The sequence below is a fragment of the Silene latifolia genome, chromosome 11 (genome assembly GCF_048544455.1).
Source record: "Silene latifolia isolate original U9 population chromosome 11, ASM4854445v1, whole genome shotgun sequence".
NCBI classification, from domain to species: Eukaryota; Viridiplantae; Streptophyta; class Magnoliopsida; order Caryophyllales; family Caryophyllaceae; genus Silene; species Silene latifolia.
Genome location: NC_133536.1, coordinates 92,933,922 through 93,006,010, shown reverse-complemented (window position 1 = coordinate 93,006,010; position 72,089 = coordinate 92,933,922). Strand labels below are relative to the sequence as shown.

Here is a 72,089-nt window from a genome sequence, read left to right as displayed (position 1 = left end):
CTGACTGATCTATGACCTTAGCTGCAATTGACCGATAATCATTGATGACCCGACATCCTAGTTCCCTTTTCTTATTGTTAATCTCTCTTTTTATTTCCTCTTGCCTTTATTTCAGTAGTTTAATTAAATCAATTAAAACCCCCACCTAAGTATTTATTTTTGGTACTGAAACGACGGTATCACCGATACTCATCATCGCACCCGGGTTAAAATTCGGCATGGTATGTAGAACCAAGGATGACTTTGTGTTGGGGACTAATATGTTTATTTTGAAGATGTAAAGAAATGATGAAGGGCTTTAAAATACCTCCCAAAATAAAATAAAAGGCTTTAAAATACCTTTTAAATGTTATTAACCAAATATTATCACCGAAACACGGATTTAATCGTCATGGTATGAGGAACCAAGGGTGAAAAATGTTTTATGGATAAAACAAATGAAATAAAATAAAAAGGGTTTGAAAATATTTGAAATGGTAAAAACCGATTACAAATATGAAAATGAATTAAAGGGGAAAGACGAGAACAAACACGGTTGATCTCTGACCTGAACACCCCATTTAGGCGTGGGTAAGCCTGCAACCTAAGGGGCTTCTGTCTCAGGCCAAAAATCAGTTTTGGCTCGTTTATCCCATGTTTCGGTTCATGTTATGCACGTTTTAGCATGTTATAGTCATGAAACAAATGAACACTTGATAAAAAGAGGAATTTTACACCCTCATACTTACATGTTTGGTTATGGCGAGTGACCGACGTAAGTGTAACAACTCGTTTGGTTGGAAAAAACTCGGTTTAAAACCGTTTTGGTAAGTAAAAAGAGTGTTTTAAGATTACTGACGGTGTAGTGGTCGAAGTGGTCGGTCAAGTGATTTAATGCACGATGACGGTACCAAACAATGTATAAGGCTTGTATTTACGATCGGTAGGTCGTAAATACGCGTCGGATTGTGACTTAAGAAGTCGAGTCGAGAACTTTAAGGGAGAAAAGAGGGGGGCGGACACTCGCGTAAGTCTCAAATGGGGGGCATTTGAGGGGTATTTATAGGAGAATGAGTGGTTGTGTGAGTTTTGAGCGACGTGGCCACTTGGGCTGCTCAAAGAGGCGCGAGCCACGTCGCGGGTCTTCGAGGTGTGTTGTCGCTTTCACACAAAAAACAATCATGATTTGTTCTATCCTAGGTTTTGTAGTCACATGTTTGGTACTTGACCATTCATGAATCCGGGAAAACTTAATGTAGAAGGTTTGAAATGTTTTGTTTTTGGTGGTTGACTCAGTTTGACTCGTTGTTGGAGTCGGGATTTGAATTTTTGAGTCGGTTTTTGGTCCGGTGTCGGTTTTGACTCTAGTTAGTGTCATTGTGACCCCGTCGTTGTGCATTAAACACTCCAGGTATTTTTGAAATGTTTTGAAATGTTTTATTTTCGAAATCGTTTTAACTTTTCCGACGTAATGTTGTACACAAACTGTCGATCAAACGCCGCGATTCCAAAACATGTTATAGTCCGATAATCATCGGGTGTTTGTTGGAGTCTCAGCAGATACTGGGTATCTACAAGAGCATACTTACAGGTACACCTTTCAGGGCAAGGTGCTCTTTGTAGGACCGAATATGTTGGAGAGGGTCCTCATGTAGGGTAATATCCGTATAAAACCCATAAATTTAGGACTATAACGTAAATTTAACATGTGAAATATGGTCATAAACGAAATACAACAATGAAACGATAAAGATAAAGAATCAACCTCAGGTCCTTTGGTGCACGGCGTAAAGAACAGAAATCAACAGAGATTCCCTCCTAATTGTTGCACCCAAGATTGTCCGAGAAATGCCCTTGTGCTAGAACGTGTTCTCCGATTGCCTTGCAATATAGGGAGAACTTGATGTGAGTTTTTCTCGAGATGTGAGATCTCGGTTTCAGAGAAAACTTAATCTCCAAAACCCTAATTATTTTTCACTAATGATGATTAGGTTAAACAAGAGGAGGAGCTCTCCTTTTGTTCTCCTAATCTCGGTTTGGCCGAGTGGATCAAGGAGGAAATGGGCTTCCATTTTCTCCTTATGTTTAACTCGTGGTCCGAGGCTAAAATGTATACGACGCGGTTTATTATAAATCGTCATCGGTTATCGGATATTAAAACATCAACTAATAACACGGATTAGTTGAATTATTAATACATGTCCGACAAAGACAATATTGTATAATTATATTCAATATACATTTAATTAAATATAAAACGCTTATATTCAATTTTACGAATTAACCGCTTAATTCGTCTTAGCCATTATTATTTAATCCGTATTAAATAAAATATCTCAACATCACATTTTGACTAAATATTAGTCAAATAACTCAGACTAACTGGTTAGTCAAATTTGGCATCTACATGACTGTATTTTCATACCGTCACATCTCTCAAACGTATCCTATAGGTGTGACTTTTAGGGACCAGTTGATCACCGCCATCTGTATGACAATAACGTCAAACTTATCTAGCAAGCCAACCGTTATTGATAAACGTGGACCAACTGATTATGATACAATAGTATACCCTTTGATCCTTTTAGAGATTTATAAGTCCTTGCACTAACTGTTAAGGACACCAGCCCCAACAAGCTCCCACTTGTCCGTACAAGTGTATGTGCAATGACGTTATCCGCACTAACTGGAGGACACCACCTCCAACAAACTCCCACTTGTCCGTACAAGTGTATGTGCGATAACCGATTCTCATATTCATTTAAAATTTCTCCCACTCAATGTAAAACAATTTGCAGATCCGGATCCGCAAAGGTCGTATTTTACAATCGATCTGTATCTAGAGTGGTTTCCCCGACTAGAGAGTAACTCAACTGATAAAACGAATCCGTATCCGAGCATGGCCATGCATTTCGATTCTGACTCCTCGAGTGGCCCTGAGAAATATCGAGTACCCGATAAAGGCTGAATATTTCCTTCAACTCGAACTCCTTCCGATCTAAGCACAAAGATGAAATGACCCGGAAAAAAATCTACTTGGCCCCTGTTACGGATGACCGTGAGAAAGAAACCAAAGTCACCCAAAATCTGCCTTAGTCTCAAGAGACAGTCGATAGTCAAAAGAATCGACTCTTAGGATCACCATGGAGGTCCTATCCACGACCGGGCACCGAATGTTATAAAACATTTAGGACTCCACGTCGATGTCACAATGGTGTCCTACGAAATATCCGTATAAATCGCCTCTGTGATTGGTCAGTCAACCGGTTGACTTATGGCTCGTTGAACCCACCATCAACCAACGTCACAAAATAATTGCCGAGTTATCACTCATGTGGGCAATTAAGGACTGAAAAATATAATGTTCGTTCAGTTCACTTTGTGGTGTTCAAAAATTGTCGTACAATTCCACATGAAAAAACAAAATATATAAATATCAAAACGATGATGTCGTATAGAGTACAAAAGGGAATGAATCTAATCCATAAAAGAGTACTACAACTTAGGAACACGTTTAATTCCCATGGAATTAACGTGCCCTTCATGCTTATCTTGTCGTAATGCTTTAGTGAGAGGATCTGCTATGTTATCATCTGTAGCAATCTTTTCTATCACTACTTCCTTTTGCTCCACGTAATCCCGGATTAGATGAGCTTTCCGTTGTACATGTCTAGACTTGTTGCTAGACTTTGGCTCCTTAGCTTGGAAGATGGCACCACTATTGTCACAATAGATGGTGATCGGGTCATTCGAACTAGGCACTACGGATAGTCCATGTAAGAATTGACGCATCCATATCGCTTCCTTTGTAGCTTCGGCGCGGCATAGTACTCGGACTCGATCGTAGAATCTGCTTTAACATTTGTTTGGAACTCTTCCAGCTGACTGCAGCGCCATTAAGAGTAAAAACGAATCCAGACTGAGATTTCGAGTCATCTCGATCCGTTTGGAAGCTAGCATCTGCGTAACCGGTTGCGCATAGCTTTTGAGGGCCTCCATAAGTCAATGCCCAATCTTTAGTCCTCCGTAGGTACTTAAGAATGTTCTTGACACCAGCCAATGTGATTCACCTGGATCTTTGTTGGAATCGACTTGTCATACTCAATGCATATGCCACGTCCGGACGTGTGCATATCATGGCATACATGATTGATCCTATAGCCGAAGCATAAGGAATCCGTGCCATGCGCTCTTTCTCTTCCGGTGTCTCGGTGCCGAGACTTGCTCAAATGCACCCCTGTAGACATAGGAAGGAACCCCTTCTTGGAGTTAGTCATCTTTGAATCTCTCTAGGACTTTGTCTATGTAAGACTCTGATCGAGAGATAGCATCCGTCGTGATCTATCTCGATAGATACGGATGCCTAGAATTCTTTGTGCCTCTCCCAGATCTTTCATCTGGAAATGGTTTTTCAACCATACTTTCACCGAAGTTAAGAGAGGTATGTCATTCCCAATCAGGAGTATGTCGTCAACATACAATATTAGGAAAACAATCTTGCTCCCACTCGACTTGATATATAGACATGGTTCCTCGACCGATCGAGTAAATCCATTTTCTTTAATCACTTGGTCGAAGCGATGATTCCAACTCCGAGATGCTTGCTTAAGTCCATAAATGGAACGCTTAAGCTTGCACACTTTCTTAGGATGTTGTGGATCAATGAAACCTTCGGGTTGTACCATGTACAACTCTTCCTCCAAAAAGCCGTTTAAGAAGGCGGTTTTCACGTCCATCTGCCAAATTTCATAGTCATGAAAAGCGGCAATCGCTAAGATAATCCGAATGGAACGCAGCATGACTACGGGTGCAAAAATTTCATCGTAGTGCAAACCTGGCACTTGGGTGAAACCTTTAGCAACTAGTCGTGCTTTATAGATATCTTGTTGACCTTCCACGAAATGCTTTATCTTGTAAAGCCATTTGCATTGAAGGGGACGAACCTTAGCAGGTAAGTCAACAAGATCCCACACGTTGTTCTCATACATAGAGTCCATCTCGGATTGCATGGCCTCAAGCCATAGCTTTGAGTCAGAACTAGTCATGGCACCTTTATAGGTTGCGGGTTCACTACTCGTTAAGAGTAGAACGTCATCTATGTCATGTTCCTCGACCATACCAATGTATCTGTCCGGAGGAATAGAGACTCTTCCCGACCTCCTAGGTTCCTCAGGAATGTTAACCGTAGCCGGGATTGAAGGAATAGGTTCCTCCAATAGTTGCTCGGTACTTGGTTCTGGAATCTCCGACAGTTCGAAGGTTCTATCACTCTTTGCATTCTCGAGAAATTCCTTCTCTAAGAATGTCGCACTAGCCGCAACAAAAACACGTTGTTCGGTTGGCGAATAGAAGTAATGACCAAGTGTTCCTTTAGGATAACCTATAAAGTATGTCTTGACCGCTCGCGGGCCGAGCTTATCCTCGTGTCTCCACTTGACATAAGCCTCGCAGCCCTAAACCCGTATAAAGGACAAGTTAGGGACCGTTCCCTTCCATAGTTCATATGGAGTCTTGTCAACAGACTTTAGACGGACTTGATTAAGTATTAGAGCAGTGACGAAAGAGCATAACCCCATAATGAATCAGGTAATATCGTGTGACTCATCATGGATCGAACCATATCAAGTAGTGTTCGATTTCTCCGTTCGGACACACCATTCAAATGAGGTGTTCCGGTGGAGTTAATCGTAAGGCAATCCCACAATCCTTTAGGTGTTGATCAAACTCGTGAGATAGATACTCGCCACCACGATCTGAACGTAGTGTTTTAATCTTTCTACCTAATAGGTTCTGTACCCTATTTTGGTATTCCTTGAATTTCTCAAAGGATTCACTTTTGTGTTTCATTAAGTAGACATATCTACTTAAATCATCCGTGAAAGTGATGAAATACCTATAGCCTTCTCGTGCGGTGATTGACATAGGTCCACATACATCCGTGTGTATGAGTCCTAATAGGTCGCGCGCGCATTCCAACACCTTTGAAGGAAATCCGAGTCATCTTACCGATGAGACATGATTCACACGTGCCAAATGATTGAAAATCAAAGGCCGAGATAGCTCCATTTTTGATGAGCTGTTTTTTACGCGTTTCTCATTAATGTGTCCCATACGGCGATGCCCATAGATACGTTTGATCTTTGTCACCAACCTTTAACTTTTTATTCATTACGTGTAATATTTCGGTGGTCTGATCTAAAACATAAATTCCGTTCATGGAGACTGCCTTGCCATAAATCATATCGTGTAATGAGAAAATGCAAGTATTATTCTCTATTACAAATGAAAATCCAAGTTTGTCAAGTGCGAAAACCAAATAATGTTCTTAGAAAGACTGGGTACATAATAGCGAGTCATATAATGACAACTCAAATCCGCTAGGAAGTGGATCACATATGTCCCCTTTGAGACGGCGACCACTCTTGCTCCATTCCCAACACGCAGTCCACCTCACCCTTTACGAGGGGTTCGATGTTTCGGAGCCCCCGCACATGATTACACAGATGAGAACCACAACCAGTATCAAGTACCCAAGTTCCGTAACTTGCGTGGTTAATCTCAATCATATGAATAAAAGTAGAAGAGAGAGAAGACATACCAACAGGTTTAACACGACCTGCCTTTAAGTCCTCATGATAAATAGGACATGTACGCCTCCAATGCCCAGTCTTGTCGCAATGATGGCACTCCATGTTTTCATTCTTGCTCTTTGTCGCGCCTGATGAGGTGCTCGACTCACCAGTCCCACTCTTACCTGAACCCGACTTCTTGAACTTCGCCTTACCTACTGTTAGGTCTGCTTTAGCTTTGCCCTTGCCCTTGCCTTTGTTTGACACAATAAGAACATCCTGTTTCATGCTCCCACTGAACTTCATGTCCTTCTCGGTCTGTACGAGGAGGGAGTGCAGTTCATGGGGAGTTTTCTTCAAATCATTCATATAGTAATTCGCTCTAAATTGCGAAAAACCATCGTGGAGTGAGTGAAGCATGCGGTTGATAACAATGTTCTCGCTGATCTTACAATCAAAGGTCTCCAGCTTCTCGACATTCTCAATCATGCTGAGAATGTGTGGGCTAACTGGTTGGCCCTTCTGGAGTCTCGCATCAAAGAAGCGAGTGGTATGCTCATAGGTCACGATTCTCGGTGCTTTCGAGAATTCCTTGGTGAGCGTGGTGAAAATCTTGTTCGCACCATGGGCTATGAAGCGTTTCTGCAAATTGGGTTCCATTGCAAAAATGAGTACGTTTTTAATCGCACCCGCTTCCATACGAAATCATTAAACTTGGTGATTTCAAAGACTCTAGCCGTGGGACCGAGTTTGCCGGATGGGCTCTAATAGATATTCGAGCTTCCGTCGGCAGCGGCAGCATTCCGTAATGCCGCCTCCCGGTCCGCGAAGTTTGATCCATCATTCTTGATCGAGTAGACTGATTCATCTGATTCATGAAGATCCGAAGCCAGGACTCACGGTCCAATGTGGCACTTGGCATTGGGTTATCAGTAGAACCAGCCATTTGATATTAGCAGTTTAAAAGTTCGTGATCTACACTGAAAAGAAAGAAAAACAAAAACGAAATAAGCAACTCATCGAGGTGATTTAAGTCTATTTAAAAACACATTTTAACGTGTAGACTTGCACACTTGCATAATTGATCTCCCTCAAGAATGATACAAGTGATCCCAAGACTCAATTTCTGTAAATTGATAAGCCAACTGTTTAGCTAATTCTTCCGGAAGAACTCTTGGTCGATAGATTTCCGTAAATCCTATCTATAGTCCACCATAGTCACAGGATCGTACGAGTGACCATAGTGTTGAGATAAAATAGGTCAATCGGTTCCAACTTACCCGACGTAGAAGGGGTCATATTATGCCTACCGACGAAGAAGGGACTCATTGGAGTTTGACCTATAAAGACCGTTCTCAATTTTGGTTTATACGAGGAAGATCCCATCAACTTAATTATAATTCATTTTAAGTGAACGAATAACTAGCGTTTGCGTGAATGAATTAATTTAGGTGATGGCTTAGCATAGATCGTGTGACATGAGAATGTCAAAGAAAACTAACTCGTGACCTCTAAATGTGTCAGTTTTCATGCAATAATTAGGTGGTTTGGTTTTTAGGCGGAATATGATGCATATTAACGTTACGGAAAAATAAATAAAAGAATGCAATACGTAAATAAAAATTCCTAGTGTGGCCTATCCTAATAAAAAGAACATAAAACAACTTTGGAATCCACCGTTGGACCCGAGAAGCTTGTCTTGATGTTCCATCTTGATCCATGTAGCGGGAGTGAGCATCCGGTCTCCATCTTTGGTCTTCTCAAAAATTACAATTTAAAATTACAAATATAAACCTATTTACATTCTAATTAAAACTATAATTACAAGTGAAAAATCCAAAACGGAGATACGAGATCTCAAAATACAACCAAGACCGTGTTCCATCATTACGGTAACACGTTCTACTAAGGCCACACTAAGTTACAACTGATTGTAAAATAAATACGTAATAAAAAGGCATTCAAAAGCATTCAAAATTAACGATAAATAAATGCATCAACTAAAAACAAATTCATTCGTGACATAATTCCGTAATTATGTTAAATTTATCCAAACCACCTTTTAATGATTAAAATTCATGTGATAAAACCGCTTCTATCAATTTAATTTTAATCTAATACAGTCCGTTACTTTAAATACGCTTTAAAATAACTTAATGATACGTGTGTGAATCGTTTCACAATCACAGCGAGTGTACAATATCCGTATAAAGTACATATTAAGGCCAAAAGAAAATTTAAAGCAAAAAGAATAAATTTTCAAAGCTGCCAAAACAAAATCCCTCGATCCAGGGACATAAGTGCTCGATCGAGGAACAAAAGGGCTCGATCGACTGAACTGCAAGTCGATCGAGAGGATGGCCAAACAGAAAGTGCTCGATCGACTAAACTGGTGGTCGATCGAGTACTTTTATTAGCAAATCTGCTCGATCGAGTACGAGGACAACTCGATCGAGCAGTGGGGTTTTGAAAGTGGTCGATCGAGTACAACAAGGACTCGATCGAGTGAAAACAAGACAGAAAAACCACTCGATCGATTGAAAACTTGCTCGATCGAGTACAAAAATCTCTGGAAATGCAAAACCCTCGTGAAAACAGTTTTGGCGAAACAAAACAAACGCAATTTTGATCAAAACCGCATCAAAACAATTTCACAATTTGACAAAACTTGACATATTGTTATAATCTCCGTATAAAACAACAATATGCATAAAAACAAAACGAAAATCAGATGATACAACCGTGTAAAACATGTCACGGTTTCAAAAAAAAATTTCAAGACACAAAAAACGTTTCGAGATCGTTTGATGAAAAATCACAAAGAAAATTTACGTGGCCTCGCTCTGATACCACTTGTAGGGTAATATCCGTATAAAACCCATAAATTTAAGACTATAACGTAAATTTAACATGTGAAATATGGTCATAAACGAAATACAACAATGAAACGATAAAGATAAAGAATCAACCTCAGGTCCTTTGGTGCACGGCGTAAAGAACAGAAATCAACAGAGATTCCCTCCTAATTGTTGCACCCAAGATTGTCCGAGAAATGCCCTTGTGCTAGAACGTGTTATCCGATTGCCTTGCAATATAGGGAGAACTTGATGTGAGTTTTTCTCGAGATGTGAGATCTCGGTTTCAGAGAAAACTTAATCTCCAAAACCCTAATTATTTTTTACTAATGATGATTAGGTTAAACAAGAGGAGGAGCTCTCCTTTTGTTCTCCTAATCTCGGTTTGGCCGAGTGGATCAAGGAGGAAATGGGCTTCCATTTTCTCCTTATGTTTAACTCGTGGTCCGAGGCTAAAATGTATACGACGCGGTGTTTATTATAAACTGTCATCGGTTATCGGATATTAAAACATCAACTAATAACACGGATTAGTTGAATTATTAATACATGTCCTTGCACTAACTGTTAAGGACACCAGCCCCAACACCTCCGTTCCTTTAAACTTTGGGATGTCAGTGAGCACAAAGTTCTTAGGGAGTTCATCTTGGACCGGAGCATTGGTCCTGGAGTTCTCATAATGTATGCTCTCTCCCTCATAGAGCTTCAGTTGATCTTCAATAAGCTTGAACCATTTTTCTAATTCGGTCATTTCTGGTTGGGTAGGCACACTATTTTCCCCATTGATCTTAGCCTCAATGGCTCCTAGTCGAGTCATCATCAACTCCAAAGTTTCACCCATCTTAGTGACGCCGGGTTCTATTGCTTTCCTTCGGGTTTGAGGCGGCCTTTCTACAAGAAAAACCCCGAACCGATCAATACTTGAATCAAAATCCCCTCCACAAACAAGGATTCGACTCACAGACTCGACCTTTGACTGAAACTTGACTCAAAGACAGAACTAGACCCAGAAAATGAGCTAACTGGCTCACTTGTAAAAGGGTCACACGGGAGAGGGGTCTAGACCTAACAAAGGCTATGACTCGACTCAGCCAAATTCTTGACTTAGACTTGACATCGACTCGGTGTGACTAACCCGTGATTGAACCAAACATGGTTCACGGGCTCAAGGAAAACGTCCTAGGTTGTCTAAATTGGATGTTTTGGTGGTTTGACTTTGACCAAGTGGTCGACTTACTTGACTTGGACCCAAGAGGTAGCTTGGGTGACCCACTAGGGTCATGTAATAGACACGGTTCACTTGAACCCTTAACATGACTCGACTTGACTCGAAACATATTCTATGCTCGGGAAAGATGAGAAATCATTTCGGAATTGATTTGAAATTGAATGATTTGAAAATGAGATTTTAAATGGGCAGCATGCCGGCTATAAAAAGCTCATTTTGGTCGAAAAACCTACATCTATTTCGGCAGCATTCCGTGTTTGAAAACATGCTTGATTTGAAGACAGTTTTCGAAAGAAACGGTTTGACAAAACAGCTTGAAATTTTCGAAAAAACATGGAGGATGATCACATAGCACGTAAGCATTCGCATATTAATCGTGCATGAACCTAGACTCTTCTAAGTCTCGGTCGGTCCTCTAATCGGGTATATGCCAATGGTCCACCTTATCAAAGAATGTCAAGCCTCCCATAAGCAGAAGTGTGCAATATGGTAAGAGCAAGTACTTAAATATCTTGGCGGTACCATCTTGATATTTAAATCAGCATAGTGGACGTCACCTCCTAAACATTGAAATCGACCCAATGGGTGAGGTGGTCCTCCTGAAGTCTCAAATGGGTAATGCATGTATGCAAAACAAATCATTGAGTTAGTTCTATTAGCCATCATTTTCCTTTTCAAGTTACAACTCCCTAGCAGAGTCGCCAAAATGTGGATGTTGGTATTTGATAATCCACGGGTTTGAAAATCGTTTTGGAGTCGCCACCAAATTTAAGGAAATTTGGGAACCATTTTGAAAAACGAGATTTGAGTTCGTTGTTGAAAGTACGTGATGGGAAATTCGTTAATAAAACACACACACCCGCCCGTTGCAATAACGGCCTCTACTAGGGACGATGATGGCTAATTGGACAAGAGTACGATTTGTTGTATGAGAGTGCAAAACACCATTTTAAACATAACATGTGATCTTGGTTTCTAATCGTTTAATGCATCTAATCTACTTTGTCCAAGTGATTTAGCATGTTAGGTTGATTTGAACTATGCTAACAAGCATTCACAAACATGGCTTAGACGGGAGTGGGGGAGCCGTGGGGGAACTAGCTATTACAACCCAGACGATTCTTGTCGACTCGATTTGCAAACAGTTTAATTAAAGATACAACTCAATCTAAATACAATTGATAAATATGATACTCAACACATGACACAAACTAGCCTACATAGGCCTCGAAATCCGTGCCATATGATGAGGCCATGGCTCACATGGACTTCGTCCTTGGCCTCATCATCATGTTGCGCACTCACTTCGATTTAATTGATTAAATACTTCAATTTAACCAACTAAAACAAAGGTTTTGTAAAATCATTTTGACTCAAAATAAAGGACTAACTTGACCCATATTTTAAAGTACAAATTACATTACTTGAAATAAATTACAATAATTACAACGATTAAATTACAATAACAATTGAAATAAAACCGCAATAACTAAATAAAACAAAACAAAACCGAACCAAAGTGGCACGAAGGCCGAGACAACACACGGCCAAAACGGGTGGTCAATGTTGACTATTCTATTCATCGAGTGCAATGAATCGAATGCTAAGCATACGCAATTCAACTAGCGAGAAATCGCCATAAGAAAAGATGAATTCACTAAATTCTTTAAAGAAAGTCATTTAAAATCCTATGTCGAGTTTTGTATGACCTATGAATGTCTAATTCATTTAACATGCTTTCTACATATTAATTAGGCCAAGTTACGATTTAGCAATGATAAACGATACAAATAACATACATGCATAATAAATCAAATAAATCAGATAAACATGAGATTTAATCTTAACTATTTCATAATTAAAATTAAAACAAAACAATAAACTTCTGAATTAAACTAATTACTTCGTAATTAACTTTAAACAAATGCAAATCATATGAGAATGAAATAAACTAACTAAAATTTCATTTTAATTACTTTAAAACATGTTATCGTCATGCAATTAACAACTTGTTTCGTTTTATAAATTAAACATGTGATTATTCTAACTAACATGTTATCGTCATAAATTGAAAACAAACATGAGATTAGCATACTATTATTCTAACAGCAATTAAACCATCATTAATATCATAATTACGAAACATATTAACTAAATATGAGACAATAATTAAAGACGATAAAAAACTAGATAAAAAGGCCCTTAGGTCGTGACATACACGAGCAAAAGGAGGAAGGAAAGAGACGGGATTTTGTGCACCTTCAACTTACATACGAAAGAGGTTCTAGAATCCTTAAACTCTAAAGAATCAAACTTTAGTAAAAAAACAGAGGTAAAAACGGTTTTAAAATGACTCAAAATGAACGAGAACGGATGTTGTCCAGAACGCGAGAGAACACGAACAAAAGAGCAAATCGATGCTCTAATGTTCGTCTAATATCTTGTGTGAACTTTGTGCTTTGTTTCTGGGTATGAGAGGAGTCTAGGGTTGATTTCTTACGTGGGATTGATGGTGGTTTGCTAGGGTTTCGAAGGCTTCCAAAATCGTATGTTTTCGTCCCCTTTTTCGGTGTATATGTTCTTGGTTTATATAGGAAACGGGAATGAGGTGCTAGAGTTAGGTTATATGGCTGGTATAGAGGCTTAGGACTTGGTTTATGGAAGGATTCGGGATGTGGTAGGGTTTAGATAAAGATATGGAGTATAATCGGTTTTGGAAAGTGATAGAATTGGAAGAAGATTTGGATCGGTTGTGTTTGAGCTGGTATGATCTGTGGAAATATCTTCTCTTACTTGGGTAATAAGCAAGAGAAAAGGAGGAAGGGAGTTGTCTTGGATGGGGCTCGAAAAGGGACTCGGGAAGTCCCTGTTTTGACGCGGCAAAACAGGGCACGGGTTGGGAGTTTTTGGTTGGGCTTTAGTGCGGGTTTGGGCATGGGTTTGGGTTAGGATAAGTGTTGGTCTAGTGGGCTAGGTGATGGGTGGATGGCTAGGCTAGTTGGGTTGAGAATGGTGGTGGTTTGGTTGTGAGTTGGGCTCGGGAAAAACAGGGGAAGGGGGTGTTGGTTGCGGGTTTGAGGTGGAAAAAGGGAGGGGGAATGGTGGGTGTATGGGGAATTGAACCCGAGACCATGAGGATGGGTGGACGTGCCAAACCTAACCTCGAAACTCATGTCAAAAATTGTTCAAAAAACCGAGCTTAAAACCGTCTAAAAAACCGAGCTTAAAACCGTTTAAAAACCTCGTTTAAAACCGCTTTAAAATTAACTTTTCAAATTAAATAAAGCGATAAAATACAAAACCGTCACACATTTCATTTCAAATAAATTCAAAACAAAAACTTTGAATAATAATTTATTTTTCAAATAAATTATAAAAGCATTAAATTTTAAATAAACTCGAAAATACGAAAACCAATGAAATAAATTTCATTTATTTTTAAATAATTTCAATTTCATTTAAATTATAAAAAACGTCAAATAACGCTTGTCCGCATCACAAAACGAACTCCGCTAACGAGCGATGTAAGTAAACATGTGTCCTATCATCATCGGATGTTTTGTCGGGATTTCTGTAAATTCCAATATCGACGGATACGAGTATCTACAAGATGAATTCTCACATTTGACACTGGACTGGTCACTGGGATTGAATGGGGACTAAATGATATAATTATCAACACAAATCCCACAGAATATTCACAGAGAAGTAAGTTAGCAATTTGGACGACTCAAATTGAAATTTATCACAGCCGATAAAATCCAACTCAAATTAACAGCAAAGTCAAACAACCCATAGTCTAAGCACAGGATTGAATATGCTTCACTAACAGACTTTGTTCAACATCTACAGTCTAAGCACAAGATGTTAACAGGCCTAAATCTTAAATACAGAGTAAGCACAAGTTAATGAGGTTTGAATTTGAGAGAAATCTCAGGTTTAATATTCATTCAAAAGCTGCCTCAATGCAGATGGGTAGAGGTCCTTATATAGGCCTCTCCCTTGGAATTCTGTTACAAAATAACCCTAGAAATCTCATCTAAGGCCAGGATTAGTTCTTAGGATACAAACAAAGTGATGAAAATATTTTGTAATGATCAAAAAATGATTTAAAAGCAAACTGAAACAAAACAAAATAAATTGCAGGTGATAGTGACAGGTTGCTTCCTTGGCTATTGTGCTTCTTTGGCTGGGAGTATAAGGACGAGTTGGTACAGTTGAGGCCTTAACATTGGCTCTAGGTGACATCTGAAATATGGAGGGACAAGCAAAAATGACCTTGGCAACAACTCTCCCGTTGTTTAGCCAGAAATGGCAATGTGCTTTATGCTTTATGTCGGTATCTACAACTTGTTTTCAGCTTGGTTTTCTCTTGGATTCAGTGTGAATTAAGCCTGGCTCCCTAGGACTTTTCTGAGCTTAGTTGAATAAGGTTTCAGCTGGCCATGGTGGCAAATGGTGGTTGGGCTTATACTGATACTTGTGATCTCCCAAAAAAGGCCTGACAGTGGATATTATCAGGGCAGTGTGGCTAGGGTTGTGGCCTGGCTCTTGATCAGAGTTGACCTGATCCTTGGCACCTGCTGCACCAGCAGTATTTCTTCACATGAGGTGGGTAGGAAGGGGCCAACTTATGTACAAGTTTTGAATGGAAGTGGGGTTCCTAAGCAAGGTATAAGAGATATCGGGAAGGAGAAATTGAATTTTAATGATGATCAAGATCGATAGCATAGGTTTCGGAACGTATGGAGCATGAAAAATATTAATAAGCAACGTACAATTCGACAATTTTTACACAATAATAATATTGGTTTATTTGCTTTATTAGAAACAAAAATAAAATGCAATGATGTAAATAAAGTGGTGAATAATTTTAATGTTGGGTGGTGTATTCCTACGAACACTACTTTACACAAAGAGGGGAGGATTTGGGTCCTTTGGAACCTTGCTAAATATCATGTTGCCATTCAGGAATATAATGCTCAATGCATCCATTTGGAGGCTCAGTCTCTCATTGACAACAGTAAGTTCTTCATATCTTATGATTATGCCTTTAATAGCATTCATGATAGGGTGAAGTTATGGGATAAATTGAAAGTGTATGCCTGCAAGGACCTTGGGCTATTGGGGGTGACTTTGGTTGTGTCACTCATGTTGAGGAAAGGATGGGCACTAGAACCTCTGAAGCTGAGATTGCTCCTTTTCATGATTGTGGGATGATGGATTTAACTGCAATAGGAGCATACTACACTTGGTCTAATAAACAGAAGCCAGCTGACAGGGTATACAGTAGATTGGACAAGTTTATGGTTAATTAATAGTGGATTAATGGTTTTCCTGCGATGTATGTTAATGTCCTTCCTGAAGGTATGTTTGATCATTGTCCTTGTGTTGTCAAGGATTCTCATCAGGAAGGGCAAAAGCGTATAAGTTTTAAATATTTGAATATGTGGGGAGCTGCAAAGGATTTTCCGAAAGCATTCAACAGATATGGCAACAGGACATTTAAGGTGTTAGGATGTTCTCTGTTACAAGGAGATTGAAATTGATGAAGCCAGTCTTGAAAGGTTTGAATAGACAATGTTTCTCTGATATTGAGGGTGAGTGTAATGCTGCTGAGATCAGGCTGGAACTGCTGCAACAGGAGTTGGTGAGTAGACCTGCTGATGCTCTTTTACTAGAATATGAATATGAACTCTCTCAGTAACTTAAGAATCTTAAGAAAGCTAAGTTCAGTTACCTCTAACAAAAGGCTCGGGTCATGTGGTTACAGGAAGGGGATAAGAACACTACTGCATTCCATAAGATCATCAAGGCCAGAAGGATAAGTAATTCTGTAATTCAAATTAAGAGTATGAATGTTGTTTGCAAGAAATACTACAATAGTCTGCTTGAGATCAATCAGACCACTATGAAGATCAAAACAAGGGTGATCAAAACAGGTAAAGTGTGTGATGAGTCTCATTGGCACATTCCGATGGCACCGGTTACTGACTGTGAGATAAAAGACTCTATTTTCAGCATTCCCAATGAGAAATCTCCTGGTCCAGATGGACACTCCAGTAAGTTTTTTAAAGATTCTTGGTCTATAATAGGGGAGGAGGTGACAAAGGCCATCCATGATTTTTTTCTTGACAGGAAAGTTGTTGAAGCAACTAAATTCAACAAATATCACCTTAATCCCAAAAGTAGAAAGGCCTACAACTGTCTTGCAATTAAGGCCCAATGCTTGCTGCAATGTCCTCTATCAAAGCATCTCAAAAATTATGTGTAATAGGTTGGCAAGAATCCTTCATGAGCTCATCAGCCAGATTCAAGGTGGTTTTATCAAAGGAAGGAGCATTATGGAGAATATACTCATTTGCCAGGATCTGATTAGGCGATATCAAAACCCTAAATCATCTGCAAATTGTATGTTTAAATTTGATCTCCAAAAGCCATATGTTACTGTAGAATGGTAATTTCTTGACCAAATGCTCCAGGCTTTGAACTTTCCTACCAAGTTTAGGAACTGGATCATGTGCTGTGTTCTTATTACTCCTACATATACTCTTAAGCTCAATGGAGAGTATTTTGGTTTCTTACAGGGCAAGAGAGGGCTCAGACAAAGGGACCCCCTCTCACCCCTATTGTTTACCATATGTATGAACTATCTCTCCAGGATGTTAAAGTATGCAACTGAGAATTTCCTTTTTAAATTTCATCCATAATGTGCCCAGATCAAGCTATGTCACATCATGTTTGTTGATGACCTTTTACTCTTCTGTAAAGGAGATAAGGTATCCATTATGATAATGCTTATAGCTTTTATTACCTTTTTTCAAATCTTCTGGTGTGAAGTTAAGTCCTGGTAAATCGAATGCCTATTATAATGTGATGCCACAAGCTGATAAGGAATAAATTCTAGCAGTTTCAGGGTTAGGAGGAACATTTACCTTTCAAGTATCTGGGAATTCCTATTCAGACTACTAGACTAACTAAGAGGGACTGCAGGGGCCTAATTGATAAGATAACAATCAGAATTAGAAGCATTGGTGACAAGAAGTTGTCTTATGCCAGGAGACTTGTGCTTGTCCAATCTGTTCTTGCTACCTACCATAACTACTAGGCAATGATATTCATCATCCCTATAGGAGTAATGAATAGGATTGATGCTTTATGCATGAATTTCCTATAGGAAGGAAGAAATGAATACACTAGGAATCCTCTTGTACCATGCGAGAGAGTTTGATTGCCTAATTAGGAAGGGGGGGTGGGGGGGCTAGAGCTTAAGAATCTTGTTGTGTGGAATAGTACTGTTGTTGGTAAACTGGCATGGAGGGTGTTTAACATGTCTGATAAGCTATGGGTTCAGTGGGTTAACCATATATACCTGAAAGGAAGGGACTGACATTTATATAATTCATCTTCTGATTCGAGTAGGAGCTAGAGGAAGATTGTGCAAGTGAAAAACAGTATGCTGCAGGGTTGCAGTCAAGGGAACAAGCTTATAGTATCAGGGATGCGTATAACTTTCTAAGGGATGTGAGACCCAGGGTTCCTTGGTTCCAACAGGTCTGGGCTTCTTGGTCAGTGCCTAAGCATAGATGCATTGCTTGGCTTGTCTACCAAGGGGCTATCAATACAACAACAAAGTTTAAGCTGTTGGGAATTAGTGACAGTGATAGCCATTTATTCTTTGAATGTGGATACAGACATACAGTTCCCAAGTCCTTGCTTATTTGGAAGACTGGTTGGCGATGAAAATAAGAAGAGAGAATGCTATTGAATGGATTACTTCATACAGGGCAACAAGATTGAAAAAATAAATGATCTGTTCTATGTTGAATGCTAACATCTATTTCATATGGCACCAAAGAAATACAGGTAGGCTGGAATACAAACTGGATAGGCCTCATGTAGTTAGGGCTCAAATCAAGACAGCAATGAAGGCCAACTGCCTGCCTAAGATACAAATATCCTGTGAAAAACCAGGAAATCAGATGGCGGAACAAGTTTGGCAACAACTAAATTACTGTTTAGCAATATAACTAAGTTTGCAGCGTTTGGTGAATGAATAGGATGGATATTAGACTTTAAGGTATATGTTCTAATCTTGTTTGTTCGAATTTTTTTTATAAAGTCTTGTAGGCATGTTACAAGACAATGATCATGCATTGTGTTTATCACAATGACTTTTTGTAAATCTCTTTTATTGATTTATACAAGCTTACATTTTAGCCCAAAAAAAAATATCTTCTTGATTATTAATATCACATTCACATTTCACAAAAAAAAAAAAAATTGATAGATTGTTAATAGTTTTAAACGACACTTGTCTTAAAAATTAAGACTTATGCGAATCTTATCTCAAAACTATCAATAATATTACACTTAAACTAAATGTGAGAGTTCTTCACGGGTAATGGAAAACGAAAGGCCAGTTTTAGTTTAAAGGCAAATCGATATATTCAATGACTTAAAACAAGTATGGTAAGTGAGATCTAAACACAAAGTTAAAAGGTCAAGAACCCACATTAACTGCACATGGTTAAACCAAAGGAACTTGCTTACTTCTTTCGATTAGAATATGATTTACTTGATAATTCATATTTAGAGGCATTAGAGACGACTTAGAGCCCTTGAGTAACATTGTTTTTTAATAGAGCCAGAGTTGACAATTATATGAATCACAACAAACTCTAATTATACACACAACTTCATTTCTGAATAGAAATTCATAATCATTTTCCATTTCATTTCATGTGCTTCCGTGATGACAATAACAAAAAGTTTGATCAACTCTCACGTCGTGTGCTTGGCCACCTTTTTGTTGCTTACTCAACTGTTATCAGCCGATTCTCATCCTGTAAGTTCTCCAATATTTCATCTCTTCATCAGTAATTTCATATGTAACTATGTAATCCAAAGGGAAACTAAAGATCGGAAAATTTAAATCTTTAGTTAATTTTTCGTACATTTTTTTAGTTACGTTATTGAATTACTAGTTCGCACCTTGAGATCCTTTTCATGCAGCAATTAATCTCGGTTTCGCCACTGCTTATAATATAAAGTTGTACGTGATAGATTTAGAAGAAAATAAATGGTGCATAAATTTTTTCAATCCATCCTCATTGCTTAAAATTAGGAAGTATACAAGTTGAATAACGAGCCAAAATTCTCCCCATTTCCTAAATCCTAAAAAGAAATGAAAAGACCATTACCTATCAACGGCCCAGATTCTATCCTATTAACATCGAACGGTTCACGATTTATGCAAAAAAAATAAAGGGTTAATAGAGTATAGATGAGATAATATTATTAAATGGGTTTGTGAGAGGAAATGAGGAGAAAAGAAATGGAGAGGATCCTTGTTGTTGAATAACAGGGTAACAAATGAGTCTCCGACTGGTTTAGATACCATAAATAATGACAACCTTAATCTTATCTATATTAATACAAAAGACAATACTCAATCCTCAGTGCGCCACGTCATTAATGCAACCTTTTTTTTTCTGGAAATTCATGTTATGGTGGGACCCGTTAGTGTGCAATGTATTTATTTCTTCAGATTTCCGTCTTTTCAAACATGCGATAAATTCCGTCTTGCAACAAATTCTATGAAATAATATTATGAAAAAATTCTATGAATTAATATTATGAAATAATTTTATACATTCCGTGTAAATAAAATTAATAATATATACGCAGAATGAATTACAAATGGGAGTAAATGAAATTTAATTACATAATTTTTAAAACAAAATTAAATAATAATAAAATTACATAATTACGAGAAGGAATTACATTTATATACGGGATGGAACATAAAACGCAAATGAATTACATACATAATTTTTTAAAACTACATGGTACAATAATTTTTGTTTAAAAAATAATTCTTGACGGAGTATTTACTTGGAGTATAAAATATTCATGTATTTTGGTTAATATTATTGTACCATGCAGCAACAACATAACAACATAATTTTTTAAAACTACATGGTAAAAAAAATTTTGTTTAAAAAATCAATCATGACGGAGTATTTACTTGGAATATAAAACTCGGCAACTTAACTATCAGCCGCGCACACCGAAAATGGTAGGTGACAATGATAGGCAATCGAGTTAATTTAGTCTTCAACTAGCATTTAAAGCAAATTTTAATTATTTTTTTACTCTAAAAAAAATAAATAAATTTTAATTTAATTTACAAATGATTAAAAAATTTAATAAAATTTTTTTAATTTTTTTAATTTTTTTAATTTTTTTTTAATAAATAATTCACAATTGTTGTAATAAATATTTTTTTAATAATAACAACACGATAAGTTAACAGTCGAAAAACTTTAAAATATGTTGTTTTTAGAAATGCATAAACAAATATACATCCAAAAATATTAATACTGGCCCAAATACATATCCGTGCAATTTTGCACGGGTTTAAAACTAGTTGTATTTAAACTAGCAATACTTACTAGTTTTAATCCCGTGTAAAAAATACACGGGTTACTTTTAAAACCGTGTAAAAAATACATGAATTATGATGTTATTATTAGAATTCAGTCGAATAAAAGTAGTAGTAGTAATAATTACTCTTGGGCCAAAAAAATTGTAGTCCAATCTCCTATTTTACTCTGTCTAAATTTCTTACTTTACTCTCGGGCCAAATAAACTTGACAAATTATGTTAAATGTTTGGTTTTATAACATTTTGATTTTTCACATTTTCCCGAATTATTTTATATTCTATGTTTACTTTTATATTATATTAACCAAGTCATGTGAATATTAAAGGGTTGTGAAATTTATTGACTACTGACGAACAAAGCTTCATAATTAGAATATTACTCGTAGAATAACAAAGAAAGAAGAATGAAAGAGAGTAATTAATCTTTGTAAAGATCATGGGGGGACACTAAATCATCAACTTTGTTTCTCTATTTTTATATTTCACGAGCCAATAGGAGGATGCTAAATGTTTTAGCTTTTATAAAAAGGGATTTTAATATTGTCTTACCGTTTGAAAAGATACTCTTACATATGAAAACACATATCTCTTTACTACTAAGAGAATAAAAAATTTCAATAGCTTTACCTCCAAAAAGAATCTGGTTAAAAAAAGAAACAAGACTGATATAATATTTAATCATTATAATATTTTAATTAAGATATAATATTTAATCATTATAATCTTTTCTAACTAAATTATAATCTTTTAATTAAAATGAAATAAAATTGGTATAAATCTAAAATTCATATATGAAAAGCCGATAAATTAATATTATTAGTTTCGTATAAAAAAAACTTACCACGTACTTAATTTGTATAAAAACAATTATGATCTGATATTATCAACTTTGTGACAAAAAAAGACTTCAAAATTAGTTGAGAAAATTTATAAATTGAAAACATTAGTTTTGTGGTACAAAATTTCATTAAAATACATATTTCATGACTTTACTCAATCTTTTTGATTAGTTTTTCATTTCAATTTTTTATCCTCATACTAAAATATGAAAATTTAATAATATGAAAAATTTAATCTATAAACAATACATTATAAAGTGAAGAATTTATAAATACCGCGCATGTATGCGCAGGATCCATACTAGTTTAATATGAAATAAATCTTATTTATGATGGTCTGAAATAAGACGGACCAAATGTCACTATTTTTTTAATAAAATAAAACCATTTAATGACAAAATATTATAACTGAAGTTGTCACTTTTTACCCTGAAAATGATGATAGCATTTTATCAGAAAATAGTAACATTTTATCGTATTTGGTCCGTCTTATTTCAGACAGAAAATAGTGCATATGAAATAAAAATTTGCGATTTAATATATAATAGTAATAAATGAATTTTCAACCAATAAAAATAACGTCTCACAGTACGGCACCCTCGAACTAAACATCTTAGTTTGAATCTACCAATTATTATATGGGTTTTTCTAACATATGCCCACTAAGGATAGGATAAGAATTAAAAATAAATGTATTTTCTTCTAAATAAAAGTAAAAGTAATTGATATTACAATTTCCCATAAAAATATGATTTATTTCGTTCCATTTTCAGTTTCTTATCTTATGCCTAGTGGGCATAGGTTAGAAATACATGTTAATCAAACTTGCTTACAAATTCCGTTATTTATAATCTTCTTTTATATATGCTTGTTTTGTTTTTTCCATTATTTTTTCTCAATTATTTTATATTTTTGACGTATTATCTTCTGTTTCATTCTCTTATTTTTTTTTTAATAATAACTACTCGTCTTTGTAAGACTTTTATTTCTAATATCTATTTGTTGTGCTTCTAACTCTTAAGAAAAGCTTAAATTGCTAGGTTACGCACATACCCCAGCACACCCTGGTAGCTTGACTCCCGTGTGTATGTCATATTGACAAAATGAGTTAAGGGGAAACTCTTTCTATGACAAATAGATTTTGAATAAAATCTCAATTGACTATCTCTCTTCCTTATGGGTCTGAACCAAACTCGTTTCAATGGTTTAAGTCCAAGTTTTTGTCTCCGATTTGATAAATTTCATTGGGTTTAGATTATGCCATGGGAAAAGGTTCTCTTTCAGGGTTTGATAATTACCCATTCCAGTGCGTTCACTTCCGGTGAGTGTAGTCCAAACTCCTTTCATGATTTAAACAATGCAACCCAATTAGCTACAAATAATTACTAATTGTGTATACAATGCAATTTTTTATAAATACTCTTTTATTTTAAAAAAAAATCAAAATTTATATTTGCAATTTAATCTAAGTCTTTCAACATATAATGCGTTTTTCTTCCTCGTATTTATTTGTCAACCTATATAAATTTATATTTATAATTTGAAGTATCGCTAGCAAATACATAATAATATAAGTAAGCTGTGACATTTTTGAAACATTTTTTTAGCATATTTAAAAAATGAATTAATATCGAGTACTTAAAAAAATAAATATTTAAAAAACAAAATGTTTATATAAGAGTGCGTTGATATGAAACCCGGTTTACAGAGGTAGAAATAAAATGATTTTTAGCAAAGTAATTGTTCTTTAAAAAACCTTTGTGCAAGTAAACTACTTTGTTTACTTTTAACAGTGGCAAAAGCAATCTCATAATAGCCTAGAACCTACTCCCCTCCGTGTATGCCCCAAAAAGCTTGCCCACCCTATTTTTTAGACCCTTAACCATTTGTCCCAAGCCGGCGAAGGAGTGGCTTTGAATGGATGAGAAGGAATTACTTTTGGTTTTCGGGATAACACGAAAAACGAGCGAGGAAGGATTTGCTGGAAGCATCATATCAGGCAATGCCTTTTTCTTTCCGCGGGAGTTGTTTATCACATCTCGGCTAAAAAATGCAAGGAAAACACATGTAACTGAGGATTCACCAAGGGGGTTTCCTTGAGTTTCTCAACCGCCTCGTAGCCCCGTGCTCATAACCTTCTCTTTCCTTTGATCAAGGAGTACGTTTTCATAACAACTCTTCCCTCTCTTTCATTTGTTGAATTAGCTCTAGGTTTGACCCTTTTGACCAGTATTTTGAGATAAAAGTTACAAACCATCTATAAAAAACATTTATGCAGATAAATTATGATGTTGTCAATCATCATTCATACTAATATAATTACATTGAAAATATCTAAAACGATCTAAAATCATCTGGCGGAGATTGATATCTTAAAGATGCCAAATAACGTCATAATCACTAACTTGTACAAACAAAAAAGCTCTCTCTATGTATGGTGTTAAACAATCATTCAAAAGGCATCACAAATACTATTTTCGAGGCTAGATCTGAGAATGTCGAGGCTCAATACAAGAAACAAATTTCGGGCCATTTTATAAGAAAGATAAATCATATTTATCTGTATAAAACATAAAAAATAAACATCAAATTTCGTCTAAAATAAACTATCAATTATGTTTTCAACATATTATTTTCAATGCTTAACATCGCTAGTCATTTAATTTATCTAAAATCATAGTTATTCACGAATAAAATCATATCAATTCCAATTTCAAAAACTATCTTTCACTATAAATTAATTTTAGAAAATTCAAAAGTTTTTTTTAAAAGTATCTCCTGTATATAAAAGGGAAGTCTTTTGGACTCTTCTGATTGGTTTCTTAAATCTAGGAATTCAAAATAAATTTTTCTCACCCTACCCCACCACTAAAAACCTTCAATTTCTTTCATTTTATTTCCTATAAAACTATATAATTAAGTATACCTTAAAATTTACATTATATAATATTATCTCCATATATAAAATTAAAAAATGTAACTAAAAATTACTAGATTAACAAACTTGTTTATTACTTGAATAACCAATATTAAACGTTATAGTATTAATATGTAGTGATATTAGGAAAATAATAAAAACTAAGATTACCATACAATCCATTAAGAAGTTATTCAATCTTGAAGCATAATAATATGTCTGGCGAAAATCATTAAAATTAGAACGTGTGCTACGGAAACAAAAATAATAAAAGTTGTACAAATATAAAAAAAATCTCATATATGAAATTACAGTTTACCCTTAAATATGTTTACGAATGATCTTTTTATGTACAAAATCAAGGATAACAATAATATCATGTTATATTAACCTCATATATCGAAGTGGTGAGTATTGAGAGAGAAGTTAATTCAATTAGTTTAATTACCGTTAATTATGAAATCCGTTATCGTCAGAATGAAAACTTTCCTTTTTTTTTTTCTAAACTATATGTACGGTAATCACATTAATGATGAAAATCGTATTATTTCTTCGGAATGAAAAAAGTTAATTAAATTACATGTACGTCGAATCTCTAATTATAGACTTATTTATATTTACTAACGCTCATTGATATACTCCTATAACCAATGATAGCGCATGTTATTATCACCCGTGCATTTCTTGCACGGATTTAAAGCTAGTTACAAACCATCTATAAGTTACAAACCATCTATAAAAAACATTTATGCTGATAAATTATGATGTTGTCAATCATCATTCATACTAATATAATTACATTGAAAATATCTAAAACGATCTAAAGTCATCTGGCGGAGATTGATATCTTAAAGATGTCAAATAACGTCATAATCACTAACTTGTACAAACAAAAAAGCTCTCTCTATGTATGGTGTTAAACAATCATTCAAAAGGCATCACAAATACTATTTTCGAGGCTAGATCTGAGAATGTCGAGGCTCAATGCAAGAAACAAATTTCGGGCCATTTTATAAGAAAGATAAATCATATTTCTCTGTATAAAACTTAAAAAATAAACATCAAATTTCGTCTAAAATAAACTATCAATTATGTTTTCAACCTTTATAGTTTTCAACATATTCTTTTCAATACTTAACATCGCTAGTCATTCAATTTATCTAAAATCATAGTTATTCACGAATAAAATCATATTAATTCCAATTTCAAAAACTATCTTTCACTATAAATTAATTTTAGAAAATTCAAAAGTTTTTTTTTAAAAGTATCTCCTGTATATAAAAGGAAAGTCTTTTGGACTCTTCTGATTGGTTCCTTAAATCTAGGAATTCAAAATAAACTTTTCTCACCCTACCCCACCACTAAAAACCTTCAATTTGTTTCATTTTATTTCCTATAGAACTACATAATTAAGTATGCCTTAAAATTTACATTATATAATATTATCTCCATATATAAAATTAAAAAATGTAACTAAAAATTACTAGATTAACAAACTTGTTTATTACTTGAATAACCAATATTAAACGTTATAGTATTAATATGTAGTGATATTAGGAAAATAATAAAAACTAAGATTACCATACAATCCATTAAGAAGTTATTTAATCTTGAAGCATAATAATATGTCTGGCGAAAATCATTAAAATTAGAACGTGTGCTACGGAAACGAAAATAATAAAAGTTGTACAAATATAAAAAAATCTCATATATGAAATTACAGTTTACCCTTAAATATGTTTACGAATGATCTTTTTATGTACAAAATCAAGGATAACAATAATATCATGTTATATTAACCTCATATATCGAAGTGGTGAGTATTGAGAGAGAAGTTAATTCAATTAGTTTAATTACCGTTAATGATGAAATCCGTTATCGTCAGAATGAAAACTGTCTTTTTTTTTTTCTAAACTATATGTACGGTAATCACATTAGTGATGAAAATCGTATTATGTCTTCGGAATGAAAAAAGTTAATTAAATTACATGTACGTCGAATCTCTAATTATAGACTTATTTATATTTACTAACGCTCATTGATATACTCATATAACCAATGATAGCGCATGTTATTACGACCCGTGCATTTCTTGCACGGATTTGCATTATTTCACTATAAATTAATTAAGAAATAGATTAACATTTTGTACTTTAAATTTAAATTTAGGTAAGATGAGTGAATGCTTTTTTAGTTAAAAGAATACAGAAAAATAAGAGTTTTTATCTTATGGACATCGTTTACAAAAAATATGAATTAATTATGAGAATAGATAACAAAACATCTATTTTACGGGGTCACTTCTAACTATTTTGAAACTTATTCTTCATATACGTATGTGACGCGTTATCCATCATATATAATCAATAGAAGTCAACATTTGTGACGGGTAATACATCAATATATTTGACTTTCTTCAGCAGATATGAGGGGTACTCCGTCACAACACCTGCAATAATAGTGGCGTCATTGACTCTTGTCAAAGTGTCTTTTTATGTGAAGGTCTGTGACAGATTAATCGTTATAAAAGCACTTCCGTCACATATCTGTCACTAATCCGTCAAACTTCCAAAAATTGTGACATATTTTGTTTTCCTCATAGTTGTCTATCATAAACCCTGTTTTTTAGTGTACTTTATAGAGTGAGTCTTTTCTCACTTGTCGCTTATCAACACAAACTTTAGTATTTAAACATGTGGATAAGAAACTTGTTTATTTGTCTCAACAAGCAAAAATTAAAAGTTCATAAAGGCTCTTTACGAGATGAAATCTTGAATTCTTTTGCATATAAGTAGAACATATAAAGTTTATTTTTTTACAGTTATATACACGCCACATCAGCTTGATTATTGGAATTTCTTGAGGTTAGAATTATCGAATCTAATTAAATATTAGAGGAGTCGCCACCGAATTTATGGAAATTCAGACCCATTCAAATCTACTTCGCACACTAGAGCGCAAAGAAAAATGCTTTAGAGTGATATAAGCTTCAAGATTCGTCCCTAGTCACTCTTAAGTAAAAAAGACTCTCGCAACTGTTAAGAATCTGGTATCCACAAACAAAAGGATTCTAAGTAACAAGTGAAGTTACATGTCGGAAACTCCTTTAATCCTACACCCGACTCTGCCGCACATGTAGCGGCCTCCACTAGGTTAGTCCTCGATGTTTAAAAAAAAAAGGCTTAGTAGAATGGAAATGAAGAAGTGCAATCGATAGTTCGAACCAAGCAATGTGAGACATTTCTATGTCGTTTTAATGCAATTTAAACCTTGGTCGAAGTTATTTTAGCATGTGAGTTCGATTATAAAACTATAAGTAAAAGAAACAAAACAAGAAAAATAAATTATAGCTCGGGCACATGACCAAAATCGACTCGAATCAAAATCGAAATACGACTCGAATCAAAACAATATAAAAATACAAATTACAAATTGGCCTGTCTCAAGTAAAAACCAGCCCAAAAAGACATGTGCTGAACTACCTCGAAATGTGTGCCATGACTAAGCACACTTCCATAAGGATTCCGCGCTTTGCTTCTGTGAGCCTTCGTCTTCGATTTGGTTAGACATGTGAATACAATACAAGGAAGCTGACACAACCATAAATCTATTAGTCAGTATATTCTAACCTTGGATATGATCTTTGTTATTAGGACATAATCTCCTAAATATGTCAAGTGCATATATTGTATCCCTTAATATCTACTGTAATCCCTTGATTGTAGCCCTTGATTATATCATATACATGAATGATGTATATATAAGACTGACAATGCAATGAGAATCCTCCGAGGGGAATAACTTTCTCTTTCATGATATCTGAGCAAGAGAGCATTTCTTCTCTACCAATTCTTGAAAAAACTTTGTTATCTTCCTCAAATCCTTCATAGAAACATTAGGCACAATAGTAAACTATGCCGAAAACTCCAAGTCAACTCCACAACACACTACCACGCCTCCCCGCCCAGCCTTCTTTGCTTCAAACACCAAAAATTTCGTTCTGATCGCCCTTGATCACACCGCCTCCAATGCGGCTGGTATTTATACTACATGGTGTGAATTGTTCCTTAACCATGCTACCAGTTTAGAGGTAGTCGGCCACTTTGATGGTTCTTCAAATACCACGACTACGACGGATGCCACGTGGACAAAACTTAATGTTTTCGTTAAGTCCAGGCTCTATGTATGGTTTTCCTCCAATCTTCTACAGGCATTGATAACGCCTGGTGCCACCGCCACTGAAATCTGGACTAAAATAACAAATATTTTCCGCGATAACACAGAAGCCCGTGCGATTCAACGTGAAGCCGAGTATCACTATCTGGTTCTAGGTGACATGACCATTGATGCATACTACAACAAAGTTCAGACTATTACAAGGCTTCTCAAGGATTGTGATGCATCAATCAATGATCGAGCCATGGCCATGCAACTGCTCCATGGTTTAAATGAAAAATACTGTGACATTGGACGCATACTGAAGCATCAAAAGTCCTTCCCAGATTTTGACGGAGCACGCACTACCTTATTTCTTAAGGAAAGGGACATCATTAAACGTGAATCACAACTGGCTAATGATTCAGCGAATGTATTTACTGTGCTTCATGTTGACATAACTACTGGATTTTCATCAAAAGTCCAAGGCAAGGTGTCATATTCCCATAAAGGAAAAGGCAAAGCCGGTTCATATAAAGGTCAAGGAAATGTTAAACAATCAACAAATAATGATGCAATGGCCACTGTCATTGCAGGTCCAGTTCTGTCTTGGTGACCGCCAGTCAGCTTCGGCCCATTCTTCTTACCGCAGCCATATTTTCTGCATTGTAATCCATATGTAGTTGCTCCTCAACATGCCACTCTGCGCTCGTGAGCTAGCTATCAACCACACAACCATGGTCGTGGAATACTAGGACTAGGACCAGGACCAAGCGTTGCGCAACCAGTTACACACCTCCCCACTGTAGTTGGACAATCGCCTCCAGCAAATGTCCATCCCACTGATTCCTCATAGGCTGCTTTTTCTAGGGAGCATTCCCGCACCGACTGAAAAATTTTAGCTAGTGATGGACTTGTCAGTTTTAATGGGCATTATGACTCTCACGGACCCGGTAGACTACTCGTGATATATGGACATTGAGCAAATGCTCACTAAGCGTCGGACCGAGGTAACCTTCAAACCAGTTTGAATTCGAGTACTATTTCGCCTTTTTGGTGCGATAATCGATCATCATTTCCTGTTATATGTAGCGGGTAAAGTACCTTAACCACTCCTTCTCCATCTTTACTCTTAAATGATATTCTTATTGCCTCTCAACTTGTCAAAAATCTAATCTCTGTAAAAAAAGTTCACTCGTGATAAAAATGTGAGTGTTGAGTTTGACCCATTCGATTTATCTGTGAAGGATCTTCGGATCAAGATGACTCTTCTGCACAGTAATAGTAAGGGTGATCTTTATCCTGTCTCCTTAAGTGCACCCATAACTTCCGCTGCTTTTCTCACTTCAGTTCACAAAAATGACACATCTCATACTACGTGGCATTGACGGCTGGCACACCCAGGCGATCACATTTCTAAGCTTCTTTATTCTAGTAGTTCAATTTCAATTAATAAAGCCAATAGGGCTAGTATTTGTGATGCTTGTTAATTAGGCAAACATGTTCGTTTTTCTTTTCCTTCGTTTCAAAGTGTGTGTCGTGCTCCCTTTAACATTATTCACTCCGATTTGTGGACATCCCTTATAATGAGCAATTCTGGCATTTCTTATTATATCATATTCCTTGATCACTACTCTCATTTTCTATGGGTTTATCCTCTCCGGTGCAAAACCGATGTCTACTCCAAATTTCTTCATTTTCGTAGTTACGTCAAAACACAATTTCAAAGGGACATTAAATCTCTCCAATGTTACCATGGGGTGAATTTGACTACAATAGATTTAAAGAATTTTTCATATCAAACGGTCTCACTTTTCGCTTTTCATGTCCCAAAACTTTGGAAAAAAACGGAAAAGCTGAACGAATATTGCGAACTATAAACAACATGATCCGCACACTTTTATTTCAAGCCTCACTTCCACCTACATATTGGGTAGATGCACTCCACATGGCTACTCATATACTAAACATTCTCCCCTCCTCTACACTTCAGAATAAAACACCCTTCGAAATTCTTTTTCACAAACCTCCCTCGTATTCTCACCTGAGTTTTTGGGTGCCTTTCTCACCTAATTCGATCTAGTCATGCTCCTCACAAACTAGCTCCCCGCTCTACTGCATGTGTCTTCCTTGGATATCCTGATAATCATCGGGGTTTCCGCTATCTTGATCTTACCATTAGACGAATCATCATTTCCCATCACATAGTGTTCGATGTGGACACTTTTCAATTTCACTCTATTGAGCCCCTTTCTCACTCAACTTATGCATTTTGTGACCAAAACACTGAAATGCCCCTTCCCTACAAGAACCACTTCCTCTCTGGTGACAATCCCCCTTCACCCTCAAATTGATTTGGGGGTTTTTTACACCCATAAACAACGCACCAACATTGTCCCATCTCCAAAGCAGTCCTCTATAACACCACCTCCTCCCTCTCCCACAAATACTCATAAAGCCATGAATGATGAATATATTACTTTAATTCAAAATTGTACTTGGATTCTGGTACCCCTACATTCGGGGGTTAATGTTGATAATTCTATGTGGCTTTTCAGGCATAATTATAGGTCTGATGGCAATTTGGAGCGCTATAAGATGCGCTTGCTAGCTGATAATAAATCACAATAGCCATGCATCGATTGTAACGAAACATTTAGTCCTGTGGTTAAACCTGCTACTATCTGCACTGTTCTAAGCTTGGTAGTTTCTCGTTCTTGGCCCATTCACCAACTGGATGTCAAAAATGCATTTCTATATGGTCATTTACATGAAATCGAATACTTGCGACAGCTGCCTTGGTTTGTGGATAAATAAAGACCAGAACATGTATGTCTTTTGAGGTGGTCTCTTTATGGCTTGAAGCAAGCACCTAGAGCTTACTACCAGCAATTTGCCACCAATATCAGTTCTCTTAGCTACACCAGTAGCAAATCAGATTCATTTCTCTTCATATATCGTATTGGTCAGGACATTACATTTCTTCTCCTATATATGAATGACATTATTTTTACTGCTACACCTGGTTGTCTGTTTCAATCTACTATTTCTCAGCTACACTCTGAATTTGCTATGACTGATTTGGGCTCTCTACATTACTTCTTCGGAATTTCTGTTGGTTTGTAACATCACTGGCCTCTTTCTTTCTCAACAGGAATATGCCAAAGAAATTTTGGCTCGGGTTGATATGACTAACTGCAAGCTTATTTCCACTCATGTCAACACTCTAGCAAAGTTATCTAGCACTACTAGAAAAAAGGTTCCTGGTGCAGCCTTGTATCACAGTCTTGTGGGTGCTCTTCAGTATCTAACTTTCACACGTCCAGACATTGCATAGACTATTCAACAAGTTTGTTTATTAATGCATGATCTGCGACAGATCACTTGGCTTACAACTATACTGTTCATCATCTCACCAGCCATTTCTCGATCTAGCGCCGAGGCTGAGTATCGTGGAGTAGCAAATACGGTTGCTAAAGCTTGTTGGCTACGCAACCTGCTTCTGGAGCTTCGTTGTCCATTGTCACGAGCCACTCTTGTGTATTGTGACAACATAAGCGCTGTTTATCTCTTCACCAATCATGTCCAATATCAACGCACTAAATACGTAAAATTGGATGTACATTTTGTTCGTGAGAAAGTGGCTATCGGACAAGTTCAAGTTCACCATGTACCATTTTCATCTCAATATGCAGACATTTTTACATTCCTGTCCTCTCAATTCCAAGAGTTTTGATCCAGTCTCAGCGTTCGCTCGCCATCGCTATGATTGTGGGATTGTATTAGTCAGTATATTCGAACCTAGGATATTATATTTGTAATTAAAACATAATCACTTAAATATGTCAAGTGTATATATTGTAGCCCTTAATATCTGTTGTAATCCCTTGATTGTAGCCCTTTATTATATCATGTACACATGTGTGTATATAAGACTGGTAATGCAATGGGAATCCCTCAAGGAGGATAACGTTCTCTTTCAAAATCAAGTTAGAATGTTTATTAGGAATTATACGATTTGCTACGGTAGTATGTATAACGATAATTTTTATATGTCTTTTCATTTCAAAATAGGTTGTTTTGAAATGGTTCTAATAGATGGTAACGACTCTTATGAAATAGCGACTCTTAAATATTTAAAGCAAATGAAATAAAATACAAATAACAAATAAATAAAAAAGTTATATCTCTATGTTAATGCCTACATCTAAGAGAAATTAGGATGTTAAATAAAATAAATAAATTGAGTTAATGTTATTAATTTACAAGTTGAATTAGATAAGTCATGTACAAATTAGAACATATTAAGAATAGATTAGGAAATACAATCTTAAATAGAATATGTAGGTAGACGTCTAGAGAGACGATATCAATGTACTATTCGAGCGATTAGATGCGAAGGATAGAAAAGAACAAAAAAAAAATTAATAACATGAAGTAGATGACGGAATGACAAGCGCGCCTAAAGAGGCGTCATTAACACGTCATAATATGACTTGCAAAAGAAATAAAAAAGAAAGAAAATATTTTATTTTTTTTAGGGAAAGAAATCGATTTATTTAGTAGGTCATTAACACCCCTTATATGTACCATTTTTTTTTTTTACAAATAATCACCTTATATGTCCATTTTTTACAAATAATCACCTTATATGTCCATTTTTTGTAATAACCACCTTAATTCCTTGTTAATTCAAAAACTTAACATCTAAATTGGATTACGACCTTTCTAAAACCCGATCTAATTACGACATTACGACTCTAACTTAACTAAATTAGCTAAACTACTCTTACTAATTACACTCACCCAACGCTTACTTATTAAAACCCCAAATGAATTGAATCGCTGCAACCCCAAAACAATTGTTCATTCTCGGTCCTCAACACTGCCAGCAAGGATCGTCCATTAACAGAATTAATAATAACTGTAGTAGGTCCTTAAATATTTGGGTTTAATACCTCAGAATCTCTATTTACATCTTAAAAAACAATGTCTAACTAACTACATCTTCATGGATTATTAATAGGACAATTAGCTAAACCCTATCTACTCACTCTATCCTAGTGAATAGTATAGATTTACTTAATTTTGTGAGGAGGAAATAAAAAAAGTGTAAACTATTAACTAGAATAAAGGGAGTACATCTTAAAATTGGGTTTAAATCAGTTTAAATTTAAACCGATTCAAATAATAAGTGAAGTAGGTCCTTAAATTTTTGGTGTTATTATCGATGTACAATACAATTCAATTTAGAAATTTCAATCTTAAAAAACAAGGTCTAACTAACTTCATCTTCAATGGATTATTAACAGGACAATTGGCTAAACCACGGAGGAGACCTACACAATAGACGATACGCTTCAAGTGAAAGAAAGATAAGTCCCATAAATGTACATAATTTAAAACTAAAGTGGAAGTTTGAGGCAAAAAGAGATATAACAGCAACTCCGTCCATATATGATGGAGTTATATACTTCCCAAGTTGGGATGGGTACATCTATGCAATTAAGTCCTTAGATGGTTCTCTCATCTGGAAACAGTTCATACAAGAGGTTACTGGGATTCAGTCGCCTGGGTTTGTTGTCAATGTTAACGTTACTGTCGCAAGGGCGTCTCCGACCATAGTTCCGGACAAGGGAATCATCATTATTGGTATATATGGACCATCTTATGTAATTGGTCTTAGAATCAAAGATGGTTCTTTGGCATGGATGACTAAGTTGGACAACCATAATTCAAGCTTTATTACCATGTCCGGCACCTACTATAAGGGGTACGATTCGATTATATATAACTATTATAAATCAATGATTTTATAGTAAAAAAGAAGGGGAAAATGTAGTATTCCGTACAACAAACGTAGCTACATTTCAAATGTATGTACTCCATAACTTAATTCCTCCGTTTCTATTTGTAGGGCGTTCTACGTTGGTGTATCATCACAAGAAGAAGAAAACAACATAGAAGAATGTTGTACTTTTCGAGGCAGCTTTGTTAAACTTGATGCAAAAACAGGCTCCATACTATGGAAAACCTTCATGTTACCAGACAACAACGGTAAACGTGGGGAGTACGCAGGAGCTGCCATATGGGGGAGTAGTCCATCAATTGACACCGCCCGAAACCTTGTGTACATTGCAACTGGAAACCTATATTCAGCTCCACAACATGTGCGTGATTGCCAAGTTGAAGAGAATAATCAAGCTTTTCCGTCACATGGTGATGAATGCGTAGAACCCGATAATCATTCAGAGTCGTTTCTGGCATTATGTTTGGAAACGGGTAAAATTAAGTGGAATCGTCAATTAGGCGGATATGATGTTTGGTTCTTTGCTTGCAATAATCTTACTAGTTCTCCAAGTTGTCCCCCTGGACCTAACCCTGATGCTGATTTTGGCCAAGCACCAATGTTGCTTACTGCTGATATTAATGGAAGTAGGAGAGACATTGTTGCCGCAACACAAAAAAGTGGCTTTACGTGGGCTCTTGATCGAGATAATGGTGATCTTCTATGGACCACGGTATGTCTTCTTCCATCTTATTCCGAAACCAAATAAAACCCGTTGTATAATACTCTCTCCTCTCCTTTCCATTGAATAGTTATCTATTGTTTTTGCCATAGCCAAACAAAAACATAATTCCACATATATATGAAAAATGGGCCACACAAACCTAAAAAAAATTAAAAAAGATATTTTTTGATTAATATACACCCAAAATGAAAATAATTGCGTGAGAGGAGGTCTCAGAGGCACCCACCGCCATAATATCGATGATATTAAGCAAAACACCCAACAAATAAATAGTGTAACTAAAATAGAATAATCAAGGTTCTTCAAAAAAAAAATAGAATAATCAAGCCACCGCAATTTCACGTGGAATTACTTTCAAATAGGGGGATAAACCATGGTCATCTCGACAAATCAATCCATTAGTAAAAAACAATTATTGAAGGTTACAAAAATAATAACCAATCACTCACTCAAAGGAAGTATACTAGTAAGGACATACTTCATTACTCCTACGTCCTAGCCAATTGTTTCCTTATTTCATTTTAGGTGTATCAATTAATTGTTTTCATTATTATTTTAAGAATGTATTTGATGGGTAACTGTGGACATGGGCCACAAGCCGTAGTCACGGGCCACCTGCACGCCAAGCCAAATTGTAGACATGCATCGGTTTGAAAGCCACGCTCGGTGACGTAAAAGTGCTTTCGACCGGATCGCTTTAGATCGGTCGGTTTCGTCTCGGTAAAGGTCTCGAAACGATGCAGAGATGTTCGGAGTCGCCACCAAGCATTTGTGGGATGCTTGGAACCCGTTCGAATCCACTTTATACCTAAGTCAATCAAGGCAAAAATGCGGTGTTTGACATAGGTACTAAAAATAAGGACTCGTCCCCCTTTTAGCATTCTATGCCTAAAATGACTCTCGTACGCCCTGGATAAGGCCATGCACTATCCAAAGGTTCTGAGTAAGGGGTGAGGGTACGTATTGGGAAGCCCTTTAATCGGACACCCAATCCCGCCCGCGTTAGCGGCCTCTACTGATCGATCGTGGTTGTTTAAGTGCAAGAGTTGATAAAACGGTGTAAAATGCATGAATGCGCATCCAAAAGTTTAACCTAACATTTGAAAGTTTGCTAAGTCGGTTTGTTTATCCACATAGCATGAATTTGATGTCAAAGTTGGATTTAGATTGATTTGCATGTGAAACAGAAATTAAACACCCATTTACCAAATTCGGATTATGATGCCTAACACGATCCATTTATTTGAAAAAGGGTGTCAAATGACAAAGTATAAAATGCAAACTCGTCAATCTGATCCGTCACGTATTCGGATAAACCGTAATCGGGATCGTCCTAGACAAGTATCACAACGAGACAGAACAGTGTCAGGCAGCCCCCTTGGGGCGCGAGCCTATTGGCGAGGGGATGGGGCCTGTCAAGGTTTTGGAATATGAAAACAGACGGCCTCTTGGGGCGCGAGCCATGAGTCGACCCAAGGAGCGTCTCCGGGTTGTTTAAAATGTTGTTGCAAGTATGGTTTGCATGACTCGGAATAATTACTATTATGTTAGTAATATTCGTTGTCGGATTTGCAAGTTTGGAAAGCATATTAAAATGTGTAAAAGGAAAATGTTTGATTTGAACTAATTATGTTAAGTTCAATTATTTGTAATTAGTCAAGTTTGTCATCGTACTCGGATTAAACCGACATGGTATGAAGAACCAAAGATGATTATGAATTATGACTAATATGTTTGCAAATGTAAATAAATGAGAAAAATGGTAAATAAAATAAAAGGGGGTTAAAATACCCTTTAATTTGTAATTAACCAATAATATCATCGAGTTACGGAATAAACCGTCATGGTATAAAGAACCAAGGTGATTATAATTTATGGCTAAAGAGTTTGTCATAAAAATGATTTGACACATTCGAAATGGTAAAAACCGATTGCAAATAAGAAATGAAATAAAGAGGAAAGACGAGAAGAAACACGTTTGAGTCTGACTTGAACACCCACAAGAGGCGCGAGCCTCCCTGCATAGCAAGGAGCTCCTGTCTCAGGCCAAAACTCGGTTTTGGCTCGTCTAACCTATGTTTGAATCGTGTTATGCATTGTTCATGCTCATAAACTCATAAAAACAGTAGAGACATGAAATAAGTGATATATTTACACCCTGAAACTTACGTGTATTGATGTTTGCGTGGTAGAGACTTTAGAGACGGTTTTCTCGTTGTGACTACTCGCGATCAAAGAAGTCTAAAAGAGTGCCTTAAAAAAGGATTTGGTTTTGAAAATATGTTGAAAATATGTTGTTGGAAAACATGTTGATTGATGAATGGAGTTGGTCAAATGGGTCGGTCGAATGCACAGCGACGGTACCAAAAAATACGTGTAAGGCTTGTGTTTATGATCGGTAGGTCGTAAACACGTGTCGATTTTGTGACTTAGGAAGTCGGGTCTAGAAGTTTAAGGGAGAAGGAGGGGGCAGACTCTCGCGTGAGGATTGTGTTGTGTGAAGGGTGGTATTTATAGAGAAATGTGGGGAGGTAGGTCGGTTGATTTCTCTTAGAGGCTAAGCAGACACCTGCTTTAGACGCGAGCTACCTTGTGATACAAATGGGTGTATTGTCCTTTTTAATTTGGACGTGGCCTTTACTCCTTCTATTATTTGGTTGGTTTGATTTGTGGTAACCAAATGAGATGTCGTGTAATAATATGGGCATCTAATAAGATGATTTTGGGTGTTACTTGAGGTAGGTGTTTTGTGTGATTGATCGGGTTTGACCCGTGTGAGTTGGGATTTAAATTTGGAGTCGGTTTTTGGCCCGGTGTCGGTTTTTACTCTAATTAGGGTCATTTTAATGGAAATGACATGATGAAGACATTCATGGCATTATTTTTTATATTCGGGATTTGGGTTGACTCGGGTTGACTCAGGTTGACTCGAGTTGCGGGTTTCTGAGTCGGTTTTGGGTCCGAAGAAGGTTTCAACTCTAAATAGTGTTGTTTTAATGCAAATGACATGATAAAGACATTCATGGAATTATTTTTGACATTCGAGATTTGGGTTGACTCGGGCTGACTCAGGTTGACTCGAGTTGTGGGTTTCTTAGTCGGTTTTGGGTCTGGAGACGGTTTTAACTCTAAATAGTGTTATTTTAATGCAAATGAAGTTAGCAAACTTTTGAAATCATTTTTCATATTCGAGTAGTGCATTAAACCGTCTCATGTATAGCCAATCCATGCACGCATATCAAAAACACGTTATAGTCCGATCATCATCGGGTGGTTTTTGGAAGGTGCGGATCTTGGGTATCTCTGAGCCCCCACTTTGACTGAGGCTTGGACATGGCGAAAGTCAAAGTATGGCCTCCAGGTCAATCGAAGATTACAACCTGAAGACCATTGCGACGTCGAGGCGACTCAAAAGGGTTTGAGCCAAGGACCTGCCGTCGGGAAGGGCGACGTCGAGGCGACTCGGGGATTCGAGTCAAGGACCTGTTGTCGGGAACATTTTAAAGTCCGTCGACTTTGATGCGGGTGGTTTAAAGTCCATTAGACTACGTATAAAGGCTCGCCAGCCATAAGAAGGAGTCATGCCTGAGGCATCTTCGGGATATGTCCTTGAATTGTTTGCAAGGAAAGGCTCGCCAGCCGGTGTTGAAGGTGGTGCGTTTTGAGGCTCGCCAGCCATAGAAAGGAGTAATACCCGAGGCATCTTCGGGATATGTCCTTGAATTGATTCTTGTGTGCGTGCAAAGGCTCGCCAGCTATGTTGAATGTACGTTTTGAGGCTCGCCAGCCATGTTGAAGGTGCGTCTTGAGGCTCGCCAGCCATCGATGGTCGGATGATCGACAGTGGGAAATAGCCTGAAACATCGGGCTTATTCCAAGATATTGTCCGGTAATGACTTCCAACCAGGTTGACGTTGATAGGTTTGGCTAGGGAGCCACGATCTCCAACTTGCTGGGGTCGTAAATGAACTCCGTGGGGATAAACCATCTGAGCAAGGCTCTCTGGAAAACCAATTAGGGAGAGCGTTGCATCGAGATCATGAATGATGTTGCGAGGATCTTTGAAAAACCTGTGGGACTCTCATTTGAAAATCGGCACTTGCTGGGGAGATAGAAACTTCTCAGGACTCGCCGGGATATGAATTGTTGCTCGTTGGAAGGTAGCGTATGCCATGTAATCGACGCGGTTAAAGCCTTTGGACTTGACGGGTCGGCGTTTGTTGGGAAGAACACAATACTCTGTTAGAGTGCGTTTGTCTTATCAAGATTACCTGCAGGGTTAGTGACCACACAAATATGCAGTCGCATAGACAAGCACGTTGAATGCAAGCATATAAGCACGTAAGCACATAAGCATGTGAGAAATTAGCATGAAAGCAACTAGCATGTATTATCTCACGTGAGGGGAGATAGAAGTTTTGAATGTTGTGAAGTTTAAAGGCGAGTCTTTTTACTCGTAGATCTATGATTTGATAGATTAGAGACACGTGACCATTGCGATATTGATTCGCATGGACGCGTACCGACAGACTGACATACAAGATGCCGTGAACGTGACACAAAGTCAGTGTCGACATAACACGGGGGTGACTCTGACAGACTTTGCACATGTAAGTGCAACTCCTTGGCCAAGAAAGGGTGACAACGCGTATCAAATTCCTGAGGTAGAAGGTCCGCTCGGCTGGGGAACATTAATTGATTATCTTCTTCAGACATCTTTGCCTCCGTTTGCTTGTTTTGAGATTCCTTCTCGAGTTTTGATGATTCGGAGAGCGGAACCAAGACCTTGTCGTCGTCCGAACCGAGCACTAGGCTGTGGGCGGTTTTATTTTGGACTGTAGTGGAGACTCAAAAGATGTTTGAGGATAAAGGACGGGTGGCGTCTCGAAAGAGAAGCCCCCAGAGTGAGAAGGTGAGATTTTGACAAAGTAAGGAATGGGCGACGTCTTAAGGAAGAAGCCCCCAGTAAAGAGATTAATTTTTGCAGCTGGATGGGCCGCTTTTGAGGATTGATATTAATGGTTGAGATTGAAATAGGTGTGCGGTTGTGTCCTTGTAGGTGACTGCCTAGGTATTCGCGTGTTTGCGAAATCAAACCAGATCGTAGTTCTGCGTGTATGTGCAATGGGTTGCAAATTGAAGGTGTGAAAATTGAATGTGTGTGGGGCTGTGGTTGTGCCCTCGTAATAGGACTGCCTACGTATTTACGTGTGTGCAAAATCAAACCAGATCGTAGTTCTGAATGTGTGCCTAAGCGAGTTGTTAGGACCTTAAAGTGTGAGGGTCACGACGGTAAATTCCGTTTGATGACTCGTCTGAATGTGTGCCTAAGCGAGTTGTTAGGACCTTAAAGTATGAGGGTCACGACGGTAAACTCCATTTTGTGACTCGTCTGAATATGTGCCTAAGCGAGTTGTTAGGACCTTAAAGTGTGACGGTCACGACGGTAAACTCCGTTTGGTGACTCGAGAAATTGATTTGAGATAATTTCTCCTTGATCATGAATCGAAGAGGTGTAATTTGTGAAAATGTTCCTTATCATGTGAGCACACTAAAAAGTGGACCCTAAGGGTAGATTGGGTATCTCCCGTTCTCGGTAGCAAAGCATTCGAGGACTCTGTATCTGGGTCAGGGTGAAAATGGCTTTGACATTATGGAATGTGGAGCTTGGTGATGATAGGTTAGTTTGACAGATAAAAATCTGGAGTTGAGGGTCACGACGGTAAATTCCGTTTGGTGACTCGAAGGTTGATTGGATATAATTCCCTCTTGATCATGAATCGAAGAGGCATAGTTTGTGAAAATGTTTCTTGTTATGTGAGCACACTAAAAAGTGGACTCCAAGAATGAAATGGGCATGTCCCGTTCCGGGGAGAACGTTTTGAAGGCTCCGTATCCGGGTCAGGGTGAAAATGGCTTCGACATTATGGAATGTGGAGCCTTGTAATAATAGGTTTTTTTGGCAGATAAAAATCTGGAGTTCGCATTTTGTGGTGTTTAGGCCGATGGGTTACGGCTTGTAACGTGGTGCGGAATGAGGTCGCAAGCTTGATGTGGCCTGAGCACGAAATGGCTGGTAATTAATGTGGGATCAGAATCCCATGTCTGGACCTTAAAGGTTAAGGTGTGATATTACGAGCTTAAGGGGAATCCTCAGAAGCCTAGATAGTTCTCCCTATAACAGTCTCTAGAAGGAATTAGGGGTGAAGCAGTGTTGGTTATGATCTTGAGGGGAATCCCCAGGATCCTAGATATGTCTCTTTGTAACAGTCTCTTGAAGGACTTAAGGGTGAAGCAGTTTTGGTTATGATCTTGAGGGGAATCCTCAGGATCCTTGATTGGTCTCCCTGTAACAGTCTCTAGAAGGACTTAAGGGTGAAGCAGTGTTGGGTTTGTTGTTAGTTGACGAGTCTTGAGCTCTTGTTTTAACTCTTTGACATTAGGTTTTGGTATTTTTGTGTTTTATACTTGTTGGTCCCGGAGTTTGGAGGGAAGAAACGTTGGTCATGGGCTTTGGACTTGTCGGTCCTGGACTTGGTGTTTTGGACTGACTTGTTTGGTGTTTTGGACTTGTCGGTTCGGGATTTGGTGTGTTGGACTCGTTGGTCCTGGGCTTTGGACTTGTTGGTCCTGGACTTGGTATTTTTTACTCACTTGTCCAGGATTTTGTGTGTTGGATGCTTTCTTTAGATTTTGGCCTTTTTGAGAAAAGGGTTTCAATCTTGTTTTGTTTTGATTTTGGCTTGGGTCATGACCTTGACGTTGGGTGAGTAGCCTTTGGCTTTGGCTTTTGCTTTGAGTGATTTGACTTTGGTTTTTGATTTGACTTTGACTTTGGCTTTGGCTTTGGCTTTGGCCTTGAGCGAATTGCTTTTGGCTTTGGTTTTTGCTTCGGCCTTGAGCTTTGGCTTTAGGTGAATGGATATTGGCTTGGACCTTTGATTTTGGCCTTTCGCTTTGACTTTGGGTGAATGGCTATTGGCTTGGGCCTTTGATTTTGGCCTTTCGCTTTGGCTTCGGGTGAATGGCTATTGGCTTGGGCCTTTGCTTTTGGCCTTTCGCTTCGACTTTTGGTGAATGGCTATTGGTTTTTGATTTATTGGTTCTTTGCCGTCCTTCGTTCGAGGCAGGTAAAGGTGCAGACAGGGATGTACTCGTTGGTGAGAGGTTGATATTTGATGATGGGATGTTTTTGTGGGGAATGGGCTTGCCTTCCATCATTGATCATGAACAAGGAGATGTTCTGGTTTGTTATCTAGGTTCGTCGTAGGATCCCTTTGATAAAAGCTCGTTCTAAATTGGGTGCTAATGAAAGGTTTCTATTGCCAGACATGGAATAGGTAAAGAAAATGAACACGGACTTTCGAGTCCTCTGCTTACTCGGTCGGAACGTCACTCGAGTATACTCACGTTGAATTGGAACATGTTGTTTGTTTTAAATCAATTCTCAAATCAATTCTCGTTGTCAACGGGAAATGGTAAAGGGGAGAATATATGATAGTTGGAAATTGTGCTTTTATTTAGATAAATATGATTTGAGAACAGACTCGATGAATACGTGTGACTCATGGGGACAGCCCCCAGTTATTATTTAGGAATAAAAGGACAGACGCTAGGATAGATATGAGAAAGCCTAAGACTCGGACTCGGACTCGAACTCAATCGTAGATACGAACTCCTAATCATCATGTTCCTCCTCGAAGGTCTCTTTCGCAACATCCAACGGCATGAATGTCTGGTTTTGAGCATTGGCCCACTTGAGCACTTCACTCTCGTTGTTTGGGACGCCAGAAGGATGAGATCCAATAAGGTTGTCCTGTTTTTGAAGAGTAAGGCGTCCATGGGGACCATTCTTTTCCATGAAATGATTCAGGGTTGATAAAGACAACCTGCCACCATCGAGCATGTTTTGGATGATATGTTTGAGCTTCCAGCACGTCTCTATGTTGTGCCCATTACCCCTATGGAATAAGCAATATTGGGAACCGTCCCAAAACCGACCTCTTTTCTTGGGTGTAAGATCTGGAGTGGGGTCAATCAGTTGGATTAGTCCTTCAGAGACAAGAACTCTAAAAGCAATGGCATAAGGCATGCCCAAGTCTGAAAATTGTCTTTGCGGGTGTGTGGCTCTTTCTAGCGAAGGCTTCACAAATTTTACTTCGGTAATGCGGAAGACTTACTTTTCGGGAGGGGTCGCAGATGTTGAACCCCCTTTAATGATTTCATCAATGCGAGAAATTTCTGTTGATAGGTCCTCGACGCTTTTGATGTTACAACCCTTCAAACGGGATGCATAATTTGGCTGAAGGCAGTTAATGACATGTTTTACTAAAGCCCCCTCTCCTGACCGATAGGATGGTGTTAAGTCTACCTTTCTCCTTTTTAGCAAATGATTGGTAGAATACTCATCTTCTCGATCACCCAAATCGATGAACTTCCTATAAGGCCGCCCAGTTTCTTTGTTTGGAGTGGTTAGGAGTAAGGAGAAAAACCTGCCATCCTCAATTCCATCTTGTATGGCGTGCTTGATCTCGTAGCACGCTTCAGTTTTATGCCCCTTGCCTCTGTGATATCGACAATATGCGTAGCCATTCCAAAATTGGGTTATGTTTTCGGGTTTTGGATCCGGAGTGGGACCAATAGGTTGCAGTAATCCTTCTGAAGAAAGTATCCTCAGCGCGGTGCCATATGTTATTCCCAGATATGTGAATACCGTTTGATGTTTTCCACTGATTCCAACATTGGTGTTTTTTGGGGATGTTTTTGTGAGTTTTGTTTTTGTCAATCCTGGGCGGAAAAAGGATTTGGTTGTTGTCAATGGGAAGTTTTTGGGATGTTGCTTGGTATTTTGAAGGGGTTTTTGGTGAGGCAATTTCATGTTCTTTGTTGGTAGGTTCGTGGATGTGGGAACCGTCGGATGACTCCTCATTTTCAACAGTTGTTGGTTGGTGAATGGAGGGTTGGTGTTCTTCTTGACGGTCAGGTTCATTTTCAGTACTACCAAACCTTTTCTCCAAATTAGCTACTCGAGTGTTCAAGTCATCGATAGCAACTTGAAGCTTTGAGAATATGTTGTTGATGGAGACGGAGAGCATCATTATAGCGCTTTGTAGGCCGTCTTCGTCAATTACATGAATTTTCTCGTCGTCAGGGGAGATGAGGTGAGAGCAGTCTAGGGAAGATTCCTGACTGTGTCCAATAGGGTTTTCAGGATGGTTGTTCTTGTTGTTTGTTGAGGGAGGTAATGGTAACTCACCCTTTTCAATCATGTCAAGGATGACACCTTTCAGGGGGAGACACGTTTCAGTGTCATGTCCGCGACCTTGGTGATACTAACAAAATAGTTTTCCGTCCCATCTACGTCCTCGCTTGTTTGGTAGAGGCTCTGGAGTTGGACCAATTGGTTTGAGCTTTCTTATGGAGATCAGCCTTTCCAAGGCTATGGCATAAGGCATGCCCAGATCAGGGAAGGACCTATGAGGTCGTCAGGTTTTGGTTGGTAGAGCACCTAAGGGATTGGCTTCCGTGATTTTGGTAGCCTTCCAACTAGGGTTGGTTTTGTCGTTGGCAAGTAGCCGGCTTTCAAGGAACTTAACCTTTTGCTCAATATCAGAAGAGGGAAAATTCTCGGTTATCATTTTGTCCTCAACTTGGGAGAGACGAGTGCTTCAGTTTTCCACGGTATCTAGGAGTCGAAGGACCATGTTGTTGGTTTCGGCGGAAGTCATGGCGGATGCAGACTGATCGGCCTCTTGAGTTTCTGGTTGGCGATTGATGGCACCCAAAGGATTCCTATTTGACATAACGATAGGCGTTATAACTTGTCTTGGCAAGGGATTGCACGAACAACGGCAAGTACGACACATAGGTAAAAAAAAGGCAGTTATGTCGTGAAGACGCGACGGTGTGACTAGGTCATGAGTTCATTAAAGATCGTGAATGACCTCTTGTGTTTGAACTCTTGGTGCAGGACTTTGAACTTAGACTCGAGTGTCGATTTTGGCATAGTGATGCCTAGACAGACGACTTCTGACTTAGTTTGGAGGTTTGTCGATGGAGTGACGCCGTTGGACGATACATGTACACAAATTTGACCTTTGACCCGTAATGTAGAGGAAGGACGGGTTTAATACCCGAGAGGTTTTGACTCTACTAACGCCATTGAAGATGTCTCAACAATTAGGCGACATGACCTAGACCAGAAGGTAGGTACTAACATTGGCGGAAACTCGACATTATCTAGACGACTTGACTTGAAATCGACTGGACTCTAATCGACTCGAGGTTGAAGCAGAAAAGTGGACTGAAATTTTTGAAAAAAAGAAATTTTCAAAAAGATTCATTTGTCGTGTTATGGACGGCTTCCAAAGAGTAGGGATCTTTAGAAGGTCGACCAGTTGAAAGGGTTATATTAGGTTTGTTTTCAAAAGACGGTTTGAGTTGAAATTGCGGCGGCTCTGAAAACAATGTGTTGTTTCCGAAGACGGTTTTTGAAATACTGAATCAGGATTTGAAAATCAAGAATTGAAGATTTTGGAATCGTCATCACAATGGCCATGAAAACGGTTAAATTTGTTTTCAAAGGATTTAAAATAGGGTTGGAAATTTGAAAACGGTTAAATTTGTTTTCAAAGATTGTGTTTTGATTTGAAATCTGAAAACGGTTAAATTGGTTTTCAAAGATTTGATTTTGAATTGAAATTTGAAAACGGTTAAATTTGTTTTCAAATGATTTGAAATTGGATTTGAAATTTGAAAACGGTTAAATTTGTTTTCAAAGATTTGTTTTTGAATTGAAATTTGAAAACGGTTAATTTTGTTTTCAAATGGTTTGAAGTTGGATTTGAAATTTGAAAACGGTTAAATTTGTTTTCAAAGATTTGAAATTGAATTTGAAATTTGAAAATGGTTAAATTTGTTTTCAAATGGTTTGATTGTGAATTGAAATTTGAAAACGGTTAAATTTTTTTTTTCAAAGACTTGATTTTGAAATTGGATTTGAAATCTGAAAACGGTTAAATATGTTTTCAGAGATTTGATTTTGAATTTGAAATTTGAAAACGGTGAAATTTGTTTTCATAGATTGAGTTTGAATTGAAATTTGAAAACGGATAATTTTGTTTTCAAATGATTTGAAATTGGAAATTATGATGATTGAATTCGTCATTACGACGGGTAGAAAACCGTTTTAACCTTTGAAAGACGGTATGAAAATAAAAAATTGTGAGAATTGAAATCGTTATTACGACGGCTTAGAAAAGCCAAATTTGATTTCGAAAACGAGATTTGAAATTTGGAAAGTTGCACAGATTGAAATCGTCATTACGACGGTTTGAAAAACGTTTTTGTTTGAAAACTGATTTCGAATTTTGAAAATTCGAGGATAGAATTCGTCATTACGACGACGTAAAAGGGTGCTTTGAGAATTCAACGGTCGGCGAGGGACCGAGGTTTTAAACGGCCATTACGACGACGTAAAAGGGTATTTTGAAATGGGTAGTGAAAACTAAGGTTTGAAATCGTCATTATGTTAGTAATATTCGTTGTCGGATTTGCAAGTTTGGAAAGCATATTAAAATGTGTAAAAGGAAAATGTTTGATTTGAACTATTTATGTTAAGTTCAATTATTTGTAATTAGTCAAGTTTGTCATCGTACTCGAATTAAACCGACATGGTATGAAGAACCAAGGATGATTAGGAATTATGACTAATATGTTTGCAAATGTAAATAAATGAGAGAAATGGTAAATAAAATAAAAGGGGGTTAAAATACCCTTTAATTTGTAATTAACCAATAATATCATCGAGTCACGGAATAAACCGTCATGGTATAAAGAACCAAGGTGATTATAATTTATGGCTAAAGAGTTTGTCATAAAAATGATTTGACACATTCGAAATGGTAAAAACCGATTGCAAATAAGAAATGAAATAAAGAGGAAAAACGAGAAGAAACACGTTTGAGTCTGACCTGAACACCCACAAGAGGCACGAGCCTCCCTGCATAGTAAGGAGCTCCTGTCTCAGGCCAAAACTCGGTTTTGGCTCGTCTAACCTATGTTTGAATCGTGTTATGCATTGTTCATGCTCATAAACTCATAAAAATAGTAGAGACATGAAATAAGTGATATATTTACACCCTCAAACTTACGTGTATTGATGTTTGCGTGGTAGACGACTTTAGAGACGGTTTTCTTGTTGTGACTACTCGCGATCAAAGAAGTTTAAAAAAGAGTGCCTTAAAAAAGGATTTGGTTTTGAAAATATGTTGTTGGAAAACATGTTGATTGATGAATGGAGTAGGTCAAATGGGTCGGTCGAATGCACGACGACGGTACCAAACAATATGTGTAAGGCTTGTGTTTATGATCGGTAGGTCGTAAACACGTGTCGATTTTGTGACTTAGGAAGTCGGGTCTAGAAGTTTAAGGGGGAAAGAGAGGGCGGACTCTCGCGTGAGGATTGTGTTGTGTGAAGGGTGGTTTTTATAGAGAAATGTGGGGAGGTAGGTCAGTTGAGTTTGCTTAGAGGCTAAGCAGACACCTGCCTTAGGCGCGAGCTACCTTGTGATACAAATGGGTGTATTGTCCTTTTCAATTTGGACGTGGCCTTTGCTCCATCTATTATTTGGTTGGTTTGTTTTGTGGTAACCAAATGAGATATCGTGTAATAATATGGGCATCTAATAAGATGATTTTGGGTGTTACTTGAGGTAGGTGTTTTGTGTGGTTGACTCGGGTTTGACCCGTGTGAGTCGGGATTTGAATTTGGAGTCGGTTTTTGGCCCGGTGTCAGTTTTGACTCTAATTAGGGTCATTTTAATGGAAATGACATGATGAAGACATTCATGGCATTATTTTTGACATTCGGGATTTGGGTTGACTCAGGTTGACTCGAGTTGCGGGTTTCTGAGTCGGTTTTGGGTCCGAAGACGGTTTCAACTCTAAATAGTGTTTTTTAATGCAAATTGCATGATAAAGACATTCTTGGCATTATTTTTGACATTCGAGATTTGGGTTGACTCGGGTTGACTTAGGTTGACTCGAGTTGCGGGTTTCTGAGTCGGTGTTGGGTCTGAAGACGATTTTAACTCTAAATAGTGTTATTTTAATGCAAATGAAGTTAGAAAACTTTTGAATTCATTTTTCATATCCGAGTAGTGCATTAAACCGTCTCATGTATAGCTAATCCACGCACGCATATCAAAAACACGTTATAGTCCGATTATTATCGGGTGGTTTTTGGAAGGTGCAGATACTGGGTATCTACAGTAACTTGAACCTCAACACTCAATTTGATCCACTTATCATCCAGTAATTAATTCACTCCTCTTTTCTCGATCTTTGTGCTCAAATCAAAGGTAAACAATTGATGGGGACCGAGGAAGTATAACATTAAATCTAACCAAATCAATTTAATACTTCCACCACCCAAAGATCTATCAAAAAACCTATTGACGAAAACCCGGTACACCATTGGCGGAGAAGTGTTGATGTAGCGTGAACTACCTTTGACCTTAGACCGTTTTGAAATCAAAATCTCATTGTAAAAAGAAAACACATATGCTATACTACATCAATCTAATATGTAACAAAACTTATGTGTATTTTTTAAGCTTTTTAAAGTTTATAAGTTATATTTTAATTTTTTGACATCGAAACTCAAATTTAATTTTCTGAGCTTAATATTTAAGTGATCGAAATCAAAAAATTTATAACAAAGCTCATATTCTTTAAAATAAAATATTATTGGTAGTTGTGCACCAACAGTCAATAGCTATGTTACATGGTAATTACAAAATATTTCATTCTTTTTTTTTCTTTTTAAAAAAAAAAAATAGTAAAAGAAAAATACTAGACTCCTGTTTATTAATCTGTACTTTGTATATTAAATGAGGTTTTATGTATTTGAATTTGATAAAAATTAATCCAACACTTGAAGTAGTACTCTTAATGTCTTGTGTACAAAGATCACTCTAATTTGTGTAATGTGTGAAATGATCTCATAATACTCAGTAGATTATTATGAGCGTCTCATATGCAAATATATGTGAAAGTTATATTGAATAAAAGTTTATTTAAGTATATATTCCGTATGTCGAAAGGGTAGATGTATTTGTAATGAAATTCAAGTATTCTAATGATGATTGGTTCACCATTTTCATAGGATTGGTAAAAAAAAGAACACACTTTTGTGGAGGTAAATCGTTGAAGAAAACGTTAGCAAACTAGTTTGAATCCCGTGCATTCATGCAGGGCATATATAGATAATTTACTTTGTAATAATGTATTATTTATTAATTTTAAATTAACACATAATTAATTTTTCATATTTTAATTTGAGAATAAAGAATTAAATGAAAAACTAATAAAAAGAATTGAGTAGAGTCATGAAATATGTATTTTAATGACACTTTTTTACCACATACTCCGTAATTAATAATTCCAATTTATAAATTTTCTCAAATAATTTTAATAAATTTTGTTTTCACGAAATCAATAATATCACTTTATAGTGTTTTTATACTAATTAAGTGTGTGTTTGGCCTAGTTTTGTAAAGTGTTTTTAGACCAAAAAACATAAATTGGCCACACACAATTATTTAAAAGTTGAAAAGAGTTTCCTAAATGTTCAAAAATCATTTTTTTGCCCTTAAAAAGAGAAGCATTAATTTGGTGCTTCTAGTTTTGAAAAACACTTCTTCAAAATTAAGCTTAAAAAACAAAAACTCATTTTTAACAATTTAGTCAAACATGCTCTAAGTTCATGTTATGTTTTTTTAATAGGAAACTAATAATATCAATTTATAGTTTTTTCATATACAAAAATTTAGATTTATATACCAGTTTTGTTTTATTATAATTAAATGAATACTATAATTAAGTTCTAGAATTTTTATAGTGAATAAAAGACTATATGGTAATTAAAAGATAAATCATTTAATAAAAACGAAAGTCTTATTTCCTTATTTAAGGAGATTCTTTTTGGAGGGAAAATGTTTGAGAATTTTTATTCTCTTAGTATATAGGAGGATGTTTGAGACAAATAAAAAATGCTTTTCTTTAAAGAAATTATGTAATTTTCTTACCCGGTATTCAAGAAAACCTCATAATTTACAATTAAAGCATTGCAAAATCGCAGGAGGCGGGACCAGGAGGTTTATCTGGCGGTGGGACATGGGGATCCGCTACCGATGAGAAGAGGATTTATACAAACATTGCAAATAGTGACCATCTGACTTTCGTTCTTAAGCCATCTAACCTTACAAGCAATGTCGGCGGATGGGTAGCTATGGATAGTAGTACGGGCAAAGTGTTATGGTCGACATCAAATCCTAGTAACGCCTCCTCTAATGGCCCTGTTACAGTGGCTAATGGAATTGTTTTCGCTGGTTCAACCAATGGAAAAACTGGACCAGTTTATGCTATGGATGCTAAAAGAGGAAATATTTTATGGTCATTTGAGACAGGAGCAACTGTATTTGGTGGTGTCTCTGTTAGCGATGGTTGCGTTTATCTTGGAAATGGTTATAAAGTTGGAATTGGATCTTTCAATCCGACTTTTACGAGTGGAAAAACTCTATTTGCATTTTGTATATATTAACTACTTTCATTTCATACAAAGATGTGGGGAAAAAAAGGCTACACTTATAATAAATCACAAATTCTCATTATAGACAGGAGATATCCGTCTATAGTTATAGACAGACCAAATATCCACCCACTTTAAGCATAAGACAAGCAACAAGTTGACACCTAATTTTTTTTTTAATTGGTTAGAGTAACACTAAGTCTATTTTAGTAATAGTGATTATTTGATGGAAAATGAGATAGCAACACCGGGTGTTACCCAGTTTCGGTACAATCCAGGGTATTTTAGAGCATGTTTGGTCTAACTTGTTGAAAATGGGTTTTTGTTTTTCAAGGTTAATTTTCTAAAATTGTTTTCAAAAGCAGAAGTACCAAATTATTGCTTCTATTTTTATGGGAAAAAAGATGCATGGTTTTTTGGTTGTTGAGATTTTTTTTTTAGCTTTTAAATAATAATGTGTTTTGTTACCCGTGAGAAATCACGGGACTATTTATGCTTTTCCGCTTATGTTTATTGTTTGATGTCATGTGTACAATGAGACTCGATCTTGACATCTTGTGAAGAATTAATATTTAGATGATAGCCTACAACCTTGTTTTAGTTTTTGTTATATTTTTGTATGTGTTGAGCACGAACTTCCATACTACTTTATCCTTTTAACTAAAGAGATTTGAGACAATGCTCTTATGATGGAGATCGGAAAGTTAATATGTAGGCAATATTATTAAATATTCAAAAATTAAAAAGAGGGCATTAAATTTAGGATAACGTTTTGGAGGAATTGAACAGTAAAATTGAGATACAGTCATACAAGGAGTAATACTTTGGAAAGTTGAGTTTTAAATCATTTATATGTATTGTGATATTATTTGCTCCAGTGATAAATAATCATCATTAAGGCCCTTATTAAACTACCCTATTTAACATTTATTTCTTTTATTTAATAAGATGAACTATTGTTTCCCTTTAATATTATTATACTTTGTATTTATGTTACCATAATTTATTTTTTATCTTCACCTTCATTAACAAAATTTTTTTTCTTCCCTGTAATAAATTGTTGAAATTAATGTGAAGATTAATTACAAAAAATTTCTTACATAAATATTATAATAATTCTAATTTAACATTCCTTAACAAAATATCATTATATCTATATTAAATTAATTGTGTACATTAAAAATTTCACGAGTTAAAAAATTCCAAGACTCTACAGATCACATCTAAGTTTCATATTTTATAATTAAATTGAGATTTTAATTAAAGTTTTCATAATTGAACGTGTTAGTGAATCGATTAAGATTTTTCATACTAACTTTTTTAACTGCTTTATTATGACAAAATATTGATTGAAAATGATATATATTTTTTCTTTGATAATTGTTAAACTTAATTATTCAAAAATCGTACTACTTAAAAATTACACATTTATTTATTTATTTAAAATTTTAACAAATAAGTAGAAATTTTTTTTAGAAATATTAGTTGCTAACACAAAAAAAAAAAATTAAAACAAACTTTTTATTTTCCTCTCCTTTGTTATTAAACTACCCAATTCATTTAACCTTTATTTCTTTTATTTATTCGGATGACCTTTTTGTTTTCCTTCAACATTATTATACTTTGTATTTATGTTACCATAATTTTTTTATTTACCCCTTCATTCGCAGAATCTTTTTTCTTCCCTATAATAAATTGTAGAAATTAATGCGAAAATTAATTACAAAAATTTTCTTATATTAATATTATAATAATTGAGATAGTCTTATTGTGAAAAAAAAACATCTTATTTATCACCAACAAAGGATTTTTGTTAACGCAAATGAAAAGTCTCATATCTATTATTTGTGTTACAGAGTAAATAGTCTTTGAGCTAGTAGTTTGTTTATATTGCAATGATTCCTCTTTAATTTGTTGGATCTCACTTAAAAAATTTATCACTAAAATAAAGTCACTGAAAAAATTTATCACTAAAATAAAGTCACAATTTTAACAACGTACCTAAATAAAAGGATCTTATAGCATTTAAACATACCAAAAAAGTTATTGAGAGTAAATACGAAGAACGATGGAATTCCAATAAGACAAATTATTATTAAAAAATAAGGATTACAATTTTGTCATTCATTCTCAAACTCACTTTAGTAGCAAGTAGTCTAAAAGTTTTCGTCTATCGATTTTGTATTCAACCAAAAGGATTAGTCGCTAAAAAATCACACAAATTACGTAGTCGGAGGTTTGGGGATTTAGGAAGTGACCACTTTCATCCGAACATCTCAAAATATATACACCTGATAAAATAAGAAAACCATATAAGGACATGACATTAAATAATTAAAGGCACAATAATCTAGAGTAATATATCAAATCTTACTTGTTAAAAAACGCAAACAAAAATCATGGCAAGATAAAACATACATATTGCCTACATCTCAAATCTGTACCATTAGAAGACAAAATATCAGTGTATTTGAATTCCGATTAAAAAAATCCTACAAAATAAATAATAAAGTAAAAGTTAAGATAATTTTACGATTGTGCTAAGCAAATTTTGCTAAACACTTGCTAACAAATTACTTAAAGAGTCGATGTTTTGGTGATTTAGGAAGCGACCATTGAACACCTCAAAACATATAAACCTGGCAAAATAAGAAACCATATAAGGACATGGAATGACATAATAAAATGCACAATCATCCAAAATAATATATGATCAATAAGTTAATCTTACTTGATAAAAAAACTAAACAATAATCATATCACAATAGAACATATTACTTACCTCTGAAATCTTCTCAGTTAGAAGATAATATATTGGTGTATTTGAATTCCCATCAAAGAAATCCTACAAAGTAAATAATAAAGTAAAAGTTAAGATAATTTTACGATTGGAGTAACAAATTCCAATAAACACTCAACTCGATAACAATTTGCGCCACATAATGCATTTGGCTTGTATTGTGGAGGACATCATTTAAAATCTACAAAACTTCCATATGCAAAACAAATTGTTTGGTTTGAATAAAACCAAGAAACAACTACTATGTAATTGGTAGAACAAAGGGTGAATATCGACATGTAATGGTGTTCATCTATTGATGTCAATAATTTAAATGATAAAATAAATAAGACTTATTGTTAAATGGAATAAACGGAGAATTTCAAATGGTAGGATTAATTTCCTAAAAAAACGTAGAATTAACAAACTCACAGATGAGAGGAGTAAATGGTAGAATGTTGATAGTTTTTTTAATTAAATGGCTCAATTATTGTTTTGACATTTAAGAAGCAAATATAGATATGAAAATCTCTAATTAAATTTGGTAAGGTATTATAAGTAGAATTTACTTAAGAGATGTTACATATGTTTTAGATGACTTAAGAAGATGTCATGTCACATTGTTGAAGCTAGCCTTTTTATATTGTTTATAGATTATATATAGATATAACATGTCACCACATATCAGAGATTCATATTATCATTTTATATTACACACCATAATAGAAAAAGTAAAAACCCGACAAAAATGAAAGAATATTCAAGCCAAAATAAAAGTGTAAACATTACCATTATTTTCTAATTTCATGTAATGTTATTGATATGTGAGTATGTCACCCTCCTGCAATTCGAAAACAAACACAAAATAATAACTAAATTAGATACTAACTATTAATTCAAAACATAATAAGGATAAAAATCGAAACAATACATTTAATTCTCTATGTATTTTTTACCTACCGACTTTTGTAATAAAAATGAAAATTAGGATTGGTGTGATATTTATATAAGATCATTTTTGTAATTAATTCTCCTATTAATTTCAACAATTTATTTGGGGGAAGAAGAAAATTTTTGTGAATGAAGGGAAGATTAAAAATTATCATAACATAATTACTAATAATGGTGATTGAAAACATACTAGCATTAAATAAAAGAAGTATATGTTACATAAATATGATAGATTCATAACCAAAGTTATAAGTGGAAAATAAAAAGTTTATATTAATTTATTTTTTGTGATTGTTGTATTAATTTATCTAAGAATAATGATGATAAGAATGACATTTTTGTTAGACATTTTAGTACATTTTATGCATATATAAAAGGATTAATTTAGTAAATTTACATTGTATAGATTAGTGTCATGTTACAATTAAATTTTTGCTATGTCATAATAAACTTTTGCCATGTGGCATTGTCTACGTGGCTTTAATTGGTCATTTTAGGATATCCTTTTAATAATATTTATAGATGTGTTTGGCCAAAAAGTATTTTTAAGTCCAAAAACACTTTTAAAACTTAGGCCAAACACACACATAGTAAATTTCCCCTTATTATTTTTTCTACACTTAATTTTCGAAATGCAAATCTTTTCATTAAGAAAGGGTGTTTTTGGAAGTTTTAGTTTTGCAAACTGCTTATTTAATAATACCAATCGTTGGTAGGTTGGCATGATCATCAAACTCCAGTGATTTCTGATCGAATTCTTCAGTGCCTTGTTTAACGATTGATTGGTGATCTATCAGCCAATTAATAAATAAAGCCAACAAAGTTAGTAAAATAAATGGGACATACATTATTGTCTCCATGTAATAGTCTCTGAGTTGTAAAGTTTACAAATAGTTTATCAATTGTCATATCGATGGGAGTTTTGGACTTCGGATTGTCGAAAATTTTACGGAACTTCCATGAAGTTTGGAAGAATGAGAGAAGACGAAATGAAACAATGTATTGATTTCTTTGTAATTTCAATTCAATTGTGCTCAAATTATGTTCTCGTCCTTCTAAATTTGGCGCAAATTTAAAAAATGAATTCAACTTTTAGAATTTTTATATTATTTTCCCTGGGGTGTTACTGAAATTAGGTAACATCCGGTGTAGTAATACCCCCATTTATTTAGGAGCCTTTAGCAAGACATTCCCAAATAAATAGGGCTGTTACCATCTCGGTTTCCCGAGGAAGTGAATAACAAAGTATAACAAACCAAAGTAGAACAAATCAAAGTACTTAAGATAAAATTTAGCGATTACATGTTCTTTACAAATTAACCAACTAAAAACTCAATATAAATTTAATTACGACTCGCAGCGGAAATAAATAAAGTGATTAATAAAATACATGATCTAGACTTCTAGGTAGACTGGCCGAGTCCTCACGCATCCCCATAAGCTCCTAGCTAGCTAGTCTCAAGCACCTGCAAGTCTGCTCCCCACTTATGGTTCATCACAGGTGTTCACGAATACACGGTCAACCTCGCGGTTGAGTAGGATAACAATCTCAAGACAGATAATATAAATAATATAAAGATTCAAACACAAATGGTATGAATTGTTCTCATAATTCAGTCCTCAACCTCCCGTTAAGTTACAATTCAGCCCTCAACCTCTAGTTGAGTAGAGACACTAGAGACAGGTCTACAAAATCAGCCTGGGCCTTACACCACCACGAAGGTATTAAACGGTGTATGCCAATAAGTTTATAATACATCACCCGAAGGCTCTTACCATGATGTCTACCTCAGCCAGTAAGTTTATATCACATCACCCGAAGGCTCTTACCATGATGTCTACCAGGCTAAACTTGATATCCAATCCATTATCAAACCAACAGTAGCAACAACAATGGCTACCTACCACACCGTCTCAGGAATAACCAATACCACCGCTTTTAATCACAATATGCAAGACATGCAATAATCCAATAATCCAAAACAATTCAATCCAATAAACACAACATCCAATTAAATGACAAGACACACAAATAATAAGTCCAGTAGAATCGTTATCCTACCTTTTCAGCAAATCCAATTAATTAGCAAAGCAAGTCCAATAAACAATACTCCTCAACAAATCCATCACCTAACGCAAATAATAATACGTAGTATACAAAATTACCAACTATTCTAATTATATAAATAATTAGATTAATTATAAGCCCATTATATCAGTTATATTATTATGTAATTAAATAATATGTAAACCCGTCTTTAAAACAACACAAACTCGCGTCTATGTTACAAATCCAACTACACTCGTGTATACTCGGCTTAGCCGAGTCCAACTATCCATAACAACCCCCAAAACCCGTCACGAACACCAAACCCGGCCACCAACACCACCAACAACCACTCCCAACGTGAGCCACCACTGTCCACAGCCTACCCATGGTCCAAACGCCTACTACAACCACCTCACACGACCACCCTCACCTGCCCTAGCAACACCGCTCAACAATAACAACATACGACACACATCTTTCACACACACTCACCAAAAGGAAACTTAGCCACCAGTGTAGTCACCACTGACCCACGGTGGGACCAGCAGTAGTAGCGGCCCATCAAGGTCCCGGGTCAAGCCGGTCTAGTCACGTATTGGTCAACCCTAGTAACCCAACCTTCAAACGACACCAACACCACCAAATACCACGACACCACATAACTAAACCACCATAAACCACTAGTCAGCCTCCACGGTGGTCCCTTTTGACCCACGGTGGTCCCAACAGTAATGACACCTCACCCGGGTCAGGTCTAGTCAAGCTACGGTGGTCCCAACACCCATCAATTACACGGTTGCAACAATAACCAATAAGCCCCCGTTTTCGCGAAACTCCGCCAACCCTCGCACCAAGTGCAACCTTCAGCCACCCTATGACCACCACTGACACGACTGTCGTAACCCTATCAAAAATAAACCAACCGGCTCTAACTAATATAGCAGAGGTAAGTCGGGTATCGTACTCCACAGGGAGGTGGTCACTATCTACTTGTTATTCAGTCTGTCTACTATCACAAAATGGGGGATTTTGATTTATTTGTTTTGACTAAACTAATGAACTGAAATAAATGCAATAAAAGGAACAACAATGAAAATAGCAAAGATGAAATAAAGATTTGATCAAATAAAGAAAGAGATGCCAGGATGTCGGTTCACCATGATATTACGCAAGTCAGCTAAAGGTAAGGTCAGTCGGTCTGTTGTGAGAAGGGTAGTGGAAAGGTCCTTCCGGTCCGCTATCCGCCCTAGATTTTCCTAAATAGCTTCCGCTCTGATTAGGGTAGTTTATTGTTCATAAGAGGTCTGTTCATTCCAATCTTCCGATTTAGGTCTGAATTTAACCAGTTTACTTAATTCAGTTGTATGCATTCAACCTAATAATTACTATTATATTGCTATAAAACAATTCTCACGACAAAAACCTCCTAAACAAATTAAAGCATCATTGTTTTACTATCATGGCTCCCCTAATCCTAGCAATAAAGCTTTTAGCTACGCATGGCGATAAATAAAACAACAACGATTGATAAAACGATAGCAAACATGGTATAAAGATGATAAACGGTAAATAACATAAACTAAACGAAAGCAATTAAGAAACAAGAGACAAGAAATGAATTGATGCAAAGATAATTAAATTGAATAGGAAAGAGTAAAGATATTACACAAATTGAGATCCGGAAAAAATGAGAACAAAGTAACGTCGAACTGAATGATTCAAGATTAAAAGATTCTCCCTAAACCTAATTAAGTCTTTCCTTTATATAGGAAAGATATTTTATTCCTAAACACGTAACTTAAAATATCAAAATAATAAGTTCACGCAAGAAAATCTCGCGTCAGATAGCAAACTGGTCGATCGAGTACTTTGAAACACCTCGATCGACCATCTTCCAGGCAAAACCTCTCGATCGAGTCCACAAACTACTCGATCGAGGAACACCAATATGCCACCTCTCGATCGAACACAGCAGGGGTTCGATCGAGGTCTTCTCTTCATCATAAAGCTCTCGATTGAGCATATTTGTAACACCCAGGCCCAAACCTAGGGTCGGAGCGGTCACTCACGGTAGCTTGCCAGGCTGTGTACATGGCCCACAGATCAACACGGGTCCTTTCTAGCGCATTTTGTCGTCACTCATGCGCATCCCGGGAACCTTCCCAGGAGGTCACCCATCCTAAGACTACTCTCAGCCAAGCATGCTTAAATGTGGAGTTCTTTCACATGGATAACCAGAAAAGAAAGTGCACTTTGTGATATAAGTTGTACTTTCAATCCCTTTTAAGCACTAGTTAGATTTTAAGCTTATCAATGGACCTCTTCAAGGAGGTACCCCACCCGAATAACGTCTTCGGTTCAGTGGTGTATTATAATATTAGCCAGCAAAACTACTCGATCGAGTCAACTGCCACTAGATCAGCCTTTGGACGTATAATTTAGCTTTCCAAGACGACTTCACGCATCCCGAGACAGTAGGTATTTCCGCTCCAAATCTTCCATCTCCTAAATGCAAGCTAGGGGGACAGTAAAAGGCTCAATTCCGATTCTTCCAGGTCCGTTCCTACAATTAAGTCCAAGCGAACCAAAGTAGAATATTCGGGACATTTCGTAGCCTAAAACTACGGAAATTGCATAGAAATGCGTGCAAATAAGACTTAAAAAGGCTATATAAAATGCACACATCAACCACTATGGTCGACTAACCTCCCCTAAGCCAACCACCCACGTCCGGTCTCAAAACAGTCACGGTAAAGGGGTATAAATAGGTTCCATCGTGTTTAAACAATAAACATGCCCTATCTCGTAATTGCGGCAACCAACCACACGAACTACCACCTTGGTCCACCCAAAGCCACACACCAAGGTCGACGCACCACCCAAGTCCACCCAACACAGGTCCAGTCACGTACAAGGCGAGACAAGGCTGCAAATACCTTATTTATGCACGGTTTAATCAACCCACAACCACCACGTAAAACACAGCAAAACAACTCCCTTCCCGCCGGTCACTCCCTGGTGGTCCACGGTCACGGCTAACCTTACGGTGGTCTACAATGCGAGTTATTTTAATTACCAAATCAATACATTATAATATAAGACGGTCTTATCTTGAGACGATAATATAAGCTGAGTTCTTCCACTTTCTCCCTTCTAAATCTCTCTCTCTCTCTCTCTCTCTCTCTCTTCATTGTGAGATTATGAATTTTATGAGGGAATAAGGTCTCTAATTAGGTCATATTATCTATTTATAGCGATAAGGTAGGTCATATAGAGCGGTATTAAGAAACTATGTAATTATATTATTATTATTATTATTATTATTATTATTATTATTATTATTATTATACAAATACAATTACTATTAGGATGATTGTAAATATTATTGTAAATATTATTATTATTATTATTATTATTATTATTATTATTATTATTATTATTATTATTATTATTATTATTATTATTATTATTATGCTACAAATATTCGGCCCAACTCGTCTTCTCGACTCAACCATTATTTTATTATTAATTAACGTCTTATTTGCAATTATTAATATAAATACCTTTTTAATTAATTATTCGAATTACATTAATTATTCTTATAGATACTTATCAAATTACAGGGTATTACAGGTGTCGTCCTAGCATTATTCTTATTTGATTAGTTAGTTTCCTTAATTTAAGTGAAAAGCGATAAATTTATACTAAGTGTATGAGATTTCTTATACATCACCAATAAATGCATGGTGAAAATATTTTTTCCATTTAATTTTTATGAGTAAGGGTAAGTTAGTCATTAAAGTAATAGTGGTTAGCTAGTTTTATTAATTTAAATAGTCTTTTTAAGGAATTCATTTCGTACGAGGTATAAATAAATATCACCATATAAGATCAAATACCACATTTACTTAGTTACTAAAACCTTTTTTTTTTGGTACGTAATAAATTTTTGCAGTTAGTAAGCTTAGTTGTAGGAAATCTATAAATAGTAAAGATTTCTTTGATATATATATTGAACCGATTTAGATTTTTAATTTAGGAACACATTATTTCAAAATATTTTATTAGTCCATTTTTAATTATTTTAGTTAATTCTGTTTTTATTACTGTTTTTGTGATTAAGTGAACAATTTTTTTTTTTTTTTAAAAAAACATTATCTTTTGGAATATATCAGTTTTGTATTTCATAAAATGTTAAGATTTTATTATATTCATTAACTTATTATAATTATTATTCTCATAAAAAAATATAAGGTTATTTAATAGAAATACTACAAACTATTAGGGTGTTTCACAAAATATTCCAAACTTTAATTTAAATAGCAATATACCAACTATTATACCCCCTTAGCATTTAATAGAATTGTCTCATTTTTAACCTAGGGTAGCAGGTAAACCTAACGAGGGACCCACAACTTCATCTTCTTGCACCCCAACTTTCCTCCATTACTGTTCCTCTTTATACCCGACTTGCTCCGTGTTCAAATTTTTTATACCCAACTTTCCTCAAATACACAACGTTAACTCATGTTTCAGTTACAATGTACACCTCAACTTCATCATTATATTCAACTTTCCTCCTTTTTAACCTAGAGAATGATAATAATGTCATTTTTGTTGTAAAATAAAGATTAGAGATACATTGTAGAGAGAATTAAATAGAATATAAGGGAGAGATAATCGTATTATTATTCCATCATATATATATATATATATATATATATATATATATATATATATATATATATATATATATATATATATATATATATATATATATATATTTGAGAATTGAAGATTAATACCATCATACTATTTAGGGCAGAACATTTAAGGGCAAATTAGTAATTTCACTCCGCCACTATATAAGCCCCTTTTTCTCAGCCAAAACCGTCATTATCTCACAAACTCCTTCTCCCTCTAACTTCTCTCTACTGTACCTCGATTTTCCATTGTTGACCGCGGAAACCCTAGAATTTAGGCGTGATCTCAGTTTATTCTTCTAGTTCTTATCAATTATCATACTATTTCAATCATATTCGTGTTGTCAGGTACGTTATTGTTGTTAATTTCATCTTTTCGTTTTCTATACTTTCAATTTCATGTTGCTTTATTGTTATTTTCAGTTTAATTTCTGTTTTCCCTAAATTCGCTACGTTTTTTTGGATTTCTAGGTTTTTAGCTCTAATCTTCACTTACTCTTCTACTTTTCATCAATTCTCATATTATTTCAATCATAATCCTGATGTCAAGTATGCTATTGTTCTTAATTTCTGCTTTATGTTCTCTTTATTTTGTACTTTCAGCTTTAAATCACATGTTCTTTTATTTTTTGACAAATATTCTCATTTATTAGTCATCTTACTTCCGTTCTTATTATTTTTGTACCTACAAATATTTTATGTGCATCTTAATTCTTATTTCATGTTTTACGTTTTTTTTTGCCCTAAGATTAAGTTTTGAATTGATATTCTTACAAAATATGATTGTTGAGATATGAATTTTCTAATTTAGTAAAAGCTGATGGGTGTGATATGCATGTAGTCTCATTTTGTGCTTTACAGCATGTGTGATATTGTTTTTTAGAATATGTGATATTGTTTAGTGTGACACCCCCATACTCCAAGTGCCTTACCAGGACCACTCAGGTATAGGAACGTCACCATCTCGGTTATCCGAGGCAATGATAATCAAAAGACAATGAAGAAACGTACTTTAAAAAGGTAAAATACTGTTTAAGTGATTACATGTTCCAACTCAAAACTGTTAAATGAAATACAATCCAAAACCAAAACTGTCTACTTGCAAAACTAAACAGCTAAGGACATCGTTTGACACAGCGGAAGACTCTTTTAACTACAAGTGATGACTCATCCCAGCTAGCCCATATGCTTCATATCAAACCTGCTCAACAACTGCTCACCATCCCCGAATGGATCACCACAGTTTTTAAAACAATTAAACGGGGTCAATACTAATTACACGATACAAATACAACGAAACAAATGCCAAACAACTCAATCAACACATCAAACCCCAAACTCCATAATAAATCTCCACACAACTGACTACACACTAAAGTGTGTAGTCCTGCTAGAGTACCCATCGCAACAGGTACTCCACACCGCCAGTGGGGGACCGCAGCCGTACCCACCAAATCCCCGCTCATCAACCACGGAGCGAATAACCCAAGTTTCCTTAATGTGAACATCCCTCCTATGGCGGGTTCCACAGGAGGCGAACCAAGGGCGTGAAGCCACTCCCGCAAGTGACTCCACTCAGCCAGGGACGCGCCCCGATTATCACAGACATAGATGCAATCAACGATCAACAATGTAACCAACAATACAACCAATAATATAACCAACAACCGTCATAACTGCCAACAATATACTTTAACAACAATCACACTGAAACCACCAAACACATCATGTAATTAATACCGAGTAGGGAAACCTTACCTGGAATGCAATCACAAAATCAGACGATCTAGCAGCTGTCTCAAAATCTCTCCTCTATGAACCCTCCTCCTATACATACATGCATATAATTAATACCTTAACCACATAATCATAAAAACCTTCAAATCACCCAATTAGGGTTTAACCAATATTAACAAAATAATATAAAACTTATATGTAAAATTTACCCACGACGCAAGGATCACAACGGTACAAAGAACAATGAAAACCGACACCTCTAGCTCCGGGATTTGCTAATAATGCGGCGAGGATGATTCAACGTAACTCCCAATCTTCTCTTGAAGGTTTTTAAGTTGTAAAAGTGTTTTGAGAAAAGTGACGAAAGCCTTATATACCATTCCCGCATTATTAACAAAACCCGTCAAATATCACCCGTAAAACCACTTACTCGATCGAGTAAGGCACTTACTCGATCGAGTACCACTTACTCGATCGAGGGCCAAGCTTACTCGATCGAGTAGCCTACAGGCAGACTACTGTTTCGTATACAAAACATACTTACTCCACAGAGTAAGCCCCACTCGATAGAGTACCCACAGACTCATAAAACCGTAGTATTACATTTAGCGTGATATGTGTAGATACCCAGTATCTGCTAAGACTCCAACAAACACCCGATGATTATCGGACTACAACATGTTTTGGGATCGCAGCGTTTGATCGACAGTTTGTGTACAAGTTTACGTCGGAAAACTTAAAACGATTTTGAAAACAAAACATTTCAAAACATTTCAAAAATACCTGGAGTGTTTAATGCACAACGACGGGCTCGCAATGACACTAACTAGAGTCAAAACCGACACCGGACCAAAAACCGACTCGAAAATTCAAAATCCCAACTCCAACGACGAGTCAAACCGAGTCAAACACAAAAACCAAAAATATCTCAAGCCTTCTATACTAAGTTTTCCCGGATTCATGTTGGTCAAGTACCAAACATGTGACTACAAAACCTAGGATAGAACAAATCATGATTGCGTTTGTTGTGATAGTGACAACACAACTCGAAGTGCCGCGATTTGGCTCGCGCCTCTTTGAGCAGCCCAGGTGGCCACGTCGCTCAAAACTCACACAACCACTCATTCTCCTATAAATACCCCTCAAATGTCGCCCATTTGAGACTTACGCGAGTGTCCGCCCCCTCTTTTCTCCCTTAAAATTCTCGACTCGACTTCTAAAGTCACAATCCGACGCGTGTTTACGACCTACCGATCGTAAACACGAGCCTTACACATTGTTTGGTACCGTCATCGTGCATTAAATCACTTGTCCGATCACTTTGACCACTACACCATCACTAAACTCTTAAAACACTCTTTTACTTACCAAAACGGTTTTAAACCGAATTTTTTCCGATCAAACAAGTTGTTACACTTACGTCGGTCACTCGCCATAACCAAACATGTAAGTATGAGGGTGTAAAAATCCTCTTTTATTATGTTTTCATTTGTTTCCTGACTCTAACATGCTAAAACATGCATAACATGAACCAAAACATGGAATAAACGAGCCAAAACTGATTTTTGGTCTGAAGCAGAAGCCCCTTAGGTCGCCAAATGGCTCGCGCCTAAATGGGGTACTCAGACCAGAGATCAACCGTGTTTGTTCTCGTCATTTCCTTTAATCCATTTTCATATTTGTAATCGGTTTTTTACCATTTCAAGTATTTTTGAAACCTTTTTGTTTCATTTCACATGTTTTAACCATAAAGCATTTTTCACCCTTGGTTCTTCATACCATGACGGTTAAATTCGTGTTTCGGTGATAATATTTGGTTAATGACATTTAAGAGGTATTTTAAAGCCTTTTATTTCATTTCTTCACATTTTCAAACAAACATATTAGTCACCAACACGAAATCATCCTTGGTTCTACATACCATGCCGGATTTTAACCCGGGTACGATGACGAGTATCAACTAATTACATTCAAAATGGACTTAAAACAATTAGTTCATAATCATTTTCAAAACTATTCATGTCAAGCTTGTCAAATCGGACCCGACACCGAATATTATCAAATAATGATGATTATTCGAGTCTAGTCCTTCAAATCAACAAATGCGGTCTAAACGACCCTTTCAAAATCAAACCGGGTTCAAATACCCATTTTCAACACGTTTCATAACGTTTTCTAAACAGTCAGAACACGGCATACAGCCGTTTGCTAACCCGCGCCTCAAGCAGGCCTTTTCCTCTCATTTTCAAAACCAGAGGGAGGCCCCTTACACCGCCGGCTGGCTCGCGCCTCTTATAGCCGTCTGGTAAAGGGCCTGTTCTCTTCCAGCATTAGTCTAGGACGATCCCGACTCCGGTTAACTCGGATATAGGACGGATCAGATGACTATTCAACCCACATTTGCAAAATGCCTTACTAAGACAAATGGATCATGTTATGCACCCTAAACCTAATACGGTAAATGGATGTTTAATTTCCGTCTTGCATGCAAATCAACCATTAATCCAACTCGACATCTTATACTTGATACTTGGATTAAATCAACCGACTTAGAAAGCTCTCACATGTTAGGTTTAAATCATTGGATGCGCATTCATGCATTTAAACCGTTTTATCAATTTTTGCATTCAACCAACCAAGATCGATCAGTAGAGGCCGCTAAACGCGGGCGGGATTGGGTGTCTGATTAAAGGGCTTCCCAATACGTACCTTCACCTCTTACTCAGAAACTTTGGATAGTGGACGACCTTATCCAGGGCGTACGAGAGTCATTCTAGAGATAGGATGCTAAAGAGGGACGATTTTCTTATCTTTAGTGCCTATGTCAAAACGCTGCTTTGTGCTTCGATTTGACCGAGGTATAAAGTGGAATTGAACGGTTCCGGCATCCCACAAATGCTTGGTGGCGACTCCGAACATCTCTGATCGTTTTGAGACCCTTACTGAGACGAAACCGACCGATCTAAAACGATCCAGTCGAAAGCATTTTTACGCCGCCGAGCGTGGCTTTCAAAAAGACCGCTGCTATTGCCTACAGATCGGCTGGGCAAACGCAGGTGGGCCCATGTCCACAGATTGGCGATTCCGCTGGGGATAACTAGGACACTTACGTCTTTGTGATCCCTAGATGGTGAGACTCGAACGAGGTCTTGGTTGGAATGTATTAATTGATATTACGGTCACGGTCGGGTTCCTTGTCCGGGCCCACAACCTAACCTTTTCGACCAATTGGCTCGTCTCGTCGGCATGAGTTTTCTCATCCCCGCGGTTCGAATCCCGATTGAGTCAAGCATACCATTGACGTTACACATTTCTGTTTCGTCAAAGAGCTTTCATCACTTTCGAGCACGAGGCTAGGGCACCCTCCTTACACATTTTGTTTGGATTGGTATCCCTCTCGCAAATCGGGGTTTGATTGCTTGGTGTGTAACCCACCCTTTTAAGCCAAAACCCGTGTCAGCATGATGCATAATATAATGAAACTGTGAGTGCTTATGTGCTACTTGATCATAAGTCCTTCCGTGTCATTTTCAAACTTTCAAAATCACCTTTTGCGCCGTTATAATGGCCATTTCAAACATCGGTCTTTCACCGACCGCTACACGCCTTTCTAGGCCGTCGTAATGACGATTTTCAAACCCGGTTTTTATAACCATTTCAACACGCCTTTCTAGGCCGTCGTAATGACGATTTTCAAATCCGGTTTTTATAACCATTTCAACACGCCTTTCTAGGCCGTCGTAATGACGATTTTCAAACCCGGTTTTTTATAACCATTTCAACACGCCTTTCTAGGCCGTCGTAATGACGATTTTCAAACCCGGTTTTTATAACCATTTCAACACGCCTTTCTAGGCCGTCGTAATGACGATTTTCAAACCCGGTTTTTATAACCATTTCAACACGCCTTTCTAGGCCGTCGTAATGACGATTTTCAAACCCGTTTTTTATAACCATTTCAACACGCCTTTCTAGGCCGTCGTAATGGCGATTTTCAAACCCGATTTTTTATAACCATTTCAAATCACCTTTTTACGCCGTTATAATCGCCGCGTCTAGACACGGATTTTAACCCGTTTCGCGCCGACAATTGCTCTTTCAAAACCCGAGAAAAGAACACACCCTTTTCTCGAGACACTTTCGAGATCCCGAGGACCATACACCGTCCCCGAGACCTCTTCAAACATTTCAAACCCGATTTTCAAAACATACAATTTTGAATTTCAAAACCGTCTTGGGAAGCGACACACCGTTTTCCGGGCCGGCTCAAGCTCAAACCGTCTTTTGCAAATAAACTTAAGACAACCCTTTTCAACTGATCGACTTGCGGAGATTTCTATCTTCGGAAGCCGCCCATTAAAGCGACAAATGAATCTTTTGAAAATTTCTATTTTCGAAAACTTCAGTCCACCATTCCAATTCCGCCTCGTGTCTATCGAGTCAAAGCAAACGTACTTATGGGTCTTTACTTATGAGTCGTCTCACCACGAGACCCGTCCAATGGCGTCACGCTGTCATGTTGGACTCGTGTCAAAGGTTCGGTCAAACACCGTCACGTCACAAATCGAGTCAGCACCGAGGGACCACGCACGGTCACCCCGTCTTGTTGAGTCGATCTTGGTCTCGTCCTCTGTGTTGTCTACGTTCAGTCTTGGAACCGTGTCGGATTGAGTTTTAATGTGAGCCGTTTTTCTGCCTCAGAGCCATGGCCCCGTCTTCAACTTCGTCTGTCAACCACAACAACAATGATAACAACAGAGATGTCACAACTGATCAGCTAGCCAGCCTGCTTACCGCTCTTAAGGTCACCCTTGATCGCGTCGAGACCCGTATGGATGCCCTAGTGAACAAGGAAGTTGGGGAACATAATACCCCACCTCTGACTGAGACTGAGAAGAGGCTGAAACTCTTGGAAGAACAACTCCTAGCTCGGGGTAACAACATCCACCTTGAAAATAACCGAAGGTTCGAACCTGTTGGGGACCAGTTACCTGACAACTTCACCCTGACTGATGTGCCTAAGTTCAAGGGAGTGGAGGACCCACTCAACCACATCCGTGCTTTCAAAGACTACATGGCCATTAAGGGGGTCAAACAGGAGCTTTTTACCAGGATCTTCCCATCCTCTTTGGAGCCAATTCCTCTCATTTTCAAAACCAGAAGGAGGCCCCTTACACCGCCGGCTGGCTCGAGCCTCTTATAGCCGTCTGGTACAGGGCCTGTTCTCTTCCAGCATTAGTCTAGGACGATCCCGACTCCGGTTAACCCGGATATAGGACGGATCAGATGACTATTCAACCCACATTTGCAAAATGCCTTACTAAGACAAATGGATCATGTTAAGCACCCTAAACCTAATACGGTAAATGGATGTTTAATTTCCGTCTTGCATGCAAATCAACCATTAATCCAACTCGACATCTTATACTTGATACTTGGATTAAATCAACCGACTTAGAAAGCTCTCACATGTTAGGTTTAAATCATTGGATGCGCATTCATGCATTTAAACCGTTTTATCAATTTTTGCATTCAACCAACCAAGATCGATCAGTAGAGGCCACTAAACGCGGGCGGGATTGGGTGTCTGATTAAAGGGCTTCCCAATACGTACCTTCACCTCTTACTCAGAAACTTTGGATAGTGGACGACCTTATCCAGGGCGTACGAGAGTCATTCTAGAGATAGGATGCTAAAGAGGGACGATTTCCTTATCTTTAGTACCTATGTCAAAACGCTGCTTTGTGCTTAGATTTGACCGAGGTATAAAGTGGAATTCGAACGGGTTCCAGGCATCCCACAAATGCTTGGTGGCGACTCCGAACATCTCTAATCGTTTCGAGACCCTTACCGAGACGAAACCGACCGATCTAAAACGATCCGGTCGAAAGCATTTTTACGCCGCCGAGCATGGCTTTCAAAAAGACCGCTGCCATTGCCCACAGATCGGCTTGGCATATGCAGGTGGGCCCATGTCCACAGATTGGCGACTCCGCTGGGGATAACTAGGACACTTACGTCTTTGTGATCCCTAGATGGTGAGACTCGAACGAGGTCTTGGTTGGAATGCATTAATTGATATTACGGTCACGGTCGGGTTCCTTGTCCGGGCCCACAACCTAACCTATTCGACCAATTGGCTCTTCTCGTCGGCGTGAGTTTTCTCCTCCCCGCGGTTCGAATCCCGATTGAGTCAAGCATACCATTGACGTTGCACATTTCTGTTTCGTCAAAAAGCTTTCATCACTTTCGAGCACGAGGCTAGGGCACCCTCCTTACACATTTTGTTTGGATTGGTATCCCTCTCGCAAATCGGGGTTTGATTGCTTGGTGTGTAACCCACCCTTTTAAGCCAAAACCCGTGTCAGCATGATGCATAATATAATGAAACTGTGAGTGCTTATGTGCTACTTGATCATAAGTCCTTCCGTGTCATTTTCAAACTTTCAAAATCACCTTTTGCGCCGTTATAATGGCCATTTCAAACCTCGGTCTTTCGCCGACCGCTACACGCCTTTCTAGGCCGTCGTAATGACGATTTTCAAACCCGGTTTTTATAACCATTTCAACAAGCTTTTCTAGGCCGTCGTAATGACGATTTTCAAACCCGGTTTTTTATAACCATTTCAAATCACCTTTTTACGCCGTTATAATCGCCGCGTCTAGACACGGATTTTAACCCGTTTCGCGCCGACAATGGCTCTTTCAAAACCCGAGAAAAGCACACACCCTTTTCTCGAGACACTTTCGAGATCCCGAGGACCATACACCGTCCCCGAGACCTCTTCAAACATTTCAAACCCGATTTTCAAAACATTCAATTTTGAATTTCAAAACCGTCTTGGGAAGCGACACACCGTTTTCCGAGCCGGCTCAAGCTCAAACCGTCTTTTGCAAATAAACTTAAGACAACCCTTTTCAACTGATCGACTTGCGGAGATTTCTATCTTCAGAAGTCGCCCATTAAAGCGACAAATGAATCTTTTGAAAATTTCTATTTTCGAAAACTTCAGTCCACCATTCCAATTCCGCCTCGTGTCTATTGAGTCAAAGCAAACGTACTTATGGGTCTTTACTTATGAGTCGTCTCACCACGAGACCCGTCCAATGGCGTCACACCGTCATGTTGGACTCGTGTCAAAGGTTCGGTCAAACACCGTCACGTCACAAATCGAGTCAGCACCGAGGGACCACGCACGGTCACCCCGTCTTGTTGAGTCGATCTTGGTCTCGTCCTCTGTGTTGTCTGCGTTCAGTCTAAGAACCGTGTCGGATTGAGTTGTACTGTGAGCCGTTTTTCTGCCTCAGAGCCATGGCCCCGTCTTCAACTTCGTCTGTCAACCACAACAACAATGATAACAACAGAGATGTCACAACTGATCAGCTAGCCAGCCTGCTTACCGCTCTTAAGGTCACCCTGGATCGCGTCGAGACCCGTATCGATGCCCTAGAGAACAAGGAAGTTGGGGAACATAATACCCCACCTCTGACTGAGACTGAGAAGAGGCTGAAACTCTTGGAAGAACAACTCCTAGCCCGGGGTAACAACATCCACCTTGAAAATAACCGAAGGTTCGAACCTGTTGGGGACCAGTTACCTGACAACTTCACCCTGACTGATGTGCCTAAGTTCAAGGGAGTGGAGGACCCACTCAACCACATCCGTGCTTTCAAAGACTACATGGCCATTAAGGGGGTCAAACAGGAGCTTTTTACCAGGATCTTCCCATCCTCTTTGGAGCCAATTCCTCGCCAATGGTACTACTCCTTGGACCCGAAAAACCTTACCACCTGGGATGAGATCGCAGTTGAGTTTGCCAAACAGTATGCCTACAATGTCAAGATCCAGACCAACACCCGTACTCTCGAGGTGTTAACCCAAAACGACAAGGAGGGATTAACCGAGTTCCTAACCCGTTGGAGGAGGGTGAGTACTCAGTTGGTCAGTAAGCCGAGTGAGTCAACTCTGGTGGAAAAATTAGTGAACAACTTCCGCCCGGTTTATGCCAACCTGCTGAGGTATCAAAATATCAAAACTTTTCAAGATCTGCAGATTCTGGGGACACGTATTGAGGACGACCTCCGAAAGGGTGTCTTAGTAAAGACCACAGGCAGGGGTTATCAAGGATCCACCTCAACCGGATCTCGCCCTTACGGTCAGACAAACAAGATTGATGAGGTCAACCTCGTCGAACCGTCTGCCAAGAAAATTGAACGCCCCCAGAGAGTGTTCACCAACATAGGGTCAACTTATGCGAGCGCCTTGAAAAGGCTTATGGACCAAGGGAAGCTACAACCGATCGGGCCCACCCCGGACCTGGCCGACGCCAAGAAATCCCGATTTTGGAACCCCAACGCCTACTGCCAGTATCATCGAGGGAAAGGGCATGATACCGAAAATTGCTTCAAACTCAAGCACCTCATTCAAGACATGATTGAGAAGGGAGATTTGCCTATACCCCCACCAACTAAGCCAAACAACAAGACGAATCCTCACGGGAATTCACGCCATCTCGACGATGAGCCGACCGTAGACTCGCTCTCATCTCATCTTGCCAATTGACGACGAGGTGAATGTTCGGAAAAGGACCTTTCGGATGGAGTGTTCGTATTCGATCTTTGCCACTATGCTCACTATGTTTCAACAAGTTGAAGAGGCCATTGCCAGCCTTTCTGAGAGAATCACCCGACTCGACGACACCTACCGTCGACTCATCTTCAATCCCCCGGCACCACGTCCGAGGGAGGATTCC

General features: G+C 37.2%; 1 protein-coding gene across 1 annotated transcript; it reads left to right on the top strand.

The window, feature by feature from the left end:
• The first annotated feature begins 19,134 nt into the window (after positions 1-19,134).
• LOC141614982 (uncharacterized) lies at positions 19,135-51,281 on the top strand. Its single transcript, XM_074433611.1, has 4 exons — positions 19,135-19,479; positions 34,304-34,764; positions 34,909-35,512; positions 50,667-51,281. Exons 1-4 carry the CDS (start codon positions 19,387-19,389, stop codon positions 51,126-51,128), a joined length of 1,620 nt encoding a protein of 539 aa, XP_074289712.1. The 5' UTR covers positions 19,135-19,386; the 3' UTR covers positions 51,129-51,281.
• Positions 51,282-72,089: the final 20,808 nt, after the last annotated feature.

Bases quoted from the DNA above. Each gene is read 5' to 3' on its own strand.
- LOC141614982 (XM_074433611.1), top strand. From the start codon at position 19,387: ATGACAATAACAAAAAGTTTGATCAACTCTCACGTCGTGTGCTTGGCC. The intron at 34,765-34,908 runs GTACGATTCGAT...TTCTATTTGTAG, and splicing joins TCCGGCACCTACTATAAGGG to GGCGTTCTACGTTGGTGTAT. The intron at 35,513-50,666 runs GTATGTCTTCTT...GCAAAATCGCAG, and splicing joins GTGATCTTCTATGGACCACG to GAGGCGGGACCAGGAGGTTT.